The sequence below is a fragment of the Haliotis rubra genome, unplaced genomic scaffold (genome assembly GCF_003918875.1).
Source record: "Haliotis rubra isolate DU_JTF1 unplaced genomic scaffold, ASM391887v1 Scf1, whole genome shotgun sequence".
Lineage (NCBI taxonomy): Eukaryota > Metazoa > Mollusca > Gastropoda > Lepetellida > Haliotidae > Haliotis > Haliotis rubra.
In genome coordinates, this window is record NW_025764891.1 from 2218143 (window position 1) to 2290231 (window position 72089).

Below are 72089 nucleotides of genomic sequence, written 5' to 3' on the forward strand. Positions count from 1 at the left end.
GCTACCTACTTTTTGATCGCCCTGGTATGTTATACTGAGGACTTCACTTTGTAGTAAGGTACAAAATCACAGTGTACACGGGTCAGGACTACCACTTGCTGGAATTACCTATTCACTGAACCTCGGTGGCTGAGAGGGTTAGATCGCTGATGTGTGTTTGGGAAAAAGGGTCTCACCCAGAGTGTGTGGGGTCGAATCCGGCACGGAACTACACCATAAGAAGTACTCAAATTGTACTTATTTCAAAGTGATATAGCCCGTTTTTTATATTGTATTGTCTTTCATAGTTAAGATGTTTTCGATTTTCATACTAGTTTTACATTTATAACTGTGATATTCTAGTTATTTTACTGTCCTTTGCAGACAGGTAAGTATATCATCTGAATTTGTTTTTGTTCATTTATAAATTTACAACTTTCTTAGTCTCGTTATGGTTGAAATACTGTCGATGTGACTTTAAATTTTAACTCACTCACTCACCCACATGTTCCACTTCACCACTTCTAAAAGCATTATGTATTCGTGTCAGTGCATTGGAGTATATGTGTCAGTGATGGATTACGCCACTTTAGCAGTATTCCAGCAACCGCCTCGAGGCGGGGAGCTCCATTGTACTCATGAAGTGAATAAGGCATCCGACCTGACCACCTCTTAAAGGGCAGGATTGAACCGGAGAGAAGAGAAGGATTATATATAGTTGTTTTTGTATTGTATGATTCATGATTAAATACACACTCTGTTATTATTCTTTACGTATTTGTTGTTTTTTATTGTTAGCTTTTGTGGTACAATAACTATGCTATCAGATATATAGATTTAAAACTAATCTTAACGTTATATCACTATAGGGCCCGTAAGTAGCTCACGGCACTTCACGATACCTTAGTACTCGTACTTCCAGTGACAAACAACGTTTCATACCTTTTCGAATGGTCTCATTGTTGTCAGTTGACAGTAACGTACAGATAAGCCTTGCAGGAATAACAAATTGCAATCTAACCATAACCAAATTAGCCAACTATTACGACTGTCAACAGCTGTCACAACCAAACATGGTTATACAATTGGTCCGGTCTAGTAAAGTCATATTTGGCGGTCGCGCAATTTGGAACCAGAACTGGTTCTTGAATATACGTTTGTCACTGGAAATCTGGTACTGGAAGTAAGCTGGGCCCCGTAGCGGAAGTAGCGCCTTTCGAGACTTATAGGCCCTACACAAAACAATGGATGGATGTAGAAACGGGCAACTAAATTTAGAATACCATGCTAATGACCGTGATGATCCGTGATTTAGTATACAGTAAACCGAAAGAGGCGACCAACGGGATCGGGTAGTCAGGCCTCACTGATGTCGACGTATCTCAGTTGTGTAGATGGATGCTCATGATATCAATCACTCGGTCCAGACTCGCACAGATAGCTGGAACATTACTGAGTGCGGCGTTAAACAACACATAATCTAGGAATAATAACGTTGCAGAAATAAAACTACTTTCACCACCGAAAAGCGATCGATCAAATAAACCATTCAAGAAACCTATTAATAACAAACAATTAATTAAAGTATTTAGCTTGATAACGATGTAAGGATCTACATCTAAACGTCGCTCTATGCAATAAATAAGAAGTTGTCTTCCATAAAGTTGTATGTTTCATATTTGTGTGCTATCAGCTCCAGCTACTGAACCTAACCAGATGAGGCTTGTAAAACAGCCTCCTCCGCCATGTGGCCATGAGGACTGATGAAATGTCGCTGTGACCTTGACTTTTTGTCTGAAGAATAGTTGACGAGGAAGATCTTTTCAGCACATTGCAGCCCTGAAAGAACAAGTTACCCGGAGTGAAGTCAGCAGCATAGTTAAGAACCTCAAGAAGTCAAAGCTCCTGGAGATGACAATGTACAAAACGAACACATCATCTATGGTGGACAAACTTTAACAGCATATATAGTAAATCTGTTCAATGGAATGCTAAAGCTCGGTTTTATTCCAAATCGTTGTAAGTCAGGAATAATTATTCCTATCCACAAGGGGCAACAAACCAAAGAACGATCCCGAAATTATCGTCCAATAACCCTGCTCCCTGTCATTTATAAGCTCTTTGAGAAACTTTTGCACAACAGACTAACATCCTGGCTCACGCTAAACAACTTCACAATTCCAAATCAGCAACAACAGGGTTACCAAAGTGGAATCGGATGCATGACTGCAGAGTTCAACCTAACGGAATCAATATGTCATAATCTTGAATTAGGAAGCAAAGTTTATACAGCATTTTTAGACAATAAAAGAGCTTTTGATACAGTGTGGCACAACGGCCTGTTTCTGAAGCTGTATCAACTTGGCATTACAGGGCAATCCTGGAGAATCCTTATCAACGCATACACCAACCTCAAGAGTTCAGTCTTTGTAAATGGCATTCAGTCTAGACTCTTTCCCCGTACACCAAGGTGTAAGACAAGGCGGTGTGTTGTCCACTCTCTTATATCTCATTTTCATTGATGAACTTCTTGACGAACTTGAGGCATCAAGATGTGGTGTGAATGTTATTGATCTTAAACTTGGAAATCCAACTTTGGCTGATGACATCACCCTACTTGCAATCACACCAGAGACCCTGCAGACCCTCTTGGATATTGTGTCGAAGTATTCACAGAAGTGGAGGTATGAACTTAACCCCTCCAAATGCCACGTAATTGTGTTTGGGTCCAAAGCTGGTCACTCCTCAACCTTTAAGTGGCACCTAACAGGCGATATTGTCTCCACAACTGCCTCTACCAAACACTTGGGAGTACAATTAAACCAAAACCTTAAACATGAAGATGCTGTAAAGGAAGCTTGTAGAAAAGCCAAATCGTGTTTTCATGCTCTAATGGGGATTGGCTTAAAACCCAAAGGTGTTAATCCCCTCATATCCGCAGATACTGTCCGTAAAACAGTTCTACCTTGTATGCTGTATGGCTGCGAACTGTGGACACAGCTCTCTCAGCAGGATATACGGCAGCTCTCCACAACATGGCACTATATGTCAAAATCTCTACAAGGCTTCCAACTAAGGACAAGAACAGATATGTGTCTCAGTATGATCAACTGGATGCCTATTACAGAAGAGATCTCAAAGCGTCAACTTATGTTTTTTCATAGACTGTGTTCACTCTTACCTGACAACCTATCAAAGAGGCTCCTCCACAGAAGAATATACCAATATTTTCATAACCGCAACTATCAACAGACAGGCTTCATACCTCACATAATCAATGTCCTACAGAAGTACAACTTGCTGGACACTCTGAATCGGTACTTGACTAGCAACATTCTACCAAGCAAATACGAGTGGAAGAGACTAATCACCCACAGAATCGCTACCAAATACAGTGCTGAATGGACAGAACGCACAAGCAATCACCCAGACTTTGCACGATTCAGAATGCTACATGACGTTCCAGGACCAGCATCAGTTTGGATCCGAGCCAGAAACAGAGAGTACATCCGACAATATACTCACCTGGCTTCGGTGTGGGTAGCAGTTCCACAACAAACCCACACACGATGTGACCTGTGCAACACTGTGTACACTGACCTACTGAGACTCGTGATGTTATCATGTAACCATCTGAGGGACCATTATGACAACTTCTGGTCAGTCATCACAGACAGATTCCCACTTCAATTGACAGTGACTCTAAGTAGCACTGACGACGAGTCTCTCCTTCAGCACCTGATCGGACGACCCTGTGATGCAATATCTGACTCTGATTGCAGTGACCTATTCTATGACCTAAGTGCATCATTTGTAATGAAAATCATGGCCACCTACCAAAGAGAGCTTTCAATTCAAAATTATGAACAGTGAGAGGCATTATGCAGATGCCACAGACATATGAACGATACTTTATCCGTGATATTATACATGTTCCAATATGTTTGCAATACCTAATCAAACCAACTCCTTAATTACTAACATCTCTTTTTGAAAACATGTAAATGTCCATCTACTGTCCAAATTTGTAAATATCTTGACAATAATCTCCTAATGGAGGAAATAAAGAAAGATGATGAAACTAATCTTAACGGTATATCACTATAAGTAGCTCACGGCACTTCGCGAGACCTTAGTACTCGTACTTCCAGTGACAAACAACGTTTCATACCTTTTCCCAATGGTCTCATTGTTGTCAGTTGACAGTAACGTACCGATAATCCTTGCAGGAATAACAAATTGCAATCTAACCATACCCAAATTAGCCAACTATTACGACTGGCAACAGCTGTGACAACCAAACATGTATACAATTGGTCCGGTCTAGTAAAGTCATATTTGGCGGTCGCGCAATTTGGAACCAGAACTGGTTCTTGAATATACGTTTGTCACTGGAAATCTGGTACTGGAAGTAAGCTGGGCCCCGTCTCGCATATCGCATATCGAGGGCGCAAAAGGAGCCAGGAACCAGCTTAGTACCGGAAGTAGCGCATTCCGAGACTTACAGGCCCTACACAAAACAATGGATGTAGAAACCGGCAACTAAATTAAGAATACCATACTAATGATCGTGATGATCCTTGATTTAGTATTCAGTAAACCGAAAGAGGCGACCAACGGGATCGGGAAGTCAGGCCTCACTGATGTCAACGTATCTCAGTTGTGTAGATGGATGCTCATGATGTCAACCACTTGGTCCAGACTCGCACAGATAGCGATGTGCGGCGTTAAACAACACAGAATCTACCAATAATAACGTTGCAGAAATAAAACCACTTTCACCACCGAAAAGCGATCAATCAAATGAACCATTCAAGAAACCTATAATAAACAATTAATTAAAGTATTTAACATGATAACGATGTAAGGATCTACATCTAAATAAGAAGTTGTCTTCCATAAAGTTGTATGATTCATATTTGTGTGCTATCAGCTCGAGCTACTGAACCTAACAAGATGAGGCTTGTAAAACAGCCTCCTCCGCCATGTGGCCATGATGACTCATGAAATGTCGCTGTGACCTTGACTTTTTGTCTGAAGAATAGTTGACGAGGAAGTTACTCGAGATTTGTGGCAGAAATATGTCAACCATGTCAAGACAACAGAGGAACAATACTGACATAAATACGATTTCTAGGGAACAACGAACGGCCATCAACTGATTTCGATTCAAACACCAGATTACAACGTGGCAGAAATTCTCCATGTAGATAGATCTCTCCCCTTTCTTAATGGATATCAAACGGCTTTGATAAGCATCTGGATGCTGTCATTGATAAAATGATGTGTGATCTGTATTATCATACGTTTCGTCTCAATGGACAATTTCATACCCATGTCCCCTTTTTTCTTGTCCAGGTCTGAAATACCTGGCTCTAATTGAAATGATGTCTCTCCGGGGATCCGCTCACAAAGTGATAGCTTTTGGTAGCTCAGGTGTTTATATTTGCCTCATATTTGTCCTTTCAATAATAGTCTACAGATAGTGTACCTAGACATATCTATATCACGTTTATCTTTAACTATCTTTTTGTATGGAACAGAGTAAATTGATCTGTGCAATAAAATAACGTCTTTAAATACACGTTTGTCAAATACACCCAGTTTGCTCCTTTTGGAATGTGTTGATACGTCGACAATTCATCCTCGATTAGATTCTCGTTTGAGAAAAATGGCATACATTTCGGATGATGTCTCGTGAATCCTTTTACAACATAACTGAAAATAAACTCACACACTCTCACATGCACTGACACAGTTGAAAGGGGTTTGAATGTCTGGATGTTCTCCAGGGGGTTAACTCTGTTGTCCATGTGTAATTAAGAATTTGTAATGGAAGGATGTTCAAAGAATAGTATGATTTATAAAGCATGAGGTTAAGAGGACCTTTCAAGTTAGCTGGTCAAGGAAGTGCTGTCTTCAATGAGCATGCAAGCAGTTTGGCTATCAGCGACGGAAGGATATCGAAGAAATGATCTATGCTATACTCCATTTTATTCTATTAAAGTTTGTGTGCTCCTTAAAAGAGCAATTGACTCCCCCTGACATTACAGGAATTACACACACCTGTCCTAATCGTGCCTTTACGTCCAGCTTCGCCGGCACCTATGGTCAGTGTCTACAACACTGCTGGATGACCACGCGATGTTCTGCTTTTACATGGATTCCAAGATCCTCTGTCTGTCAACTTCATGAAGATGGATATTCCTTGCCGCCTCAGACTCCAAAGAATACCAGCTGTCTCTTCACAGAAGTATCATCGTCACACCTTGTGAGTAACAGTATCTATTTCATCATAAAAGGACAATCTTAACATCTGTAATATGGTCTGTTTTCTTCTAAATTTATTGGGTAAAATATATGGTGCTTCCCGGCGAGCCGTTACTTGTGTGCCTGACATGGAGCTACTGTGGGCTTGGGAATGTCTCCTTAATGGGTAGCCCTTCTAAGCCTCGTCGGATTTCTCCATGGGCTCCTTCATAGTCCCATGTGGCCATATATGTCATATGGGGCCCAGGTAGATTGTGTCTGTGTAGGTGTTTTGTGATTTTTCCTGCATACATATATGAATATAGCCCTTGAAAAGATTAATCGCCCGTATTTGTGTTGACCGCTGACAGAACTATGGTGATACGTATGATACTAATGTTTATTTACGAAAGCATTGCAAGTGTACTTGCTGGAAAGTGTCTCCCAAATACAACCAAGTGCAGTTTGTGCACGTGGCACATGTCAGTGTTTAATCTGCCTGGGTTACAATGTCCAATCATTCGTCTGTCACTATCGTACGAAGAGGATTATCAGATACCCAGAGATGTCCAGAGATTGGTATGCACAAGTCCGGCATGTCCTTTAAAGCAATTGGTCGGGAAATGAATATCCACTATCCAGTTGTAAGTCGTTTGGTCAGAAAAAAATAGGGAAACCCTTGGGGTAAAGTATCGCCCACGTTCTGGACGACCCAGAGTGACGTCAGACCGTGAAGACAGGGTACCACTGAGGCTCACTCAACCAACAACGACAACAAGCACTGATTTGATGCACCACCGGTTACCATTTCACCGGATATCAGCGAGAACATTCCAGATTCGCCTAAGAAGAGTCGGGTACAACTTCAGAAGGGTCGTCAAACGTCCTCAACTGAGCGATCATCACCAACAAGTAATTTCGGCTTGGTTTTTTTCACGTTAAAGCTGAAATCTGAGAACTTGGTTTGATGTGTGCTAATTCCTTTTACATCTAACTGATGGAAGCTTGAGAGTTGAAGATGCGAAGTACTGCATTTGCAGCAAAAGACATTTAACCAACTGTTGCCTTTGGTGGAGGTATGTGTCTCTCAAGGCTGTAAAATTGACTTGGTGACAATACGAGTGAACTGGACGGTTGATCAGTATATCCAGGAAATGCTGGATCCAGTGGATCCATCATTTTGATAATCAGCCTCTCGCTACAGGATTTGTATTTATGGATGACAACGCTTGGCCACACCGTTCTCGTGGCAGCTTTCATTCAGATTGACTCACCGTCTGTGGCCTGCCATGAGTCCAGGCCTAAACCCCGTCTGTGAAGTACAGAGTGGAGTTGTGCACGGTTTTTACAGACCGACATCATGTAGCTGGCATATTGCTGGGTGCGGCATAAAACAAACAAATAATAAACTAATTACGTTTGTACCTCATTGACTGGAACAGTTGAACAAATTTGGCTACTTCGATGCCTAATAGACTGGAGTGCATGAAAACCTGACAGACAACAGTACCTGTAACAGCTTAGTAACTGAGGAGACTCATAGGCTGGAGAAGGTGAAACAGCTTAGTAACTTAGATGCTATTAAAGGTCACATAAACCCTAGGGGTAAAATACATAAATCACTAACTGGCATCGTTATAAATGAAACCCCGTCATTAAAACTACTCATTTCGACCTTTAATTGACTTAAATCGACCTTTTTGACAACAGTGCACAATTCTCACCCGCGAACGAAATTTCAACCAATCAGAGCGGCGCGACTCTGTGACGTCATATGAGGAATAGCTTTGAGGGCCGATGCAGAATTCATCTACATTTAAGGGGTAAATTATCTTGTTTACAGGCTTGTATAAACCTGAAATCGTGACAATTGTTGTGGAAAATGAAAGCTATATGTTCTCACAATCTACTGGCATTTAATTTTGTCTCCTGCTTTGCCTAGTTTCCGAGTTACAACTTGTTTTCATAGACGCTTCTGTCACAATTGATTGGTGTCGTTAGGCCCTATTTGTATAATGACTGATCCAAATTGCTCCCATTTCTGTGTGTTTTTTTTACCTCGATATTTAATCATGTCATGTAAAAATCTGTTTGTATTCTCAAAACAGTGTCGGCCCATAAGTTTTCACATGCAATACAGCAATTAATACTCCCTTGTTGTAACCCGTGTTAGGTGGTATAAACCTACACATGTTATTTGTCATCATTCACTTGATGGTCAGTTCATGAATTTATAACAGGTATAATTAGTGGTAACACACTTAGATTACCCGACAAAGGTTCCCATTTGGCATTTCTTGTGTCTGGAGTAAATATTCAACATTATAAACATCGATCAAAGGATTAACCGATAACACGCTGATTGATTAATTACTTTTATCTTACACAGCGGAATTGTCAAAGGTAGTGTTTATGTATGTAGATTTACTAATCTATACTGAATACACTCTGCCGTGTCGGTGTCTGCGTAAAACAACGTCCTTCTTTCAAAGGATTAACCGGCAATACATTGATTGATTGCCCATTATTGGCTAACTAAATTACTGTTTTTAATGAAAGGCGGACATTATGCAATTAGTTGCCAGGTGTGCTATCTTGGGTGACCAATGAGACTATACACCAATACCTGAAAAGATTTATCACTTTTTCGTATATTAAACTGTTAAAAGACACATCATTTGGAACAGTTTTGTGGATATTGATGGATACATTCCTCAAACAAGGTAATGGCCTGATATTGTTCCTATAACTTTAATCTGTTTTAATTTTAATATTTGCATTTTGTTTTTATTCATTTGTCGTAGCATTCAACAGAATCATTGTTTTCGCCGTGAAGTGTAATGAGACAGACAACATACACTAGGGTGTGTGTGCGAATTATGATTCACATTGGCAAACTATAAAATGTCTAGATATTACAGTTCTGTTATAAATTCACTATAAGTATCAGCAGATCGTCAGCTTTTTATTTAGTTTCAAAATGCATAAAAGTATGATAATAAACTAATTAGGATTATAAGACCAAATATAAAGACGCACATTGACTTGTATCTACATACTGGTGAGTGGACATTAACCATGTGAATGTAGCAAGAAATTTATCGCGCAGTATTGCGACTTCGACCCCCACCTCGCTTCCGTGGAAGAAATCGTTATGTTATAAGTTGTGTCATGCAAAATCCTTTTGGTTATAATTCCAATACATATTTAACTACGAGTAGAAAGTTGTTTTGATTTTCTAACTTGATGAAAACAAACTATAATCTCATTAATTCTAACAGACTTTACGATTTTCAAAAATGGCGGCGCCCTGTCGGGAACATCCGCCAGTCTGTGGATAAATGCTACTTAGGTTTGTTTTCACCGAGTTACAAAATCAAAACTACTTTCTACTGGTAGTAAAATATGTATTTGATTGATGGCCAATAGGATTTTGCATGACATAGCATATAACATAACAATTTCTCTCCTGGCAGCGAGGTGGGTGTCAATATAATACTACTTACAATATTATTGTTACTTCGACCACAACCTCACTTCCGAGGAAGAAATCGTTATGTTACAAGTTGTGTTATGGAAAATCTTTATGGTCATCAATCATATACATATTTTACTATAACTAGTAAGTAGTTTTGAATCTGTAACTTCCGTGAAGCGATCTGAACACAAGTAAGATATCGTTTCAGGCTTCCACAACGCTCGCTTCGCACTCACAAACATAACCCATTTAGCACGAACTGCGGGGTCCTGTGGAAATCTGTGCATGGTGACACCATCACCCGACCCCTAGGAGCAATTGACGACAAAGCAACGATTCGGCATGTCGTCGTTGATGTCGAGAAATCATCAAAATGATGAGCGTGCTACACACTTTCTATACAACTAACTGAAAATCGTTCCTCATATGACGTCACTGCAGTGCTCTGGCGACAGAGTTACGTAACCTGTCTGTGGTTTCGTTGGCGGGCGAGAGGGAAGCAGGCGACTTTTTGGCCACTTTTAATCGCTCGGTATTAATTAACCACAAGTTTTTAAAGAATAAATTTGGTGTTCCGCATAAGACTAACCACAAATCTTTCATATGTAATGGTTAAAGAGTAACAAAAACAAAGTTTAGTGGTTCTTTAATGTATTAGTGCCAGGACGAGGAGATGAGGAGAGAAGGAGGGGAGGCTGTAGTTAGGGCAAGATCGGGACAGGAAGTGACGTAGAGGAGAGGAAATATGGAAGAGGGAAGTGAAAGCGGCAAAAGTCAGATACTGTAACTACACGTTTGAAAACAACTATTTAGAACTGATAAGTAAGTTATTGATTCAGCAAAGATGGTTCTCCAAATAGGCAGTCTTTCGTCAATATTGCAAGTTGAATCCGCTGTATTGACACACGTCATTAGGTGGTGAATAAAACATTTTATCTTACCTTCATGTAAAATACTTTAATTTCATTGGTCAATGAAGCTTTAACAATGACAATATTACCCGCTGCCACGGTAACCGCTAAACACTCTTCCGAGAAGCTGTATAGCTAACAATCGTATGAGGTCATAATATGACGCATGCAGTGCACAGAGTTCGAAAACCGTTCGATTAGCTGTTTTTGAGTTCACTATGTACACATTTATTTTACCGACTTTCACTGCTTTATCTGTTGTACATTGAATCGTTTGCACACTCAACTTAAACATAATTAACCATTTTTATAGCAGTTTTAAGCTTGTCAGGATATGTTTCGCTGACTTTAAAAATCCGGTCGAGAAACAGACGCCATTTTGTTTACATGTCAAATAATCGGTAGCGATATCCAAAATAAAATAAAATGATATTTTGTACATTTAACATGGCGGTAAGATAAATACGTTGTATGCTTCTCCCTCGGTAATACGGTCTGATGTAGCAGTGTCACCCGAACCGGTAGGCGAGGGATGACACTGCTACAAAAAGCGTACATCAGACCGTATTACCCGTGAGAGAAGCATACAACTTATAATATTTCCCATCAGTGAGAATCAGAATATGTATATAAAGAGAAGTAAACAATTTCTCTTATTGTAAAGTGACTAGTAAAGAACCCCTTTATTCTTTACACTCTGTACTTTTCCCAGGTGTTTTATGTGTTGGTACCGCCGAGGAGCCAGGCATGATTGATAGTATGGGTACAATACCTAAAGCCAATAACTGGTGTCTCCCGCTGTGACACAGCTGGACCTTAGCTCAAGATGGCCTACATCACAACTCACTCATGCACTCAATAAACAAATGCGCTGCTTAAAACATTTATGCAACTGACCTGTCCCTTTTACTAAAGTAAAGTGTCTGTCCGTTGTATTTACAAACTATTGTCCGCTACCTTTCATTGAACTGGAGCAGAGAATCAGATCAATTCCTTCAATCAGGCTGCCTCTAATGATGTGACAATAGCTGTAGACTATTAGCGATGACTTTTAGTTTTGTGTTTACTGACTACAAAGACTGTATCTACTACTGAATTCGATGATAAATGATGTATGTGTGAAAACCCCAGAGGGATTGAGGGAAGTATTGTCATTGTGCTCCACAGGAGGTTTGTTTCAGGCGAGAAGATCTCTGCTCGGCGGCAGAATCCACGTGTTTTCAACCACTGCTTTACCTTTTGCACATAGTTGAATCTCTATGGGGAATAATCGAGACTGGTTGTTCTCTAGCATTGATGTTGGACATTTAGGCTTCGGTGTATCTGACCAAAACTCGAATTTATACAAATGCTGCTTTGCCTGCAGTACTCATGAGGAGTAAAGACACATTCATTTATACAGTCAAATATACTCATGGAAACGAATAAGAGAACGCCACAAGTGTTCCTTTATTCTTTTCCAGGTTTCTTCACAAGGTATGTATTGCACTGTGGGTGAAGTTCTGGAAATAAGTATTGATGTTGTACATTTAGACATGGGTGTATCTGACCAAAACATATGTTGCTTTACCTGGATTAGTACTCATGAGGAGTAAAGACACATTCATTTATAAAGTCAAATATGTTAGTGTGGAGGTTAGGTGAGATACAGTTTGAATTTCGTTCAAGAATATGATGCCAGTGTGTGTGAGTGTGCTGTGTGTGAGAGAGTGCGTCTTTGCGTGTGTGCGTATGTGTGTGTGTGGTTAATAAGGGATATGTTGCATAACTGTGGAGAACAATGACATCTATATCTACTGTACAGTTATTTATGTGAGTGAGTGAGTGAGTTTAGTTTTACGCCGCACTCAGCAATATTTCAGCTATATGGCGGCGGCCTGTACATAATCGAGTCTGGACCAAGCAACCCAGTGAACAACTGCATGAGCATCGATCTGCGCAATTGGGAACCGGTGACATGTGTGAACCAAGCCAGCGAGCCTGACCACCCGATACCGTTAGTCGCCTCTTACGACAAGCATGGGTTACTGATGGCTCATTCTAACCCGGACCTTCACGGGTCCAGTTACTTATGTATTTTGTTCATGATCAAATACGCTGTCTGTGAAGTGCATATTGTTTACATATTTGTTTTAAAGAATAGATTGTTTGTGTTTGGGCTTATGTTGTAGCCCCATTAACGCAAACAGCCTATTCGTAAGAAACACTCATTGTTACAGAGGCTTTCTTGAGTGAGTGAGTGACTGAGCATTGCTTTACGCCGCTTTTAGCAATATTCCAGCAATATCACGGCTGGGTACACCTGAAATGGCTTTCACACATTGTGCCCATGTTCGGAGTCGAACCCGGATCTTCGGCGTGACGAGTGAACGCTTTAACCACAAGGCTACCCCACTGCCCCCTCATCTACTGAATCACTCGATGTATGTAACAGGGGGCAAAAATACCAAAGACCATTCTGTGTAATAGAGAGCATTCATTTCAAGCATCTCTGACTGTAGTGGTGTACACTCATAAAACGGATCACTCGATTTTCTGAGCGACAAGGAACCAAGGATCACTCACAGCAGTGTCACAGTGGAAACAAATCAATGATCACTCGATGTTACACTAAACATATCAAAGATCTCTTAGTGTAATAGAGAACATTGATTCCAAGGAACTAACAAAGTTCTTGGGCACACTCACATAACGGATCACTTGATTATATGAGAGACATTCATATCCAGGCCCATAGGATTATAAGAGACACAACTGAATATAACATGGTACATTCAAATGAAGGATCACTCAGTTTTACGCTGTCTATCGCCGGTGCATTTATATCACAAACATTTGTCAGGGCAGGCACCAAGGACCACTAATTGTCATGGGAGACACATAATGAAGATCGCTGATTGTTGTAGCGGCACCTGTGTCGGGGGCCATTCGATGTTGTGTTGATACTGGCCACATGAGCAATCGTACTCTTCATTCATAATCGTTTTATCGATATCCAGGTAAATAAAATTGTCACGCCATTTGTTGATAACGCGAGTAGCGCTGATATATAAGTGTGTTACGATAACAATCGGCCTGTCAAGTCACACAGTGTACTTTTAGCCTCCACATAGTCTGGTTAAGATGTTGGGGTCATCAGCGCCGCACATGTGTTTGTAGGGTTACACCAGGTGGTCACTGTCGGAATATTGTGATGGAACTGAACACTGTTACAGATGACGTAATTATACTCACACATTCTAGCCTTGTGGTTAAAGCGTTGGCTCGTCACGCCGAAGACCCGGGTTCGATTCCCCACATAGGTACAATGTGTGAAGCCCATTTCTTGTGTCCCCGCCGTGATATTGCTGGAATATTGCTAAAAGCGGCGTAAAACTTAATTCACTGATTCACTCACTGGCTCACTGACTCCCTCAACTTCCAGCATTATATAGGTCATGTGTTTACCTGACCACCCTGAATTTCGGACGAGAACATTATGACCAAAGACAATATTTTTAAAATGAACACTAACAATAATAATCATAGTATGAATTCAACTAAACTTACATCTATGGCCTATCATGCTATTCGCAATTCACAGAACCGACAGATGTCATATAATGAGTATCATTTAAAGTAAATTTCCTCACCATAACACGATATTTGAATAAAGACAATAGACATTATACATTCAGAAGAAAAGTAATGTTTAAGTCATTATTTTAAATGCCTAGACATATTAGAGAGTTAAATTTTCACAAAAGATAAAACTAAAAAACATGTTCGTAGTTACTTTGGGATATAAGTATTAGCTGTAATTATTTCAAAGCATGTTCCACACGGGCTGATGAATACTTAGAGCCTAGTCCACCATCACTCGTAGTACAAAGGTGCACGTGTACTCTCTCAGGTGAACATATAGTGACAGTGCGATATCATCCCTCAGTGACAACCAAGACTGCTCTTTTCACAATACGGGTAGATAAAGGTAGGTGGAGATGCAACGTATGTTTTATCATTGGGAATATTTGTGGAAGTACTAGATCGCTTAATTCTATTTTTATTGTCGGTATTTCGGAACAATATAGATGCTCGCCAAATCTCACAAGATGCGATTCTAATGAGGCCACAATGACGACTTCAGTGATTGAATTGAACGAACGGGGAAGAACAGTTATAAGTATTTATGGGTTTGGTACGTGATATATATAATTATATTTTATAAAGTTAGACAGAAAGCAGAAAGATTCCCCCATATGCGATGATGTTGATGGGTCAATCAATCAAGTGTATTTCGTAACAAGGCCTCAGGCCCACGTACAATACATGGGTTGTACATAGTGAAACATACATGATGATATCAGTGATACATTTATCTACCGTGGCCTCACTATCACCTTCGATCTTGAACTTTTTATTGTTGTTACGATGTGTATCCAGCTTCATACAGCTTGACTCCCCACATATAGGTCACCCTTAAAGTGTGACGCCGAGTGTACTTTCAAACTGTTAGGATTGTAATATACACCCTTCGGAGCAAAGCCAAAACATGCCACGCCAACCTCGTACATCGTACTGGTTAAGAATGCTGTCACAAAGCGGGGATCTCTGTTTGTTTGTTTGTTGTTTAACGCCGCACTCAGCAATATTCCAGCTGCCAGGCAGTGGTCTGTAAAGAATCTGGACCAGACAATCCAGTGATCACAGAATGAGTTTCGATCTACGCAATGAGGATACGATGACATGTGTCAACCGCGTCAGCAAGCCTGACCACCCGATCCTGTTAGTCGCATCTGAAGATAAGCATTGGTTACTGAAGATCAATTCTAACCTAGATCTTCACGGGTAGAGACAAGCATAGGTTGCTGAAGATCAATTCTAACCCGGATCTTCACAGGTCAGGTCTTATGTTGACTATCATGTCAAACATTCCTGTCTTCTCGACTGTGAATTTATACGTAAGTATTTTGCATCATGGATACGTAAATTTGCCCCCGTGCATATTGTTGACATTTGTCAACAAGGTGTTCAAATACACCCACAGAACCCACCAACAGTGTATTTTGGCATAGCCATGATACGGTTTTCTTCTATATAGTATAATTCTATATTTGACTGCAATACTAAACTGTCTCTTCTGCTTTCTTCAGATCAGAACATGAAGGCTGTGTTCGCTCTGTTACTCTTGACTATCCTCGTGGAGAGGACGACTTCCGGCAAATTACTGCTGATCATGCTGGACGGGTTCCGCTGGGACTACTTTGATCAGGGATTACAGCTTCCAGCTTTTGACAAGATATTTCATCGGGGTGTTAAAGCAAGGCGGCTGATACCGGCCTACCCCTCCGTGTCTTATCCCAATCACTACACGCTGTTAACAGGTGAGTATACACTTACCATTGCACATAGTTAACAGGTGAGTAGAAACTTACCATTATACGTAGTTAACAGGTGAGTAGACACTTACCATTGTACATAGTTAACAGGTGAGTAGACACTTACCATTATACGCAGTTAACAGGTGAGTAGACACTTACTATTATACGTAGGTGAGTAGACACTTACCATTATACGTAGTGAACAGGTGAGTAGACACTTACCATTATACGTAGTTAACAGGTGAGTAGACACTTACCATTATACGTAGTTAACAGGTGAGTAGACACTTACCATTATACGTAGTTAACAGGTGAGTAGACACTTACCATTATACATAGTTAACAGGTGAGTAGACACTTACCATTATACATAGTTAACAGGTGAGTAGACACTTACCATTATACGTAGTTAACAGGTGAGTAGACACTTACCCATAGTTAACAGGTGAGTAGACACTTACCATTATACATAGTTAAAGGTGAGTAGACACTTACATTGTGTATTATAGTTATTATACGTAGTTAACAGGTGAGTAGACACTTACCATTGTACATAGTTAACAGGTGAGTAGACACTTACCATTGTACATAGTTAACAGGTGAGTAGACACTTACTATTATACGTAGTTAACATGTGAGTAGAAACTTACCATTGTACATAGTTAACAGGTGAGTAGACACTTACCATTGTACGCAGTTAACAGGTGAGTAGACACTTACCATTATACGTAGTTAACAGGTGAGTAGAAACCACCCATTATACGATATTTACAGGTGAGCCGAAACAAACCGTTACATATTGTAACGGATAGGTCTTCTTTGGCCCACAAATTCATCTGACAAACAACTTTAGCTTAGATGAGACGCTAATCAGACAGGTAGTTTTAACCTCATCAAATGGCACCTATCACAGACGACTTTCAACTGATATGTGTTTTCACCTACAATTTCATTTCTCATATATTTAAAGAATGAATTGTGATGTTTTAAACATATATTTAAAGAATGAATTGTGATGTTTTAAACATATATTTTGCAAGTCCAGGAATGTATTTTTAAAAGTATCAATTTCCGAATTACATTCACAAGTATCGTATACGTATATCCCTATAGATATGCCTTAAACAAATCCCAATAGGTCCTTAATTAATTCGCATCATAGCAATCAATACATGATACCAAAGTAAGGCTTCCGGTTTTAATGTCATGTAATGGGAAACCTTTACAGGCCTGTACGTTGAGTCTCACGGTTTTGTTGGCAACGAATGGTATGACGTCACTGCGGAGAAATACTATTCCCCCTGGTACAAAGAGCTTACTCCCGAAGACAGATCCTTCTTGTACGCTGAATCAGAACCATTGTGGGTCAGCGCCGTCAGACAGGTCAGCACTCTCACCATCGGTTAACCAGGGTAGAATACCCACAAACTGGTGTGATAAAGACCCTGGGTCCGTCACAACTACGTTTTAAGAATGATTCGATTACCACGACGCGAAAAAAACATATACTAGTATATGAAATCTCTTCTGAAAAGTGAATCTGTACGCTGTCGAGTATAACATGAGCCTTTCTTAATTTCATGAGTAGAGATGGGGTAGCCTAGTGGTGAAAGCGGTAGCTCGTCATTCCGAAGACCCGGGTTTGAGTCCCCACATGGGAACAATGTGCGAAGCCCCTTTCTGGTATCCCCCGCCTTGATATTACTGGGATATTGCTACAAGCGGCGTAAAACCATACTCACTCACTCTTCAATTCATGAATCACTTACAAATACTGATGATTTTAAGAGTTTGCGATTGGATAACAGTTAAGGGTGAGTGAGTGAGTTTAGTTTTACGCCGCACTCAGCAATATTCCAGCTATATGGCGGCGGTCTGTAAATAAACGAGTCTGGATCAGAGAATCTAGTGATCAACAACATGAGCATCGATCTGCGGAATTGGGAACCGATAATAACAATGAAGATACAACTAGAATATGTATCAGGGTTGGGATATTGAGCAAGATACATAAACAATTAATGGGCATTGGCGATACCATGCAAAATGACAAAAAGAGTTGAAAAAGTCGGATAAGCTTTTGTGTGATGCATCAACACTCTAAATACTGAAAGGAAGGTTTCTTTATATTTTATTTAGAAGTGTGTGAAGAACCATTCATTTTGTTTTGTGATTTAACGCTGTATTCAGCAATATTCCAGTTAAATGGCGGCGGTCTGCAAATAATCAAATCTGGACCAGACAATCAAATGATCAATAACATGATAATCGATCAGGATATTTGACTTCCAATACAAGTCAGTGAGCCTGACCACCCGATCCTGCTAGTCGCCTCTTACGACAAGCAAGGGTTGCTGGAGACCAGTTCTAACCCGGTTCATCACGGGTTGAGATGAAGTATTGAGTTATATAAATAAGATACCGTATGGGCATTCACCAGCTGCTTTGCAATTGTACAAATTGTACAATTGATTGGATTTTGTTTTTACAAGAACAAGAGGGTGCACATGTTCCACTGGTTCGGATGTGAGGTGCAAATAAGAGGAATTAGACCTACGTTCTGCGCTAAGCATGACGGTCTCCCTTCCATCACTGACTTTCAGCACGACCTGGAGGAAAGCCTGCAGCTGTTTCTCAACGACAGTACAGATCTGGCAGGTAACCTCTAACCTAGTCTCCCCGTGAAGATCTGGGTTAGAATATTGATCTTCAGTAACCCATGCTTGTCGTAAGAGGCGACTAACGGGATCGGGTGGTCAGGCTCGCTGACTGGGTTGACACATGTCATCGTATCCCAATTGCGTATATCGATGCTCGTGCTGTTGATCACTGGATTGTCTGGTCCAGACTCGATTATTTACAGACCGCCGCCATATAGCTGGAATATTGCTGAGTGCGGCGTAAAACTAAACTCACTCACTCACTCACTCTAACCTAGTCTGTCTCATGGTCTCAGAACCGCACTATTTTGCCTTTCGCCCCGCCCAAACTGCAGTTCTAAAGCCTTAAATTTAGCAAGTCTAGATTTCCTCAGGTTCAGGGTCTGTTATCATCTGCAAGAAAACTAACTTCAGGAGTCGGGTTACAGAGTAAACATATCGCACTGTCATAGCTGGCTTGATCAGCATCTTGACCAGTGACCAGGGTTCTCTGCCTACATTTTTAATGTCAGCTCTTAATTAATAAGGTCAGCGTGAAGCAAAAAGCTAGTGAGGTTACGACCATTGTATAATTCTTGGTCTGATTGCATGGGATTCTAACTTATTCAATCGCTAATGGCACCAATATAAATCTCCATTTTGACCATGTCACTACTCCCATGAACATTTTCATCTTTAAGAGATGTAATGAGAGATCCATGCGAGAGTTGCCATGTGTTTCACTGTCAATGATACGCTGTCATCTGAAAAGAAGTATAACTATATCCTCTCCGTACAGAGTTAAAAGTGGACATCGATTGTTTACAGGGATTTTATAGAACGCAGCATTCCACCACTGTATATAATCGAGTCTGGACCAGACAATCCAGTGACTAACGTTATGAGCATCGACCTACACTGGGATTGCATTAACTAGCATTCAGCACTAACTCATTTCTACAACAAGGGCCGGTGGGGTAGCCTAGTGGTTAAAGCGTTGGCTCGTCACGCCGAAGACCCGGGTTCGATTCCCCACATGAGCACAATGTGTGAAGCCCATTTCTGGTGTCCCCCGCCGTGATATTGCTGGAATATTGTTAAAAGCGGCGTAAAACTAAACTCAGTCAGTCAGTCAGTCTATAACAAACTTCCCAACCGCCCCTCTCATGCAGTGTTTCTGCTGTTTAGTGGTCTACCACGAGAAGATAGACGACCATGCACACAGATATGGACTCAATTCAAGCAATTTGATTTCGGCAATTCTGGAAGTAGACGAAGAATTTTCCCGACTGCTTACAAAATTCGCCCAAACTGGATTGGAAGACCATGTTGATGTAATGGTATTCTCTGACCATGGAATGACCAGCATATCCCCGTCACATGTCGTCAACGTGAGTGACGTCATGCCGACGTCATGTGTCGACGCCATTGTCAATGGATATGGTTCTCATGTGTACATTTGGTCAGAAGTTGATTGTTTACAAAAGGTGAGTACGCCCAAGTAACAATCGATGTTGACTGGACTGGAACATTTTCTGGACACAAGCCTTAAAAACATTCAGAAAATCTCGTTAGGAGCCGCTATTTAAATTCGACAATCGGCTATTCCAATACATTAATTATTGTTTCCGTAAACCGTTTAATTTAAATGTGGTAATATATCTGTTGATCCATTCGTCACCACTCGCCTCTTTCCGTAACCTCCAATGCTTGTCCCGGAATAGCACGAGCTGGTCACGAATGGCTTGTCCCGGAATAGTACGAGTTGGTCACGAATGCTGTTGATCCTGTTTCCGAAAAGAATGACCCCGCAGTGATATTGCTGGAATATTGCTAAAAGCGGCGTAAAACTAAACTCACTCGCTCGAAAGGAATGTTGATCTTTATCATGATAAAAACACTAATACCCGTAGTTCCTATCGAGCTATGATATTGTTTTAAAGTAATCATGTTCTCTAGAACATGGTAAAAGATATATTCATAATGTTCTCTCGCTAGAGTGTAGCTATTCCTGCAAAAAATAGTTCTCACACTATAATATCGCGTTCAAAGACCGTCGCAATAATGGCAACCTGAAGCTTCTCCGTATTATATATTATTAGTGACAGTGGTTCTGAAAGTAGTACTAATGTTCATTTGAACAACACATATCTAATTATAATATACTAACCAAAAGAAGTAACAATAAAATTCAATCTTTCATAGCATGACCACAGTAAAAATATAAAATTTGGTATTTCTTTTGTTTTAGTAGTTTAGCTCTGTTCTCGTCTTGATTTGGTGTTCAGATGTGACGACAGGAATCCTACTATTTCTTTTTATCAAAATGTCTTAAGTTTTTAAACGAAGATATGACATGCTAATGGCCTCGACTTGGGGGAAGCTGTTTAATATCTACTGAACACTACGTAGGTATACGACGTCTTGAAAGACTACAGTCCTCACTTCAAAGCGTACCTGAAGGACGATATCCCCGACAGATGGCGCTTCAAACATCACAAACGTATCCCACCATTGATACTAGTTCCAGATATGGGATGGTACATTGACACGGTAAGTACTTCTGGCTTCTAAGAGTTAATTCAGATTTAATCAAATTAATTATCAAATGCAGCAATACTTAAGACACAAGATTGCGAATACGTTTTCTGCCCTTGACAGTTGATGCTTAACATGAATATATTATCAGACAATAAGACATATATTGTATGTACACCCTTAGAAATACTTCTCTTGAGTCAACCATTGCGTTTACGTCATAAACAATGGAGGACGTACGGTCGTATCATGTTCAACAATGAGGCAATTTATCGCCATTGCCTCCCTGACCAATCAACATTCAGAATGCCGAATGTACTTGTTTACACACCGGAAAGCTCGATCTTGCAAGGTTTATTCATTCTTGATATGAGTGGTATCTTCACAGCTTTTGGACCAAGTAAGTTTTGTTTCACATTTACTTGTTACATCGTTTTAACATATTTCAGTTGTCAAGTTAAAACGTAAGAATAAACCAAATCATGAATACGTTCAATATCTATACTCAGTTTTGAATGCTTGTAGGCTTTGTCCCTGGTGTTACTGCAGACAAGTTTCAGCCGAACTTTGGCTTCTTCAACTATGATACCGGTCCAATAAAGCAGAACTTCACAACGTAGACCTGTACCAGATCATGTGTCACATTCTGGATATTGAGCCTCGTTCTCACAACGGCACGTGGTCACGTGTTCGTCACATGATCAAGAACGTTTCCGGTTATCCACTGCTGTCTTCCGCTATACCTACGGCAGTTGCATGTATACTGGTAGCTCTGTGTTATTGTTGTATCGCCGGTAATCCACATTAACGACAACTTGCACTATCCACTGCTTGTGCTTGCTTTTGGGGAGCATTTCCAAACACTTACTTATCAAGAAAACAATAGCAATTTACTCTTTGCGTTGGTAACCTCAAGTTACATGTTGATAAGGCCTGCTTTCAATTAATAACGTTTCCTGAAAATCCATATTCTTGGTTTTACTAATGGTCTATTTTGTTGCGTTAATTGACCAATCAATGCTCGGTCATCTCTTACGTATCACGAGAACAATAGCAATTTACTCTTTGCGTTGGTAAACTCAAATTACATGTTGATAAGGCCTGCTTTCAATAAATAACGCTTCCTGAAAATCCATATTCTTGGTTTTACTAATGGTCTATTTTGTTGCGTTAATTGACCAATCAATGCTCGGTCATCTCTTACGTGTCAGGAAAACAATAGCAATTTACTCTTTGCGTTCGTAAACTTAACTTACATGTTGATTCGGCTTGCTTTCAATGAATAACGCTTCCTGGAAGTCAATATTCTTGGTTTTACGATGGTTTATTTTGTTGCGTTAATTGAACGATCAATGCTCGGTCATCCCTGGATTTTAATAAAACTATCAATGCTTCATAAATGTCCATGTCCCGATGACAATATTTCAATGACTTGTTTGTGTGTTTCTGGTTGTTACTCACAGCTTACAATTCAATATTCCAGCTGTGTGTATTCCAGACAATCCATTGATTGACATCATGAGCATCGATCTGCACAAACGAAATACGACATTGTTATGAGGATGTGTTTTTGTTGATTATAATGTCACATTAATTCACTTTTAGTTGTTATGGGTCACAAATGTTTAAAGCGCCGAGTGTGGATTTGAACTCACACCTTGAACTTGGGCTGTGTATTTTCACCTGTTAAAAGTGGGCTGGGAGTTACCTCCCCTTTATTTTGCTTCCGGTCGGATTGTGGAAGCTGTGAATAATTTCTAGATGGTTGTAGTCACTAGAATTCACTGTTACAATTCACTAGAACCGTATAATAGGGACATAAGGGATGATAGATGAGATGTAGAGGGGGACTACTTTGGATTTACGCTCATCTGTCTGCTAACATCGACGTTTCAAGACCTACCACTCTAAATAGGCCTCGTCTACATTGAACTTCATCAGTTGTCAACAATCTTCAATCAATACATCTGTTTTAAGGGGAATATCCAAACTTTGGTGAGTTAATATTTTAGATTTGTGACCCAATATTTTAGATGTGTGATCCAATAGTATTGTATTAGAAATCTGTACTGTCATTCATTGTAACCTTGATATATGTAATTGAATATTATAGACTCGTCTGTGTTTTATTTTGCTGGTTTAAAGGGGGACTCACAAGCATTTTATCTCAGTAATTTCTAAACCGTAACAACATGCATAAACTGACCACCCGAATGTGTTTGTAGCCAGTTAAAAGCTGCCTGGTTTGAGCTGCTGAAGACCAGTTCTTACCCACAAGGGAATTCACGGTTATGCCATGAAAATTTGAAAACAGTTAACAATCGTGCTACACAAGGTGTTCTGCGCAACTACTATATAGGTCAAAAGGCAATTGTCTACAAGCATATAATTTTGTTGAAAATGACAACAGTAAATTTTGTGGCTGAAACACATTTTTAGAAAGAATGGATTGAAATTAATTAATCAACTTTTTGTTATCGTGGGATTAGAGCGTTCGTTCCCGAGTCACAAACGGGACGGCTGTTATGCGTATCGGGGAACAAAGGGAAACTGCTCTAAACTTAAGACTTGATTTGGGGAACCTAAACCTGTAAGACTTTGATTTGGGGAATTACTCATGCATCTCACACCCTGTCAACAACTCAATAGGTCTGATTTCAGTGGCTTTTCTAGGGTTGGCTTGAAATTGGGACTCACGCTTTTATTACTCATGTGACGTGCACTGCTGCGGCTGCACACCAAACTGGTTTTATAGTGCTAGCTCATTTCGACCATTTAATTTAACACAATAGGTCTGATTACCCAGTGGCATTTCTGAGTAGGGAATATGTATTTATGCTTTGGTATGACGCGTTCGGGGACTTGGCCAAATCCTCCCGGCAGCCTTAGACAACGGTATCCCAAGATATGTATTTTGGACATGGCCAAATCTGCGGTCCTTGAGGTTGAAAGCACTGCCTCAGCGCTGAACAATGTTGAGAACTCTGTCAGATCGTCAATCGAGACGAAAACTACCTATAAGCCTGCTGGTAAAAACGTTACTGTTACTTCTCCATGTCTATGGTTAATAGGGACACAGTCTGGTGTCCTGTAACTGTATCCTCAACTTTCAACTGCACACTGGAAGAATTGCTATAGACTTGAACAAAGTACCGCCTCGTGGGTCTGGTTCGTAGAGCGTCTGTCGGGAGGGTGGGTGATCAGTAGTTCTCTAGTGCTCAATATCACGAATTTGTCAAAAACAATGATCCCTTGGACGACGGAAGCGCATGTAAAATATAACCATTCTGCTTATCTACAATGGTAGGTAGGAACGTTCCCTCCGAAAGGTGTCACCTTAGTGCGTTAACAATATACAATTATAGTGGCTTTTCTGACAACCCGATGGTTTTACGCCACTTTTAGCTATATCCCTGCAGTATCACGGCGGGGGAAACCAGAAATGGGCTTTACACATTGTATCCATGTGGGGAATCGAACCCGGGTCTTCAGCGTGACGAGCAATCGGTTTAACGACTAGGCTATCCTGAGCAACCGTTCGAACACAAAATGCATTGGAGAACCACTCTGATGAAGACCTCTCGATTAGCCTCTAGTCCAGACAGCAGTGTATACTCCTGAAAGACTCCTTGACACTCACCAAGTCTGAGCGCACTGAAAAAGCGCCAGTAGATAACGGCTTCCGACACTATTCAAACTCTGCAACAACGTTGTGCAGTTCAGTGCAGTCGGTGCGTTCAACCCACATTTTGGCAGCACTTCACTGAAGAGGCGGTGGGGTAGCCCAGTGGTTAAATCGTTCGCTCGCCATGATTCCCAACATGGGTACAATGTGTGAAGCTCATTTCATGTGTCTTCCGCTGCGAAATTGCTGGAATACTGCTAAAAGGTAAAACCATACCAACTAACTGCAAAAAAAAATACATATCCTAATATGATAAGTAAAATGTACAATAGACGCCATCTTCTCGATCTTAAATGTACAAGGGAATTACATATGAAATGGTTCCGGTGTTAAGAGGTGTATTTATTGTTATTATTTGCCCATTTTGGGCGTCTTTTAATGCACACAGTTAATGGCACACAGTTACAGACATTTATCTGTGAAACTGGCGCCCTTTTATAATCAGTAAAGCTTGACAAACCATGTGTTTAAATTTCACCAGGAAATGAAGCTAAAAAACAAAGTTTGCCTTTGAAAAAGATATACCGACGCGCTGCACTGTGTTGATTAAGGATGATTATCTTTAAACACAGCGATGTTTTGCTGATAACACGTTGGTTCTGTGGGGAGGCATTAACAGCACGAAAACCAAGTCAAATCGGAAATATACACATGGAAAAAAGTATCGCAACAACCCTTTTTTTCATACTATCAATAGCTTACCATTAGCCACAGCAAACGAACTTATCCAGACCTCAAGTTAGCTTACTTTGTGATAAACTGTCCGCCAAGGAATGCTTAAATGACGAAAAAGAACAAGTTTTGTCAGAGACGCATGCATGTCAAATTGGCTCATTTTATAGTAGTGATACCTATGGTCGTATGACGTTAACAAGTGCGACCATTTTCAAGATTCGGGCTTACAATCCTCAACAAAACCCAAAGTATTAATAACCAAGCACAATGCCAATATCTGGTGTAACATCCGCCAACTGCAATAACATACAGACACACATAATTATGATATGAATATACATGGCTATATGGGGGTTAAAAATCATAGTTTTTGCGATATGTTTTTCTATGCATATACATGTACATATGTTCCCAGTATAAACTGTTCCATAGCATTAATTCCCCTGAGAAAGACAATGCGAGGAATTTTAGGAACAGATACCCTTTTGACAGTAATCCCAAACACTGACTTAGATGGTCAAGAAGTGCACAAACGGATGTGAATGAGGATCATAAAGGCGAATAAGGATATGACACAGGTGAATAAGGAGATGACACAGTCGAATAAGGAGATGACACAGGCGAATAAGGAGATGACGAAGGTGAATGAGGAGATGGCAATGTTGACAAAAGAGAATGGGTAAAATGCCAATGTTGACAAAGGTGAATGGGGAAATGACAATGGTCACAAAGGTGAATGGTGAGTGAGTGAGTTAGTTTACGCCGCACGCCAGCACTCAGCAATATGGCAGCGGTCTGTAAATAATCGAGTCTGGACCAGACAATCCAGTGATCAACAACATGAGCATCGATCTACGCAATTGGGACCGATGACATGTGTCAACCAAGTTAGCGAGGCTGACCACCCGATCCCGTTAGTCGCCTCATACGACAAGTATGGTTTACTGAATATCAATATTCTAACCCGGACCTTCACGGGTCAAAGGTGAATGGGGAGATGACAAATGTGACAAAGGTGAATGGAGAAAGACAAAGGTGAATGGAGAAAGACAAAGGTGAATGAGGAGATGAAAAACCTGAATGAGATGAGAAAGGTGCAATGTGGATATGATAAAGGTGGACTGACTGAGTTTGGTTTCACGCCGCTTTTAGCAATATTCCAGCAACATCACGGCGGGGGACACCAGAAATGGGCTTCACACATTGTACCCATGTGGGTATTCGAACCCGGGTCTACGGCGTCACGAGCCAACGCTTTAACCATTAGGCTACCCCACCGCCCTGATCAAGGTGGAAGAGTAGATGAGAAAGGTGAATGGGGAAATGACAAAGGTGAATAGAGAAAGACAAAGGTGAATGGGGAAATGACAAAGGGGAAAAAGGGATGCCTCACAATATCAACATATAAATATTGCCGAACTACGTTTCTAACCATCACAGTCGTGTGTGTGAGCATGTGCGTGTGTGTGTGTGTGCGTGTGTGTGTGTGTGTAACAAATCCATAGACAGATGTCAAAAGAAGACAAATTCGTCTGTAGTTAGTGGATATCTTTCCATATGTACAACAGAACACTGCTGAACCTCACCGATGTGCGTCAGTCTTCATTCTACTGCCCCTGACGTATCCGAAATTATCGCGTTTCGCAACATTATGTCAACCATTCTGTAAATACTTAACTTGCTGTAATATCTAATGAATGTCAATCTGTCAGTTGAAACGTGTCACTCGGATGAGCACTTCATTATTCATGGCTTCGAGCGTGACAGTAATGGACAACTGAATTACCAACATGAATGTATCGCCACACATTCATGACACACGGAAGTGATATCACCAGACGAAATATTTCCCCTTTTCAACAAGCGGTAATTGGCAAACTTCGCTCAGTGATTACTCTCTGTCGTCCCGAGGTCATGTGTCATGGTGACTTGTCAAGAGAAATCGTGAAAAATTTGCCGAGCGATCCATTCGGACTTGGGCGAGTCGATTACAACTCTCAGGTAGTTTAGCTTAAGTGTTTCTTTGCATTCTTTCGCCCAGTGACACAAAACAGCCCGTGTTAGCTTAGTTCACTTTGACCCAAATAAAATACGGAAATTGAACACTCCGTATTGAATCACAATAGATCAAAACGAATTGAATGCACTGAATTGTGTACCGAATCCAACGGAAACGCCCCTATATGCACAGTCGTCCGGCACACGCCAGTGGTATATGGTACAGCATAGAGGCAGTATATTTACACAGTGGGAGTCACGGACTGTGTGATACGTATCAGAGCCCTCCATCAGCCATGAAACATCTTACTGCGAAAGAGAAGAAGGTGTACACGGATGTTTTTAATGATGTTGATGTTAACGGCGATGGGTGCATATGCAAATCGGAGATCGGGCAATTGTGTGTGAAGTTGGGGTTTGTTTTCGACGATTCACAAGTCGAGGTAAGACTTGTCTGTTTACCTTCATGACAACGATACTGCAGTAGAGCATGTCTAAGCATTTGCTGTTACTGTTTCAGTACAAGACCAAGAGGTAATTTCTAAACACAATTACGAGACCAGGGGTGTCTCAGATTTTGGGCGGTGGGGTAGCCTAGTGGTTAAAGCGTTGGCTCGTCACGCCGAAGACCCGGGTTCGATTCCCCACATGGGTACAATGTGTGAAGCCCATTTCTGGTGTCCCCCGCCGTGATATTGCTGGAATATTGCTAAACTTGGCGTAAAACCAAACTCACTCACTCACTCACTATTATACAATAGATTTTGTATTTTGGTGGTGCCAGAAAGCTTCGATGCTGGTTCGACCTGTTCGTCACGATTATTTTGCAAAGTTTGTCTGCACCATCCCCGAGTTCGTGGACTTAATGAGGCGGTGGGGTAGCCTAGTTGTTAAAATGTTTGCTCGTCACGCCGAATACCCGGGTTCTATTCCTCACATGGGAACAATGTGTGACGCCCATATCTGGTGTCCCCCGCCATGATATTGCTGGAATATGGTTAAAAGCGACGTAAAACCATACTCACTGACTCTAAGTTGGAGTTATAGGCGTGACATGGTATGATCACTGGCGGTTCAGAAGGGTCCTCGAACCCCACCCCACCCCCTTTGAAAATGAAATCCACACTGAAGATTTTTTTGCGTTGTCAGGGTTTCGAACCCTGAACAACCCCACCCACCCCTTTCAAAATTCCTGGATCCGCCCATGTATGATGGAGTCTACAAATGAGATGCCTGCATTGACTAATGATTTGATATATACCTATATTTCCAGCAACTATTTACTGAGCTTGACAAGGACAACAGTGGTACAGTGACATTAGACGAGTTCCTGTCTGTCATGCAGCCAATCAAGAAAGAGAAAAAAAGGTACGAAAATTTGCAATTTCACGTCCTATCATCCTCGTGGGGCGGTGGGGTAGCCTAATGGTCAAAGTGTTCGCTCGTCACGTCAAAGGCCCAGGTTCGATTCCCAACATGGGTACAATGCGTGAAGTCCATTTCTGGTGTTCCCCGCCGTGATATTGCTGGAATTTTGCTAAAAGCGGCGTAAACCCCAACTCACTCACTCACTGTCATCCTCGTTTATCGGGTATATTGTATTTTCAATATGTTATGATATATATAACCTCGACAAATTAGACATAATAGCTTCGTTCGGAGGACGGTTGGAATGACAATACGCCACGAATAGCCGTCCAAATGTGACCCCGTGTTGGTTGGTTCCTTCATTATTCAAATCTATTTGAGTGAGTGAGTTTAGTTTTACGCCGCACTCATTGATGACCGTGTCTGTGAGCAGTTCGGGAGAGCGGTGTGGTAACCTAGAACCGGATACGATTCCCCAGATTGGGAAATATTGCTAAAAGCGACGTAAAACTCACTCACACACTTGTAAACTCTTTACAGATGTGCTACAATCAGGCGAATGTTTAAAAAGGCAGACATCAACAAAGATGGCTTCCTTACTGCAGACGAACTCCAGGTTGCTTTGTCGTCCGCTGCGGATGAGGGTGTGGAGCCACTTCCCATGAGCGAAGTGCAACGTCTCATCAGCTCCATCGACACCAACGGCGACGGTAAACTCAACTATGAAGAGTTTCTGCTGCTACTCAAGCCTGTTGCAACATCGTCATGACACAGACGTCAGCTCGGTGTTAAATCGCTACCTGTATTTAATATATAAACTGCTTGTTTTTTGTAAACTTTGTCATGTTGTATATTAATACCGGCGGTGTGGCAGCCCAGTAGCTAACACGTGGTCGCTCGTCACGCCGAAAAATCAGGTTCCTTTCGCCTCATTAATATAACATGTGAAGTCCATTTCTGGTGTTCCCCGCCGTGTTATTGCTGTAATTTTGCTAAAATGCGGCGAAAAACCATAGCTACTCATTAGTGAGTGAGTGAGTTTAGTTTTACGCCGCACTCAGCAATATTCCAGCTATATGGCAGCGGTCTGTAAATAATCGAGTCTGGACCAGACAATCCAGTGATCAACAGCATGAGCATCGATCTGCGCAGTTGGGAACCGATGACACGTGTCAATCAAGTCAGCGAGCCTGACCACCCGATCCCGTTAGTCGCCTCTTACGACAAGCGTGGGTTACTGAAGATCAATATTCTAACCCGGACCTTCACGGGTAAGCTACTAATTAACGGATATGTACCCCAAGGGAGTAATGCATCATGATGATAATAATATTGTACGAAATTGAAGATCAGAAGCTAACAAATTACCTGACATGGTTTGTTAGCTCTCTTTTTTTTTAACGCCTCACTGGGCAGTGAACCCGTGGAGATCCGGGCTAGAATTGGTCATCAGTACCCCATGCTTGTCATAAGAGGCGACTAACGGGATCCGATGGTCATGCTCGCTGAACTGGTTGACACATGTCATCGGTTCCCCATTGCGTAGAACGATGTTCATGATGTTGATCACTGGGTTACCTTGTCGATTATTTACAGACCACCGCCATGTAGCTGGAATATTGTTGAGTGCGACGTTCAATAACAATCAGTTAATCAGTCGACAGTGTAAAGAGTTATGTCAGCGGCCTCTAAGTGATCGTGTCTCGAGTCAGTCAATCCGGTGATTGATACTGTGAGTAACATTTTTTTGTGTGTATCACAAACGCACGGATTATGGGTATTATTGTTTGCGGTATTTTACATGAGCAGGATTGATACTCTGTTATGGATAAGAGCATGTGTGTGCTGACAAGGACATGCAACTAGGGGTTTCTTGCAACATTTATTGAAAGAATTACAAAAACACAGAACACTAAACGAAAGTACATCAAGTGACAAGTTGATGCCGAGGTAAGATGCGCTTCAACCGACACTGAAGAGTTGTGTCCCTTAGCACGAGTTGTCTCCCCTTAATTTTGCAAAATATAACAGTTATCGCAGTTTTCTCACCAAAGTACATTGTTGGCGTGACATGCTGGCTGTGTTGTGTAGAAACCGGTAGCTTTGTTTATCTAAATGACCCAAGTGATACAACTGCAGCTTAATGCGCGGCCATACACAAACTTCTCCATTACATTCGTACACAAATCGAAACAAGAACAACATGAAAAGTCGAATCGCAAAACTGACACGACTGGAATAAATAGCTGGAAAAGGTAAAGTTCCGTCGCTACAGTGTAAATAAGCGGTTGGTATTTTCACAATTGCTTGTACACCATTAGTAGCTTCAGTTATACCAGCAATAGACTTGAACCGTGAGGTATATCCCAATACAACCAATGTCTAACTCCATACAGCATCAGCTGGACGCCCGGTACCTCCTGGTTTAAGTGCATGACGGATCCTGCTTCTGGGGGAGGTCTTCCATGGCTGTACCTGGCTTGCTGGGATCTGTTGACAAGAGTGTGAGTTTAGTTTTACGCTGCTTTTAGCAATATTTCAGCAATATTAAGGCGAGGGACACCAGAAATGGGCTTCGCACATTGTACCCATATGGGGAATCGAATCCGGGTCTTCGGCGTGACGAGCGAACGCTTTAACCACTAGGTTACCCCACCGCCCTGTTGACAACAGTGTTCGTATAGGACTTTTTTGTAGATGATAAATGGCGACTACCTGATATTTTTGTGGGGTTTTTTGTGTTTGTTTTAAATGTTGTACAAACACAGTATCTGAAAGTAGAAGTAGAACTCTAATGGGGAATAATTAGAAGTATTTACCCTGAAGTTATCAGGAATAATGGAGTCATTGGACATGTTTTGTTGGATATTTTGTGTTTTAATAATATTTGGAAAATGATTTGAAAGCATTAACATGTTCATGAGTAGAATGTGTCATCAGTTCCCAATTGCGCAGATCGATGCTCATGCTGTTGATCACTGGATTGTCTGGTCCAGACTCGATTATTTACAGACCGCCGCCATATAGCTGGAATATTGCTGAGTGCAGCGTAAAACTAAACTCATTCACTCACTCACTGTAAGGCATCACTTAACCATCTGGTTGATAATGTATACAGTTTTTAATGAAGCATAGTGAACGGATTTTGAGTCCAGTTCCGAAAACGAACCGAACATAAGGATTAGTGCTTACATAATACACCATGTATTTTGGCCCCGTGTTCATGTATCAAATGTTCTGGGGTATGGTCTTTTTTGTCTCATGATGACGGGCAGGTTAAGAGTATCCTCATAACATACTTTACAGAGAGACCAAAGTGAACCCCACTACATGCCTACTATAAAACTGACTGATGGATTTTTCTGATATCACGGGTTTTTTAATGTTTATAACTCCACGTCTCATATTATCATCACCAAAGTAGAAAGTCCCAGTTTGTTACTTGCATATGTTACCCGTGAAGATCCGGGTTAGAATATTGATCTTCAGTAACCCATGCTTGTCGTAAGAGGCGAATAACGGGATCCGGTGATCAGGCTCGCTGACTTGGTTGACACATGTCATCGGTTCGAATTCCCAATTGCGCAGATCGATGTTCATGCTGTTGATCACTGGATTGTCTGGTCCAGATTCGATTATTTACAGACCGCTGCCATATAGCTGGAATATTGCTGAGTGCGGCGTAAAATTAAACTCACTCACTCACTCACTTGTATATGTTCCTACAGATGCAAATTACATTATTTATTTGTTTGTTTGTTGCTTAGCGACGCACTCAATAATATTCCAGCTATATGGTGGCGACAATCCAGTGATCCACAGCATGAGCATCGATCTACGCAAGCATGGGTTACCACCATGAATTGAGCATGACTAAATTAATCATTCTCAACTGACCGTCAGGAATGGCCAAGGAACTCAGATTTTGATTATAAGGAAGGTTCGGCGATACCTGAGTCATCTTTCCTCCTCTTCCTTGAGAAGAGAATGAGGTCAGCAACCTCGATGAAGGTGAGGATACTTCCGCCCAGACACAACCCGATACTTCCGCCAATGTCACCTGGAATTACACAGAGCGTACCTCTTCACTACACAAGGTTTAGCATCGGATGACAGCTGGTAGGAAGATTGTTCATAATTAATTCATTCAGGACCGAATAACTCCAAACTATAAGTGCTGTCATTTGACTTAGTGAGAATGTGAGATACAAAGAGACAAAATCATTAATTTAAATGACTGTTACTCAAGTGTGGTGTCTTTTAGATCCACGATGGCACACTGGTGGCCAAGGTAAGCAAGCTGATAAAAGTGCAGCTCATTTGGGTTGATGGTGGCATATCGCTGGCGACAGTCTAGCACTGTTTAATCTGGTCGTAGGGTCAACTGGTTGTTTCCGCAATAAATCTGTGATATTTCGCTGAATGTATGGTCAGTCTTTTTTAATTGTTCTTCTCTCTCGCTGTTGAATGCTTTTAAATATTAGACATATTCAGACATATTCTAATTCAACTACGTGACAACTGCCTGTGAGTATTCGAGACTGAACCAGGCAAACCATGATCACTTTTATGAACACGCCATCGGGTATGATTACACACAATCAACTAACGGGTGTTGTCATATTATATTAATCTACTCGAACCCGGCATTCTCACAGGATCATGAATAAAACTGAATAACATGTCTTCACCTAAAGGACAATACTTACATACGAGTCCTTCCACAGAGTAGGCTTCGGACTTGACTCTTTCCTCAACGCTCAGGTCCTCGAAGTAGATATTCACGTTCAGCACGTTGTCCCTGAATAATAATTGAACGACACTTGTAATGATTCCAATGACCTTTGGAAGATTGTAGGATCATTAATTAGTTTTTGTTGTGTCTCGGAGCGAATCATAACGACTCGTGGACAAATGAGTATTGCTTTATTTCGGGTCTGTTTACTGCTTCCATTCATTTTCACATATAGAAGTCATATATTTTTGGACATCACTCCAAGAGCTGTAGGTGTCATTAACACAGGATCTCGTTCCATGAATTTAGCTAATTGGCTCGCAAACCAACGCAGCCTTTGTTTGTTTTGGGAAGTCAAAGTACGACTGGTAGGTTCGACTGACGCGACCTAGGGTGGTTTCAATGAAATCGATATTGGTTATCCTCTGGTTTTGACCATTATGTTTAAAAGCCATTGAATATGAAACCAAGAAATAAGAACGGAGCATAAACTCATTCAAAAACTCACTGATAAAAGGAAGGCTGAAGAAAAGTGTATAGCGGCTGTTTGAGCTTGATCAGGTGGGAGACCGACGGCATGTTCTGGAACTGCACCACGTACGTCAGCAACATCTGTATCAGGCGTTCAATCCTCCTGATGTCGTCTACAGCATTGTTGTAGTGCAGCTGGGACAGGCTCCCAGCCTTGAGATGATTGGTCGGTGAGCCGTCACGTGATCGCTTGTTGATAGTCTGGATCCAGAAGTATACCTTGTCAAGGTCCCTTCGGATGGTTTCAAAATGAATTTGAAGAGAGCCCTTCATTAATCTTATTCGGTAAAACTCATTTTTAGGTTGCACGGCATCATTCGCAAGCGTTGTTTCCAAACCCCACTTTAGTGAGTTTGTGGACCAGAACGTCGCGTTGTCGAATCTTTGACGTAGGGATCCGCTGACATCTTTCAGATAATTAACCAACAAATCTGCATACTCTGCTCGAGTACGGTTTCCTTCAGAGTCGTTTACAACTGCTTCTAAACTGACGTTATTGAACAATGTTGCAGCATCTTCTGAAAATGATACCAGTGAACGCTTCAGGTCTGCTAGACAGTGGAGCTGCTGACGTACATTATCAGCCATGATGGCCAGAAGATCAGTATAGGCAGGGTCAAGGTCGTTCAGCAAGCCCCAGAACTGGACTTTAAGAGCCTCATTAACATCTGTCAGAGATGGTCGGTCATGGGAGCTCTGTTTTGACGCTTGGGTTGATTTGTCTGCTAGAGATAGCCTGCTCGCATATTGGCGAGAAATAGCAGTTTGAGACAGAGTCTGGGAGAAGTGTTCTGAGCGGCAGAGGAAACGGACAGTCGCAGTGCTTGGTCATCCCGCTGCTGTAGAATAGCCCTGTCAAAGACACATGTTATCCTGTATTGTTTCTAGGCAACAGAGACTGTTGATTGCCAGTGATTAGGGACCAAACCTCAATATTAGGTTACTGTATAAAGTTAATCATTTTGGGGGTCTTTTGTTTGAAAGAAAGACACGAACAATCGCCACCCCATACATCTCCTCCGTGTCACTACCCTACACTTTGTCCACGTATCTGCCCCTTCAGACACACATATCCACCATGCATTGCCTTGCGCACCACCACCGCATCTCCATTTCTTCTTCCACATCAGTGCGGTGGGTAGCCTAGTGGTTGAAGTGTTCGTTCATCACGCCGAAGACCCGGGTTCGATTCCCTTCATGCGTACAATGTATGAAGCCCATTTCTGATATCCCCCGCCGTGATTTTGCTGGAATGTTGTTAAAACGGCGCAAAACTAAGCTCACTCACTCTTCCATATAACTACCCAACACTTCGTCGATGTTCGCTTCAACATGCCCACCAATCATCTCCTAGATGTTCTTTTCAACATCACTACCCAACATCTCCTAGATGTTCTTTTCAACATCACTACCCACCTTCTCCTAGATGTACTCTTCAACATCATTACCCATCTTCTCCTAGATGTCCTCTTCAACATCACTACCCAACATCTCCTAGATGTTCTCTTCAACATCACTACCCATCTTCTCCTAGATGTTCTTTTCAACATCAATACCCAACATCTCCTCAATGTTCTTTTCAACATCACTACCCAACATCTCCTCAATGTTCTCTTCAACATCACTACCCAAACATCTCCTCGATGTTTCTTCAATATCACTACCAAACATCTCCTCAATGTTCTCTTCAACATCAATACCCAACATCTCCTAGATGTTCTTTTCAACATCAATACCCAACATCTCCTCGATGTTCTCTTCAACATCAATACCCAACATCTCCTCAATGTTCTCTTCAACATCACTACCCAACATCTCCTCAATGTTCTTTTCAACATCACTACCAAACATCTCCTCGATGTTCTCTTCAACATCAGTACCCAACATCTTCTAGATGTTCTTTTCAACATCACAACCCATCTTCTACTAGATGTTCTCTTCAACATCACTACCCATCTTCTCCTAGATGTTCTCTTCAATATCACTACCCAACATCTCCTCAATGTTCTCTTCAACATCAATACCAAACATCTCCTAGATGTTCTCTTCAACATCACTACCCATCATCTCCTAGATGTTCTTTTCAACATCAATACCCAACATCTCCTCGATGTTTCTTCAATATCACTACCCAACATCTCCTCAATGTTCTCTTCAACATCAATACCCATCATCTCCTAGATGTACTCTTCAACATCACTACCCATCATCTCCTAGATGTTCTTTTCAACATCACTACCCATCTTCTCCTAGATGTTCTCTTTAACATCACTACCCATCTTCTCCTAGATGTTCTCTTCAACATCACTACCCATCATCTCCTAGATGTTCTCTTCAACATCACTACCCATCATCTCCTAGATGTTCTCTTCAACATCACTACCCATCATCTCCTAGATGTACTCTTCAACATCACTACCCAACATCTCCTAGATGTTTCTTCAATATCACTACACATCAACTCCTAGATGTTCTTTTCAAACTCACTAACCATCATCTCCTAGCTGTTCTTTTCAACATCAATACCCAACATCTCCTCAATGTTCTCTTCAACATCAATACCCAACATCTCCTCAATGTTCTCTTCAACATCACTACCCAAACATCTCCTCGATGTTTCTTCAATATCACTACCAAACATCTCCTCAATGTTTTCTTCAACATCAATACCCAACATCTCCTCAATGTTCTTTTCAACATCAATACCCAACATCTCCTCGGTGTTCTCTTCAACATCAATACCCAACATCTCCTCAATGTTCTTTTCAACATCACTACCAAACATCTCCTTGATGACCTCTTCAACATCACTACCCAACATTTCCTAGATGTTCTTTTCAACATCACTACCCAACATCTCCTCAATGTTTTCTTCAACATCAATACCCAACATCTCCTAGATGTTCTCTTCAACATCACTACCCATCATCTCCTAGATGTTCTCTTCAACATCACTACCCATCTTCTCCTAGATGTTCTTTTCAACATCAATACCCAACATCTCCTCAATGTTCTTTTCAACATCACTACCCAACATCTCCTCAATGTTCTCTTCAACATCACTACCCAAACATCTCCTCGATGTTTCTTCAATATCACTACCAAACATCTCCTCAATGTTCTCTTCAACATCAATACCCAACATCTCCTCAATGTTCTTTTCAACATCAATACCCATCATCTCCTCGATGTTCTCTTCAACATCAATACCCAACATCTCCTCAATGTTCTCTTCAACATCACTACCCAACATCTCCTCAATGTTCTTTTCAACATCACTACCAAACATCTCCTCGATGTTCTCTTCAACATCACTACCAAACATCTCCTCGATGTTCTCTTCAACATCAGTACCCAACATCTTCTAGATGTTCTTTTCAACATCACAACCCATCTTCTACTAGATGTTCTCTTCAACATCACTACCCATCTTCTCCTAGATGTTCTCTTCAATATCACTACCCAACATCTCCTCAATGTTCTCTTCAACATCAATACCAAACATCTCCTAGATGTTCTCTTCAACATCACTACCCATCATCTCCTAGATGTTCTTTTCAACATCACTACCCAACATCTCCTCGATGTTTCTTCAATATCACTACCCAACATCTCCTCAATGTTCTCTTCAACATCAATACCCAACATCTCCTAGATGTACTCTTCAACATCACTACCCATCATCTCCTAGATGTTCTTTTCAACATCACTTCCCATCTTCTCCTAGATGTTCTCTTTAACATCACTACCCATCTTCATCTACCCCTAGATGTTCTCTTCAACATCACTACCCATCATCTCCTAGATGTTCTCTTCAACATCACTACCCATCATCTCCTAGATGTTCTCTTCAACATCACTACCATCAAACATCTCCTCAATGCATCTCCTAGATGTTTCTTCAATATCACTACACATCAACCCTAGATGTTCTTTTCAAACTCACTAACCTCATCTCCTAGCTGTTCTTTTCAACATCATTACCCAACATCATCAATGTTCTCTTCAACATCACTACCCAACATCTCCTCAATGTTCTCTTCAACATCACTACACCCAAACATCTCCTCAATGTTTCTTCAATATCACTACCAAACATCTCCTCAATGTTCTCTTCAACATCAATACCCAACATCTCCTCAATGTTCTTTTCAACATCAATACCCAACATCTCCTCGATGTTCTCTTCAACATCAATACCCAACATCTCCTCAATGTTCTTTTCAACATCACTACCAAACATCTCCTTGATGACCTCTTCAACATCACTACCCAACATTTCCTAGATGTTCTTTTCAACATCACTACCCAACATCTCCTCAATGTTCTCTTCAACATCACTACCCAACATCTCCTCAATGTTCTTTTCAACATCACTACCCAACATCTCCTCGATGTTCTCTTCAACATCAGTACCCAACATCTCCTAGATGTTCTCTGCAACATCACTACCCATCTTCTCCTAGATGTTCTCTTCAACATCACTACCCAACATCTCCTCGATGACCACTTCAACATCAGTACCCAACATCTCCTCGATGTTTCTTCAACATCATTACCCAACGTCTCCTCGTTGTTTCTTCAACATCACTACCCAACATCTCCTCAATGTTTCTTCAACATCAATACCCAACATCTCCTCGATGTTTCTTCAACATCAATACCCAACATCTCCTCAATGTTCTCTTCAACATCACTACCAAACATCTCTTCGACGTTCTGTTAAACATCACTACCCAACATCTCCTCAATGTTCTTTTCAACATCACTACCCAACATCTCCTCGATGACCTCTTCAACATCACTACCCAACATCTCATCGATGTTTCTTCAACATCACTACCCAACATCTCCTCAATGTTCTCTTCAACATCAATACCCAACATCTCCTCAGTGTTCTTTTCAACATCACTACCCAACATCTCCTCGATGTTTCTTCAACATCAATACCCAACATCTCCTCGATGTTTCTTCAACATCAATACCCAACATCTCCTCGATGTTTCTTCAACATCACTACCCAACATCTCCTCGATGTTTCTTCAACATCACTACCCAACATCTCATCGATGTTTCTTCAACATCACTACCCAACATCTCATCGATGTTTCTTCAACATCACTTCCCAACAGCTCATCGATGTTTCTTCAACATCACTATCCATCATCTCCTCGATGTTTCTTCAACATCACTACCCACTTCCTTCATTGCATCTAAATCCCCATCTCTTGCCTCAACCCTTTACGCCATTCAGGCTGTAGTAAACCCTCCACTTACTCATGGTCCTGTCTACACACTGTAGCTGTTCCAGAAGACTGCAGTAGGGCCTGCCATGCCTGTCTGGAACACAATCAGTTCTGAATAATACCACGTGCAAACTCGACATTAGACAAATTACGCGCACTCATTGACTTTCATTTGACAATTTTTGTGAGGCAACGTTTTGCAGTGTTACAGCTTTTGCGACTTTAAATGTTTTATTTATTTCATTTACTGTATGTTTATGACAAAGAATGTCTCACTTGGCATGTACAGTTGCACACAACCACACTTTTTCCTGACGTGAGATGTCAGACAATTTAGCCGACATCTCAGGGGAGAGTACTCTGTGTCGTCAGGAAACTCATGCAGAGTTGTCTTCCCGCATGACCCATAAGGCGCCTGCTTGTCCAGCATCTGAAATCACAACCTCACTACCTGCATATCTTGGTGTCAGAAAACACATTGATTACTTGAATTCGTCTATAGTTTTATACACATGGATCAAAAGTACCGTCAACACCCCGTATTTTGCATGGTATCGATATGTTACCATTAATCTTTGGAACTTATCTAACCCTCAAGTTTACATAATGTCGTGTAACACTGAATCGCGAAAAGAACGAAAAAATGTATTTAGATAAACAAAAACATGTAAAGAGTTGACCCATTACGTAGTGGTGATAACTACGGTTGTATGGCGTTAACAAGTGCGTCATTTCTAAGATTCTTGCACAATCCTCAAGGAGTTACATAAGTATCAAACCCGTTAAGATCCGCATCAGAACTGGTCTTCTGTAGCCCATGCTTGTCGTCAGAGGTGACTAACAGCGATGTCCATCCGGACTGTCGAAAATTGTTTCGGGTATTACGTAAGAAGGTAGTTAGGCGTTAACACTATGGCGTTCGACGCTCCGGGCATTAAGGAAAACCAAATACGTTATACAGTACATTCTTTATTATGGCCACTTTGTTATACGCCGGTTTAATCAATTTGGGGTTTGTTAGAAAGCTTGGAATTGGTGTATGTGCCATATGTTGAAATATTTCGCAGCCATAGAGTAATTTAGATTTGATGAGTGATTTATATAGTAGTAGTAATGTTTGTTTGTGCTACCCCATTTACTATGTGATAGGTATTTAATAATGTTGAGATCTGACTTGCATTTGTCTTGTATGAATTGAGAGTGTTTGTTCCACGTTTTCATTAACCCATATTGCTCCATCAACGGCAAACTTGGATTTGTTTATGTTTTTACTGAGGTTGTTGAATATATCATCAGATTTGATGGACTATGGAGACCTTAAAGTCTCTGTCTGTTAGAAAGGCTGATGCAAAATTTAGAAGTGCCTCTTTTAAACTTTTTTTTTGCGAAAGCCTGATTGAGTTGTATTATATACATTTTGTGTTTAAAGATATTGTGTGAGGCGCTTGTTAACCATACCCTCCATGGTATTGCATATATTAGATGTTAGAGATATTGGCCGATATGATTCGGCTTTGTTTACGTCTTGGCCTTGCTTGTGTATGGGTATGATAAGGGAATGTTTCCAGGCTTTTTGGTATATGACCGTTTATCAAAGCTGTATTGTAAAGGTTTAGTAGTTGGTTTATTAATGGTTTGGGGCGTTTTTTAACATGATATAGCTGATATAGACATCGTTTATGTTACTTACCTATCTTATATAGTTACATATGTATCCGTGAGAAGAAATGTGACAAATCTGATTCAAATCTAGTTAGCTTTTCTCATTTCAACAACAACAAAATACAAATCTAGTTAACTTTTCTCATGTCAACAACAGTGGTGTACTTCCGCCTGTATCTGTATCATTGAGAAGGAAGTGTGACAAATCTAGTTAACCCAAACTCTTTCCTCATTTCAACAACAATAGTATTCATGTCTTCCCCCCTCGTTAATTAGAGTAGAGCGGATTAGCACAGTTTTTCTGCTATTCGCTGGTTCATGTTCTCCAATAGTCTCTCGTACAGACCCTGAAGCAAATATATCCAAGAAAGCCCACACAAGTCTAGAAAATGTGGCAAGTCTAGATTTCCTCAGCTTCAGGGCTCCTTTTCATTATATATATATATTTTTTTTACTATGATTTTTTTTCTGTAAAATATGTTCATTTCAGAGACTAGTTGTTAGTCTAGTTCTCCAAGGCAGTCCACACTCCGGCTGTTATTGGAGCAGTGTTGAGCATTGCCACACTCCACTGCTTTTCGACAGTCCGGGTGTGTATTCGATAAAACATTCGACAGTCCGGGTGTGAGTACACGTGATTGAAAGTACGATGACAATTGTTCTTATTGTATAGATACAGGGAAGAACCTACCCTGGTTTTCTTCAGGGCTATACCTGTACTGAACCCAACTGTCACACCCAAACCGGTCGAATCAGCAAAAGCCGCGGTATCGTTAGGAGCGGAAATGACGACAACGGCTCCCGCGGAGTCACGTGATCCACCCATGTAGTCGAACTGTTCAACCATAAGGGAGAGGCTAAGGCCGCTCTGGTGACCTGGAAAGATCGAACTTGAAACATCAGTAATGTGTGAAAGACTGAGTATGGTTTTACGCCGCTTTTAGCAATATCAGAAGTATCAAGGGATCACACCAGAAAAGCGGGAACTAAACAGAGCTATGTCAAACAACTGGATAAAAGAATGTATAGACGTGGAAATTTGATTTGTGGAAATTACAAACTCATATTGAACGTTACTCAAAACAGTCACCGACAAACTGTAAAGGTCTTAAACACATGTCTCGTTTGTTTCATCATGAAACATGGAAGTTTACTTTCCTGTGCCCCATCAGTTTACAGTGGTAACATAATAATGCGGACAATCCGGATTGTACCGATAGAATGTGTTTGTCTGTAAATAACAACCCAGAATCGTATATCTTAAATTTTCATGATAAATCTTTGATAAGAGCTTTATGTAAATTAAGAATTGGTTTTCATGATTTCTGTGTAAATAGGGCACGTAAACATGGTATTTCTTCAGAATGTAAAAATGATTTGATCTGTTCTAATTGTACTACAGGCTCTATAGAGGATGAGTTCCATGTCATGTTTGTATGCACCAAGTATCTAAGTTTGCGAAAAAAGTATATACCATTTCTTTCAAACGCTGTATTAGACAAACATTCACTGTCAAATTTGTTAAATTCTAAGAATATTATGATTGTTAAGTCTGTAGCAATATATCTCAAACATGTTTTCACTGTGCGTAGCCATAAATGTAACCATGAATGTAACCATAAGTTCACGTGACTTGTATAGCATTTTGTAACATCAACAATTGTAATGTAGGCCTTAAGGCCAGAATTACCGAATGAACTGAATCTGAATCTGAAACCCAGTGATAAACAGCATGAGCATCGATCTACAAAACTGGGATACGATGACAGGTATCAACCAAGTCGGCGAGCCTGACCACCCGATCCCGTTAGTCGCCTGTTACGACAGACACAGGTTGCTGAAGACCCGGATCTTCCCGGGTGTGTACCTATATTACCGTCACTTACCACTCGTGTCTACTGTTAGTGGCGTCTCCTTGTTATAGGCTTCAAACTGATAACATACACCAAGGTCAGTCATCACTGTGGAGAAGTTTGCTGGGCCACAAGGTAGGCCCTTCCATGTGCACCTGCAATATAAACATGTTCCCATTACAACAGTCAAGGCCTAACGGGTATTGATGGTCATATACCTGCCATATGTCATAATATATCACTGGATTGTCTGGTCCAGATTCGATAGTTTACAGACCGCCGCCATAGAGTTGAAATACTGCTGAGTGCGACGTTAAACAACAAACCAACCAATCAACTAAAAATGTATATGTGATAACACCCGATGGCAACGGATAATACAGCGTTAACTGCTCGTTGTTTAATGCCGCACTCAGAACTTAGCCACCAAAAGAACGGCGGTCTGTAAATAATTGAGTCTGATAATCCAGTGATTGACATCATAAGCATCGATCTACGCAATTGGGATACGATGACGTGCATCGACCGTCAGCGAGCCTGACCACCTGATCGTCTCTTACGAAGTAAGACCAGTTCTAACCCTTATCTTCGAATTCACGGATACTTAAGTACCTAGGCTGGGTCAACGCCAAATTAACTGGATTCGGGTTTCAAATTTATTTTCCACACACCATTATACCGGTCTACTAGCTATAGGTTTCAAACAGTCAATGACTGCTCCAATTTCATGATGATATGTTCTAAGCATAAAACGTCTAGACATTTACTGAAAATCGGGAACGAAAGGCAACCAAGTTTGCTATTAAGGAACGCTAAATGGTAATTTGGTCAATAGTTGCTCATGAACAAATTCCCATCAAGAGTGTCGGATGTAATTTTCATCGTGACGAGACGAGTGTAAGCTGGGCCCAGTCTCGCATATCACGCGCAAAGGGAGCCGGGAACCAGCTTAAGACGAGTGAGGACAGATCCAGTAAATGTAGCGCACACGCTTACCCTTTTAATAGTGCTTCCTTCCTGTGCGCCATTTTCTTGAAGAATTCCCAGCTTCCGGCGGAGGAAAGCAGGTCGGTGTACTTGTCCTCCAGTTGGTTCAGATGTCCTCGTCTCACTCGATGGTACTGATTTAGTGCTTCATATAGGGTCGGTGATGTCCTGGGCCCATCCGTCTCATTTAACACCTGGCTGGACCTATCAACATTACAAAGCCAGGGATAGAAATACTTTTTTTTCTAAGTGTGCCTTAGGGCACCAGACAAATATTTTAGGTGTGCCTTTCAGAAATCAAGTATGCCCACATGTTTTTAGAATAAATGACAATGATGATGATCATTTGAAATGTATTGTTAAATAAAGAAATGGGTTTATGAGCATTCAAATATGTATGGTATTATTCAATTTGGAAAAAAATAATTGTTTTGGGGATTAAATGACTAAATGTGAGTTATGTCTCAGGCGTGTCAAAAGGGCACCGAGAACATTTTTTAGCCGTGCCATGTCAATAATTACCGTGCCATGGCACTCTAATATATGGGGTATTGCGAACCCTGAAAGCGTAGGGTATATACACTGCTTGCGAAAACACATCCACAAAATGTAAATCCTAATGTATTTTGTGTTATATATCTTAATGTTTCAGAGGAATATCATATGTTTTGAAGAAGTAAGCGATACCCTGTCCATAATAATTCCCACCCCGCCCTCAACTGTAAATGTCCTTATGATAATGAGATCATAAATCTTTCATGTAGCTATATTAAGATGGACCTTCCACGCGTTGCACATGATTCATAGTTTAAAATCTCATATTGCTCATGAGGGTATAAGTATGGAGTTTATACCCTGGTATAAACACATTATTATTTATACCAGGGTATATTATGTTAACACATTATTACAAAACATTATCTTTGCCGCTGAGACACAATTTCCAGGTGAAATGATGGCGAGATAACAATGTTACCTTGCTGACAAACCATTGGTTTGGGTTTGGTTTGGTTGTTGTTTAACGCCGCACTCAACCATATTCCAGCTATATGGTGGCGGTCTGTAAATGACCGAGTCTGGACCAGACAAACCAGTGATCAACATCATGAACATCGATCTACGCAGTTCGGTTACAATAACATGTGTCATACAAGTCAGCGAGCCTGACCATTTGATCCCGTTAGTCGCCTCTTACGACAAGCAGTTGGCAGACCATGGTTGTGGCTACCGTTATGACAAGAGTGTCCAGTCTAAGTAAACTTAGGCTCAGTATTATTCGTTACACTGCTATACTGAGTCTAACAAAACCTAGTCGAAGGTCGCGTCAGCTAACCTTTGAGCGACCTATGACCGTCCAATCATACGCGAGACGGCCGAACTGATTTAACCAATCAGGCAACAGCTACTTGTTTGGGTTCGGCGGGACTTACAAAACGGTTTTTGAATTTTCTCTTCCCTGGTCGCTGACACTGATCTATCAACAAACGAAAATTCGCATAAAACACAGATATTTGACCTGCAGTATATACGCTTATGGGTCTCTAATGACATGGTTACTATTTGCTTATATTTTCACAAGATGTCATCCTTGAATACTGACAAAAACGCTATTTTCAGCGACTGTTTACCCATTGCGTGTATCACTCGGAAGCGATCGTGCGGAAAACAGCATTCGGAATCGTTCGATTTTTTTAGGTAAAGGTTCAAACGGTATGTGCGAATGTTAACTTTCGCCATTTGGTAAGCTGTGTTATGATTGGTCAGTCCAAAATGTTAGCTGACGCGACCTTCTACAAGGTTTTGTTAGACTCAGTTTAGCAGTGTAACGAATTATACTGAGCCTAAGTTTACTTAGACTGCAAGAGTGTCCAACCTGAAGGTGTTCTGGTTGCAGATTGTGATCTTGGGGAACTCCACCGCATCCTGGTAGTGGATCTGAGTGTCAAGAGAAGTGGGGTAGGCGAGGAAGTAGACGAGGCGGCCATGGATGTTCCACACCATCCAACACACGGCGGCAAGGATCACAAACAACCATGTAAATCTGCAAATCAACATCTGTAGACTTACGTTTCTCTAAGAAGCGGGGTTCGGGGCAAGGGGAAGAAATAGTATGTCCGGGTCGTTCAGATATCTATACTCGCTTCTCTAGTAATGCCCCTGAGAGGTGCGTAAGACCATGTCATTCAAAGAAATGTATTTTTAATCTTCCCGGGTCTTTTTATCGCAATATGTGTTGTTTTCATTCATGATAACCACATGGGTACAATGTGTGAAGCCCATTTCTGGTGTCCCCCATCGTGATTTTGCTGGAATATTGCTAAAAGTGGCGTAAATCCAACTCAATCACTCACTCATTCATGATAAATTTTCCAAAGGCATTCGTCTTATAGGAGGAACAGTGCAGCGTTATACAACAAGCAGTCAATGCTGCATGTTCCGTTGCCATCGAGTGTTATGACATATGGCAGAGATATGACCATCAATACCCTTTAGGCCTTGACGGCTGTAATGGGAACATGTTCATATTGCAGCAGGTGAAAAAGAAGGTGTAAATACAGCTACGGTTCATGCAGGTAGCAAAGGTATGGTACGTCCCTCTGTCACAAGTATGGCTTTTACAATGTTTCATGTTTCATTTACTGGTGATGCCTAGTCAAAACTATGATTTACCGTTTTATTTGTACTTTCTCTCTTTCTGTTCTGCTATGCATAATTTTATATGCAAATATAAGGATTACTCTGTGTGTGTTCACGTAAACTTGTAATCAGCATAAATCTACCTATGATTGAGTAAAACAAAAAAACTTTAAAGAATTTTGGTGCAGTGTTCGAATTAAAAAGGTTGTTTATCAGACATTATATATAACCAAAATCCAGTTACCATTTACGCCTCACAAGTTCCTGTTCGAGCAAATGAATGAAAACTAAAGGCAAATATCGTTATTACAACCCAAAACGTTGTAAGTATAATATCAGGCTTTTAATTTGTTTGAGGAATATCTCCATCAATATCCACACACAGGAACAATATCCCATACATCTATTGCAGTGAAAAGAGACTTATTCAATGTCACGTATCTTCGTAACAATAGGATTTTTTAAAATGATCTAATCGGGGGAAATTATTTCCCGTCACTCAACTGATCACGTGGGTTTGTTTCAGCTGTTTCACATCGGTTTTCACAACTCACAAGTATGGTGGCTGATTAGGGCCATCGCTTTCTCACCTTAAAATTCGGAGGTGAGAAAGCGAGAAAGCGATATCACGAGACGAGAAAGCGATATCACGAGACGAGAAAGCGATAACACGAGACGAGAAAGCGATAGCACGAGACGAGAAAGCGATAACGCGAGACGAGAAAGCGATAACGCCCTAATCAGCCACCAACCGCCCCTCATTTTACAACGGTGCGTGATGCCATTGTACGCTGTACACCATATCAAGAGCATGCGTTTGAATCCACATTAAAATGATGACACAAACACACGCAAACCGAGTCAATTATCCATCTGAAAAGGGCAACAAGGAAACATAGTTTATAATACGAGTCACAACAAAATTGCTCCGGACTGCATGATCCGCCACACGTCTTTGACATGATTCTCGTTGAGCGCAAAGGGCATGCCAATATCATTTACGTAAAGCAAGTACGAAAGCGAAATGCTACTTTTGAGAGCGTACATTATTTTTCACTTGAATATTTCATTTCTCGTAGCTTCGATTGATTGTCGTTATTTCAAACAAAATTAAAACACCATGACATTTCAAAACAGTTTTTCGTTGCTGCAATAATATTCTAGTGTGCTTTTACTTGTTTTGTCTTTTTCTCGTTTCGAGTATTTTAAGTAGCTTCGATTATTTTCTGGATGCTTTGACTATTCTGTCGTTATTTCAAATATCATTTCGACATTTTTTCGCAAATATATTATATATTTCTTGTCACTTCAAGTTTCTTTCAGACCCGTGAAGGTCCGGGTAAGAGTGTGCCTTCAGTAACCCATGCTTGTCGTAGGAGGCGACTAACGGGATCAGGTAGTCAGGCTCGCTTATTTATAGACCGCCGCCATATACCTGGAATATTGCTGAGTGCGTCGTAAAACTAAACTCACTCACTCAAGTTTCTTTCAAGAACCTACAGTTCTAAAGGCACCAACAGGGTATTCATCTGTGTTTTAAACGAACAGTTCGTCACAAGTAGGGTTTTATTTTCGCCCACAAATTGAGAATTGAAACAACTCAAAGTTTAGATAGTCAGCGCTTGATTTTCCAGCAATATCACGGCGGGGGACACCAGAAATTGGCTTCACACACTGTGCCTATGACGAGCGAACGCTTTAACCACTAGGCTACCTCACCTCCCCATAAAGCAAAGTGACATCAACTTAACCGATCAGGGCACTTATTCTCAAAACTTTCGAAGTCCTAAGAATTCTTAACTTGATCGTAGCCAGTGTGTTAAGAAGTTCGTAGGGCTTAAGAAGTTTCGAGCATAGCTAGCCAGGTTTGTACTGATGATCTTGGAAGATAAAACGATATGTACAATTTGAATTACGTCAGCTGTGTACAAGTGCAGAGATTCTGCTACTTCTAAGTAAAGAAAAACGTTAAGACATATAGTCCGGAGCAGTTTTTGTTGTGAGTGAGTGAGTTTAGTTTTACGCCGCACTCAGCAATATTCCAGTAACATGGCGGCGGTAGGTAAATAATCGAGTCTGGACCAGACAATCCAGTGATCAACAGCATGACCATCAATGTACGCAATTCGGATACAATGACATGTGTCAACCAAGTCAGTGAGTCTGACCACCCGATCCTGTTTGTCCTTACGACAAGCCGGGGTTAATACTGTGGTGCTACTTCTACGTTAAAAAAACGTTCTTATGCAGTTTTTATGTGTCGATCCAAACATTCCTTTGTTGTTAACTCATAATAATTAATAAATGCTTCTGTGCTTAATACTGCTTATTATGAAACTCGGAGACTTCAGATGCTATTGGTTCTTCGCCCAATACATATCACATTTTATCATCGCGTTGACGGTTCATATTCCTACTGTATCAACATATTTCAACTGGGTTCGTGTCAATAATAGAATGCTCACAAGTTTGAAAACCACACACGCCTGTGTATATGCAACGTTGCTTATCTCTTCAATCTAGACTCCTTCATCCTGAGGATTACAAATTTTAGAATACATCAGCTATCCTTCCATGTGATGCTACGCGTCGATGTGTTCAGTGTTTGTCCATATCTATGAATGACTAAAGTATTGCAATAACGTATTGTCACGGTATTGATTGCCGTTTATCACGTGTATGTTTTAAATCAAAGCACTGAATGTAAATGCAGTAGAACGGCTTTAGTTGGTATATACCAGTCACACATCTGAACGTATTATGCACAATCAGACTAATAGCACGTATCTCGCTTAACACCGGGGTGTTTGAACATAGTCGTGTGGGGTCAATGGGTATTTATCTCTGAGTCTACAGTTACATTATACTTGTGACGGAACGATGTACCAGTTGGCGGGATTAATGACCTGTTTAATGATTCTCGAATGTTATCGTTTGCGAGATAATTAAGCTAACGCTGTTTTTACACTGAACTGTAAAGTATCTTAAATAGGGTGAATATGGTCATTCCAAAACGAGTGAAATAGGAAAAGGTCCAGAAAACAAACGATAAAAAAGGTTATGTGCATTACGAAGGTCGTTAATTGTTCACACCACTGTCAAAGGCCTGTATAGGAGAGGGATTAAGTGGTTGAGCTCAGTGCTGTGGAATGTGTTTGAATAAAACACATTGGTTTTGCAACCCACACTGTTTTGTTCACATCGCATGCTGGATGTCTTGAAATAAACTGTCGGACAAAAGAAAGTTTTCACTTTTAAAGTAATTATATAAAATAACAAGAACGATGTTCAGGTTTGAACCCAAGCGGAATAAAATCACTAAAACGCAACAGGGCCCCGATAACGACGCAGCTGTCAGGAAAGTTCGTACGAAACGTGCATTTTCAAAACCTGTAAACGGGACATTGGTTCAAATGCACGTGCATGACTGTGACATCAATACCGATGTTGGGCAGAGCAAGCATGCAATAACCAAAAAGACCACCACGAATATACCAAGACTTACGAAGGCGCAACGAGACAGGGCAATCGGTATGGCCTCTATGGGGGCTTCACAACGTCAGCTGGCAAGAACCTTCAACTGCAGACAGACCACAATCAGCAAATCGATAAACCGCTACCAGAAAACAGGCCAGACCAAGATCACGACACCGGCCGAAGACCGCTACATCCTGCAGATGTATCACCAGAAACGATGGCTGAGTTCGAATTTTCCGACGAACTGTGGTTAAGAAGTTCATCCGTTCGATGGAGAAGGCGTCATGGTATGGGACGCCATTTGTAGCCAGAGAACAACAAGACTGGTTATCACCCGAGGAAATCTGAATGCCCGGCGATACGGGGATGAAGTGTTGAGATCTTTTGTGGTGCCCTTTATTCGACAACAGTCAAGAGGAATCATTTTGCAGCACGACAACCCAAGGCCTCACACCGCCAGAATTGTTCGAGAATACCTGCACAACGTTAACGTCAACGTATTGCCTTGGCCAGGGCGTTCTCCAGACATGAACCCCATGGAACATCTCTGGGATCATCTTGATCGTCAGCTGAGGCAACGTGTACCACGTGCACCTACAGCGAACCGACGGGAACTTGAACAAACTCTCTTGGACTTATGGAACAAGATTCCTGCTGACGTCATCCGCCGACTGAAGACGTCAATGGGGAGACGTTTCTTGGTCAGGGTGGTCACAGTCGCTATTGATAATGTGACTCCTGTGTCATAATGTGACTCTTTATGCACTTTTTGAATGAACTGTGTTTTGTGTAATTTTGATCCCTTGACTCTTTCTTAAGGAATTGCGGCAAATGCATAACCAGCATTCTGTGAAATTATTGGACAATGATTTCTGTTTGCAGAATAATTATAAGAAATTTCACATACGTCTTTGCTTCTATTTTGTGGTCAAGTGAAGTCGGTGATAACTTTCTTTTGCCCGGTGGTTTATGTTTGTTCCAGATCACTTTCAGGGCAAACATTTTTAAAAATCTGGAAATAGTGACCTAAAATATGTTCTGACACGCACGCACACACAAAAGAGCTACTGGCTACACGTGCACTTACCGCCTGGCTGTAGTGGCGTCAGGGCCAAGCAGGTACTTGAAGCCGGAAATACCGATGTTGTGAGCCAGGTACTGCAGTGACGGCTCTGTCACCTTCATCGTCGACGAAGTCTACGCGTCAAGTAAAAAAACCCATTCTAAGTTGATTATGTGCTATGTAAATGGACAATTCAATAAAATGCATTCACGCACAAAAATCCCAAGTTGTGCTTAAACGATCAAATTATATACTTTGCCCTCTGTAGAACAAATCTGATTTACAGCAAGGATGCAGCGTTGATGGATGAGGAGCAACACACGTTTATCACTGATATCTGAATTTCGGATTCTATGGTTCAAGGACTGTGAGCAACCTTTGATAATGGACAGTACATTATTTGTATGGCTTGTATCCAATGCATCAATCAAAGGACTTCATGTATCTCTGAGTTCGTGTTCAAGAACTGAACAGAGGGTTGTTATCCGTCTTTTTATATCCTTTGCTTGATGAATACGCCCTCCTGTATGCAGCCTGCATACAGAACACCCGCCGGTACGGATGACAGTCCGGTCCTCGACGCCACATCTTGCTGTGTTAAGCTTCCCTTTCCTTTGATGCCTGTCGTTATGGAAACGAGAAACGAGTCTAAGGCTCCCTAATTGCCAGGAACCTATGATCGTGGGTTCGAATCCAGAATTATGTTTTTAGGTTTGATAGCATCGGGACCGTGCTTACGGGTTTCACCAAAATGGTATATCACTTCAAGCCTTCCACTTGCATTTGAAGTGTACTCCAAAACGGTGTGTTGGTTGATGTTTCGTTTTATAATAAACTCACGGGCGAAAGAAACGTCACCAAAATTTTTAAAAAATATCTTTTATCGTACACTAAGTGATTATTCATATCTGTAGTTCACACTTTCATCATTCAGAATGTTGTAGATCATCCATTAATTTTCCAAATATGATTGTTAAATTTCCAAAATCTGAGTTTGTTGTTTTGTGACATGTTAAAAAGGTGGGGTGACGTTTCTTTCGCCCGTGAGTTTATATTATCAAATAATTATCTTAAATTTCTAAATTCACTGTTGAATCTTATTTCAGGTATACAAGTTTACAAACAATTGTATAGAAAGTGAGTGAGTGAGTTTAGTTTTACGCCGCTTTTAGCAAAATTCCAGCAATATCACGGCAGGGGACACAAGAAATGGGCTTCACATATTGTACCCATGTGGGGAATCGAACCCGGGTCTTCGGCGTGACGAGCGGACGCTTTAATCACTGGGCTACACCACCGCCCCATAGAAAGCTAAATAAGGGTTTACAAAGTAAAATTTGAGTTACGATTTTCGCGAACACTTGGTGTCGTCAATGTTTTCAGCTAACCATTCATACAATTGTCACAGCTATTGTTTCCATTACACCAATGTTTTCAGCTAACCATTCATACAATTGTCACAGCTATTGTTTCCATTCATACAATTGTCATAGCTATTGTTTCCATTACACCAATGTTTTCAGCTAACCATTCATACAATTGTCACAGCTATTGTTTCCATTCATACAATTGTCACAGCTATTGTTTCCATTCATACAATTGTCACAGCTATTGTTTCCATTCATACAATTGTCACAACTATTGTTTCCATTCATACAATTGTCACAGCTATTGTTTCCATTGTTTCCATTCATACAATTGTCACAGCTATTGTTTCCATTCATACAATTGTCACAACTATTGTTTCCATTGTTTCCATTCATACAATTGTCACAAGCTATTGTTTCCATTGTTTCCATTCATACAATTGTCACAACTATTGTTTCCATTGTTTCCATTCATACAATTGTCACAGCTATTGTTTCCATTGTTTCCATTCATACAATTGTCACAGTTATTGTTTCCATTCATACAATTGTCACAACTATTGTTTCCATTGTTTCCATTTATACAATTGTCACAACTATTGTTTCCATTGTTTCCATTCATACAATTGTCACAGCTATTGTTTCCATTCATACAATTGTCACAGCTATTGTTTCCATTCATACAATTGTCACAGCTATTGTTTTCATTACACCAAACGGATTTATTTCGGAGGGAAGTTAAGACTGGCATTCTTTTGCCCTGACGTTCTACATTTAATCAGTTTTAATGTACATTGGTAGAATTCTTACGATCACTAGGGGTATTACTGTACGAGGTTGAAACAATCTTATGTAACCTCGAAAGCCTCAATTCTAGCCATTTTTTTACATTGGACAATAACGTCTGCTGGTGATGGTTTCCACTCTCAGATTCATCCCGGTTATAATCTTTGGGGTGTCAGCACCATCGCCACGCCCGTTAAACGACGACGACGACAACCGGCGTCACCTCAGACGTTCCTCTCGCACAAATAAGTCATGTCGGAAATAGTTGAAATACCCTTCAAAGACATCAAAACAAACTTCCGCACTAACTTCCTACATAATAATAAGGACAGCAGTTATCATGATGTTTGAAAATGAATATAAGTAAAAAAAAACATATACTCACACGACAGAACGATAGACCGACTGCAGTTCTCTGCCGAAGCTACCAGAGCGGGAAGAGTCGGGTGTTTTATAGAGCGGTTTGCCATCGATCTATGGTAATGTTTACATGACTGGCTGTACAGGAGATACATAACAGAGTTGGTGTGATATAGAATTTTGTTAACGCGGGCATGAACAGAACTTCGGCTTTATGCAGAATGTTGGTGAAAGGTGCAAGATTAAATTCCTGAGTAGTAAGTGAGTGAGTTAACATTTAACGTCGCATGAAAAGAGCCAGCGTTCTGATGGGACATATTTCAGATTATAGCCAATCAGATCGCGGGGCAGGTCAAGGCCAAGGTCAAATAAGAACATCGGTAATGATAAAGTATGGTTACGAGAGGTCGTAACGTTACGAACGTTTGTGCATTGGGACCCAATAATTTTGGCTAGGAATCGAGAAATTGCGGTTTTCAGAGGTTCCGAAGACCCTAGCTCCCAAAGTAATTCTTGGATTTTTGTCCTTAATGTCTCATTTTGTGTGTAAATATTTTGACTTGGTATGCGTGCATAATTCTAATGGGGTATATACAGTGAGCATTGTTGAATTTGCCCTGAAGCGATCTCGTTACATCCCTTTCCGTTTTCCGTATATACCTTGATACCAGTATTTTGTTACAAGCCCCCGTGATGAAACCAATTTTTCACATATACACAAATCTAAAAATGGAAAATAAAAAATAAAGAAGAAAGTCTATTATAAATTCATAGTTATTTTTACAAGCAAAATATGCTTGACGGGGAATTTTCATCGCAAAGGATACACTTAATAGGGTCATCCTTGTGTGTTTTAAGCAGATATCCGTGGGTAAACCGACCATGGCAAATACGACATCATCGTAAAATGACTGATCATGACAACCCGTGTAGGCAAGGCCGAGTTTGGTGTAAATTCATGGAGTTGATGATTTCTACTTGGCTACCCTACTGCTTTAGCATAGTTTTAATCACTATACATACGATATAGGATGAGAAGGTAACGGTTTGTCTATGCTATACCAACAGTACTGTTTCCTGCCATTGCTGTGGCCTACACCGCCCCTGCTACTCTGGTCTCCTATTGCTGCGGCTAAGGTTACCCTAGTTTACTATTATACTAGCCTACTATTCGGGTCTAGTGTTGCTGTAACTGGAGCTGTATCCGCTATTGTTGCAGAAAATTCATTTAAAAATGAAGTATACTTTTCGACTTTTCAAGAAAAGAAACTGACTACCACAAAACCTAAGTTGTTACACAGTATATTTCTTTTAAAATATTTGGTCTCACATTTTTATTTAAACATATGAGTTGGGGTTGGTGTTATCTGAAATAATCTTTATTCAACCTACAAAATCCCTAGCCCCCAACTCACAGAATATCAAATACTTGGTCCGGAAACCGTCCACATTATAATGATCGACCCGAGGAGTAATCCAAGTAATTTATCATACCAAACTATTTGCATGTCGAGTTGTTATAAAACAAACGCTGACGGCAATTAGCAGTTCTCAAAGCTCGTAAGCGCATCAACAAACACATTAAATCTTTATCGTCAACTGATGGCGTTTTGGGCTACGAACACATTCGATATACCGGAGTCTTCTTTCTTTATGGTCACTTAGAAAGTATTGGATACACCATTACTGCAGTTGTTCCTAAGTACCCAATTATTTACATAACGGTCATACAATATCACACTGTTGTCATGCTAAATGATCAGCATCCGTTTGAATACTGAACATTTACCAAAAGGCAAATATGCAAGAAAACCCTATACGAGTTCACTATGTTAAAGTGTAAGAAGATATTTCTTGGGAAATTGCACGTTTTTATTATGGTCCTCAGTTATCATTTTGATGATTTCTTTATCTTTCCATCATGCAAAAAACGATTCTCATAATTGATGTGTCAAGTGTATATTGTAATAGGGTGGCATCTGATCATCCCTATCAACGGTCGAGTAGTATATTTCAGTGTGATGACGTTTACGTTGTCTTTTTATGTTTTGAACCACAAGTGTGTCTCTCTACATTGTCTTTCATTGTGGATCAGAGGTTGCTTTGAAGATGTAGTCTCCAGTCACATAAATACCCACACTCCGGCGCAGTGATGACAGCATAACATCACTCCCACAGGCTAATTTGCATATCACGTGACCGGACCTTTCTCTTGTTTGTAAACAAACGCGTATATTCATAATAAGAAGAGACTGGCCTTAGGCAAGCTTTTCGGCGCGCTCTTCACGATGTTTTACATTGTACATATATATTCTTCCACAAATACGACAGTAAGGTTTATGACAGTACATATTTAGATATCAATCTGGTTGCATCGTTTGCTCTCCATCAGCTTCGATGACAGCACGTGGCGCCGTACAACCTATGTAAACAAAGGATCACTACACAAATCGAAATAGTGTTACATGTGTTAAGATATTTTCTCAGTGAAACTCAACCATTCTATCAAAGATGTTTAATTGGATGTGTAGACTCGTCAAAAATAAAGGAGTTAAGAAATATGTAGATTATGTTGAATGGACGGTGCAAGATGTAACGAATCGTCACAGAGGTACCATGTGGCAGAGGTACGTACTATGCTGGCTTACCGCATGGAACTCTGGGTAGGAGAGTGAAAGATACCACAAGCCCAAATGTTTACAAATGTCTGCCTGTCAATAAACTGAGTGAGTGCGATTTGGCATGTGGTTTTAGGGACACATGAAATGGACTTCACACATTGTACCCATGTGGAGAATCGAACCAGGGTCGTCGTTGTGGCGAGTGAACGCTTTTACCACAAGGCTACCCTATCGACCGACCAGGAGAGAAGTGAGTGAGTGAGTATGATTTTACGCTGTTTTTATGAAATGGACTTCATACATTTTACCCATGAGGGTTATCGAACCCGCAGAGACGACGTGACGAATGAACGCTATAACCACTAGGCTACTCCACCGCCCGACCAGCAGAGAAGAAAACACAGTGACTATACATGTCACATGTTTTTTAAAGGGACCTTTCAGTGCATCTCGGAGGAATGACTGGTTACGTCCATCTTCAGCACCATCTTTCAGAGCGCTCATATGGTTCAGGCAGTAGAAAGAGCGAGTGAGTATTGTTTTTCGCCGCTTTAAGCAATATTCCAGCAATATCACGGCGGGGGAAACCAGAAAGGGGGTTCACACATTGTATCCATGTAAGGGATCGAGCCTGGGTCTTGGGCCTGGTGAACAAACGTTTAAACCACTAAGCTACCCCACCGCCACACAGAAAGAAACTACCACACAGGTGTTGAGAATGAGTTTTAATACTGTTTGAAAGATATGTGTACAAACAATATGCTGCTTTCAATTACAACATCAGCTGTACAGTAAATACAAAATACAAAATTTTGTAATTTGTATTACAAACGATTTGAACGCATTTTATCATATTTACAAGATGATTGATTGAACGTATTTACAATACAAGTGTATTCACAAACTTTTTAAAGAAAATAGGCTTTTTCTATTGAGTATCCATGACAACGCCATATCTACTCCAGCCAGTAGTAACAGTCACTCAGAAAGTTGGTCACATGAGACACAAGTCCTGGAATCTCCCTGACAAATGACCTATGACTTCTTGGTTTCTGTTCACGCTGTTTCTTTGGTTTCAAAGCAGCTATTTTCTCAGTTGCTGTAACTGAAAACATAAGAGATGAAATTTGTTAAACTGCAAGAATAATATACTTTCTAAACGGAAAAAATGGACAGAGAACAGTCCAGGCAGAACTGGTTCACCGCCAGGCACTCCTGCAAAGATTCGTAAACAATGCTCTGACTTTGTGTAAACATAAGAGATGAAGTCTGTGAAACACTGCAGTGAGTGAGTGAGTTTAGTTTTAAGCCTCAGTTTTAATACCCCAGCAACATCACGGCAGGGGACACTAGAGATGGGCTTCACACATTATACCCATGTGGGGAATCGAACCCGGGTCGAAAGCATTAACCACTAGGCTACCACACACGCCCCTGAAACACTAAAGGAACACTAATTTCTAAAGGGACAGAATGGAGAGACAATCCGTTAGTCGCCTGTTACAAGCATGGGTTGCTGAAGACCAATTTTAAACCGGATCTTTACGGGTATTAAAACAGTTTGACGAAAGCCAGTTGTAAGGGTAAGTGAGCGAGATAGGGTGGATGGGTGGGTTAGTGAGTGAGTCAGTGGCATCACAAGGAGCGTCACCCTTATGAAGAGAAAAATCCTGTTTTGACGCAGACCGCAGATCTCTATCAAGCTGGTCAAAACAAACCGCATGGGTTTGAAGCAGTTAAACTCAAGTGTCATAGTTACAGCTAAACCTGGATCTCGAACTCACTGTTAAGTGTACTGACGTCACTAAGGGATTAAAATCGGTTGCCTGCACAACAGGACCACACGTGTCCCTTTTCGAAAAGGCAGATAATTAAGAGAATATATATGTACGTACTGACAAATGGTTTCTTGTTCGTCTCCTGTCGTGACCGCAACCCAGATGTCACGTGACCCGAAGATCATTAGCATTTGAGCCCGCGATCAGCGGATCCTCACAAACCCAAGGGATGTAACTGTAAGTTACAGCAAATTGCAAACTGTTCTTTGCATGAACTTTCAGATAAAAAAGAAAAGAGTGTACTCACTGACAAATGGTTTCTTGTTTGTCTCCTGTCGTGACCGCCACCCAGATGTCACGTGACTCATCTCCGAGCTCACGAGCTCATCACAGTTCTCCACGGCATCATAGAACTTGGCCACCTTGGCTATGTCGATCGTCTGCTCCTGAATGATGGTGGAGTGGGACAAGGTGGACGATGGCATGTTCCAGGGTGCCCGGATGGAGAGCTGCTCGCAGTTGGTGGAGATAAATCTGTTGGCACACTCCTCCCATCTCTTCACCTTCCTCGTCTTCACATCGACGACAGCCCACTTCCACTGGTAGTCACGGTGGACGTCCAGTAGAGTATTTGCCTGAAATACAATATGTAACGAATTACGATAGTGACATCATTAATGGGCTCTAACTAAAATTGTGATGTATCTGATCTATGAAGACGATTTGTTGTTATTTATATCCAAGTGGTTTAGACTTTGAAATATATTTTAGCCACCATGAGCACCGTTATGTTGCGCTTGTGTACCTACCCGCCATTGGCCTGATTTCTCCGGGTACTCGTGAGCCATCAATGCTTTCCAAGACATAGCTCCGAGCCTACAACAGCGAGAGCTTCCCCCGCACCACAGTAGTAGTGGGTCTCCAGCCTCAGGGCGCAGGTCTGGGAGACAAAGTAGTTCGGGTCCCGTCCCCAGGATGCATACATCACCCCTCCGTGGTAGGACAGTCGCGTCCTGAAATAACAGATAGGTGCATTTCAGTACACGTAGGCCATTACTAACTGTTATCTGTTTGTCCCCTTCTTTTCTTAAATATACTTTTATGAAAGTGTAATTCCAGGAAAGGGATTTGCATCGTGTTATTTTCTTTAAAAACAGTGGTTTCTTAAATTTTGATAATGAAGCATACCATTAACGCATTTTAGAGAAATGGGGAAAAATTCCATTACCTTCTGTCCTGTGCGGGATCCCAGAAGAGGAGCTTCTTGTCATCAGCCACCAGCCACGACCACTCAAAGGACGATGACACAGGAAGTTCAGCACTGACCTCCCACACGCCACTTTCAAAAGAGGAAGCTTTCAATCAGCTGTTTCTCAAGTTTCCACCTGCCGAGCTCACGGATGGAACCGAGGAGGGCAACATTGACGGCATTTCTTCTGCCCCCTTCGTCTTTAAGACACTTTTCAACATAGTCTGGTAGATGGTACAGCTTGAAAACGATCTTCACCGAGTCCGGAGCCATATTTAACTCAGACATTCCCAAACTTCAAAGTTCAAAACGAGAGAGACGTATGTGTCTCCAGGAATGTGTCACCAAGGTATGACTGTGACGTCATAGACGGGGTCACGTGACGTTATTGGCAATGTTTGGCCGTCATGACGTCATATACAATAGGTTTCTTTGTACATCCACATTGTTACGTCTTTCAATACCAGGGGCCGGATTCACTAAACTTCTTAGAATATTCTTAACCCTTAAGAATTCTTAGTTCTACTAAGAATTCTTAGTTTCCATAGCAACTTATCTAAAACTAAGATTTTTGCTTAAGCAATATTCATCAAACCTCTTAGTGCTTAAGATTTTTTTCTTAACTTAAGAATCCTCCGTAGGTTACTTAAGCACTAAGAATTTTCTTAAAGTAAACAAAGATGGCCGCCAATGCATTCATCGATAGAACCAACATTTTAGAAAAATACACAGAAACAGAGTTGTCACGAACATTTAGATTATCAAAAAGATGGTATACAATTTGTAGTAAGTCTCATTTCCAATGAAATTTCACCTCTCACTCAAAGAAGTCATCCTTTATCAGCTATAATCCCATGCGTTTCTCACTAAGAAAATTCTAAGAATTTTAAAATATCTCAGCTATGATTTATGCTTAGTGGCTTGGTGGATTGCTACTTAAGAAAAATTCTCAGCTAAGAATTCTTAAGGAAACTTAAGCATAAAAACTAAGAAAATTCTAAGAAGTTTAGTGAATCCGGCCCCAGACTTCACTCTCCAACATAGTAACACTACCACAGGCCAGGGGAGTGAAGATTCGCCATATATGTTTCATCTATTTCAGTTCACACATGTCTGCACCTTTACATAAGCTCATGTCATGAAATGGATAATTTTCATTGAGAAAATATCCTAAAATGTGAAAAACTATTTCCAACTGCGTACTTTTCTTTTGTATACGTATCCACGTATAGGCATGGAAGCCTACGGGTAGCACAATATACGGTCATTTAATGTGTATAAATATATATAATTGATATACTCCTAACAGTCGATGCTGCAGTGGTAGTTATCTTTCTAATTATACAAAATAATATGAAAATCGGCCTGAAAGGTTTCTTTCAAGTCGGACTGAAATGATTTCGGAAAAAGAGGTGCAATGCTAAGTCATCAACTGAAATCCAGGCATACAGTCTGTCTGACTAGAAAGTGTCGCCCATGAATTTCTAAATATATCAGTTTAGAAAGGTAGTTGATAAATATTACGAGACAAGATGTTCGTGAATAACCTAACACCTTTTCATCTACTATAAAATTGGCATGCATCACTGAAAAGGTTGTTGCACAAACTATCATAATTATTAACATGATTGTTGACAGTTGGCGCAGAGAGGCGCACGGCCGCAACGGGAGTAGACAGGTGCATAATAACTACCTTTCTAAACTGACATATTTAGCAATTCATGGGGACACTTTCTAGTCAAACAGACTGTAGACGGTGTTGACTTTTTACTATTTAATCACTTCATAAGATATTACTAATCCATTTACGCTATATTAAAATGTAATATTAATGTAATAAAATATTTCTTGACATTGCTGTCCAAATTATTAGTTATCTGTCGATCGAAATCTTATAACAAAGAACTTGCAGCATTATGAAGACAACAACTTGTACTATTACGGTCCATTTAGGGATCAAGAAAAAGAATCTGGGATAAAAAAACTCTTTGATTGATGTGAAGAAAACAACTCAGTGTTATCCTCACTCAACTATGGCCGAAAAGAGAAAGATGTAATAGTTTAAAGGGTTTTTTGCAACATGAAAATAATTAACCCTTTGATAAAGTTTCTGTAATTCTGTATATACGACAGGTCAAACATGACTACACACCTGTTAGATTGTGGCTAAAAATGAAACCAACAAGATTTAGTTATTTGATGATGATGATGATGATGATGATCGTTTTGATGACATCTGTACAATTTTATTCAAAATAAATTTTGGAGTGTATACGTTTTTGCCCTTCAATTCATAACATTAAAAAATTCTGTCTTGGAGAACTTTTGCATCATATCAGCGGACTACATTGTTGATTTTTTTCCCCTTACACAACTAAACCTATGTTCCATTTTTTTTTACATTTTGGTTTTGTCGATAATTTAGTGTACAAGACAACGTTCTGTACATTAGTATACTCTCCCAAAAGTGAGTGAGTGAGTTTACTTTTACTTTTAGTAATATTCCAGAATCACACGGTGGGGAACACCAGAAATGGGCTTCACACATTGTACCCATGTAGGGAATCGAACCCGGGTCTTCGACGTGACGAGCGAACGCTTTAACCACTTGGCTACCTCACCGCCCAGAATACAGAAGCAGCTGATGTGAAAGTTAAATTGATCGGTTGTTCCCATCAGACGCTACAATCAGGATCCTAAAACTTAGATGCAGAAAATATTGATATTTTTGTGGCCAATATTTTGAGTAAGAGTGAAATGTGAAATATTGCTGAGAATGTACATTAAAAATATATAGTGCTTGGCTTCTCCCCTGAAACGAATAAAAATAATTAAATCAAATCGGCTAGTCTTCCTTCTCACTTTGGTGGCTGTGTTGTCCCAAAGTTTAACAGTGCTGCTTTTCCAATATTGATTGAATGTACAGCACATTCCCACTGATCCAATGTACCATAAAATCCCTTAAACTACGCCCCGGTGTGTCCCCTGGAAACATACACTGCTGGACAAAAGAAAGCATACACGTCAATTTCATTCAGTCATTACAAACAGTCACTTATAGGGTCAAAACACAGCTTTACCTTACCATACATCCCCTCGAATAACCATTTCTATTCTGTTTCATTTTGAATCACCGTCGAATTTCGTTAACCAGCAGATCATGTTGACGTGTCAACATAGACATTGTATATACTTCACGGGGATGTTAATCCTGTAAGTTTTGACTATGTGTGATATAGGGGTATGAGTGAGAATGGTTTTATCCGACCATAGCAATGTTCCAGCAATATCACGGCGGGGGGACACCAGCAATGTGATTCACACATTGTACCCATGTGGGGAATCGAACCCGGGCCTTCGGCATGATCACTAGGATATCTCGCCGCCCGAGATAGAAAGTAGTCTATCATACCACATTTGTTTTTATCGAGCAGAGGAGAGCATGTGTAAACGTTGCTCTGCGCCGAAGGTAACAATAGCATCCTTAAATCATAGCATTATGATTAAATATATAAATTAGATTAAGGTGTACGGACAAATGTTAATAACCTACTTTCTATTTTGAATTAACTACTAACTACTTATTCCTATGTTAACAAATTCACTCGGATCACGCACGAAAACACACTCGGTGAAACAATGTACAACATGAAAAGTTTGCAAGGGTTTATGAGTCCTTTCGAATTAATCCCCGCATATACAGGCACGGTACACAGTGCCTACACGCCAGTCACTGCTTAAAATAATCCACCGCATAATATGAAATTTCATTTCTTCGTAACATGCACGGTGTGATCAACTCACATTTCATCCTCGCAACACCAGTAACATTCCACTTGGAAGTTTGGGGCTCCTGCAACTCAAGAAGGCTAAGGTCGAGAAGAGTAGTCTCCCCTCGATAGTGCATGTAACCACGGCAATGTCACATTCAAGCACACGGGCTACACTTAATAACAGACACTCATTAGTGCTGACTCCGGTCTATGGGGGAACAAAATCGTCGTTTTAGACTGTTTAAGACATTTTCTTTGATCTAATCTAATTTGTACTGACATTATGGCCTTGATAATGTACATATGTGGCAGAAACGTTTTTGTGGAGGATCGTAATGATTAGGAAACCCAAGTGACGTCACTCATTCATAAACGTTGCGTTGTGTATTTTTGCGTCACTACGATATGAAAATATGAACTGAATCTTTCCGATCATAAAATGGTGCGATTTTATGGTGTATAAGAAGCAGATTACTGTATTCGTGTCTGTCATATACCATCATTTATCTTACAACTCGTGACCGGCTGTTTCCAAACGGATCTAACTCGCTTTAGCTCGTTACATATCTAACAGACAAGAGAAAGCAATGTCATAATAATAGCGTCATAATAATTAAGCCATGACCGAGACGTCACGTGATCCTATCTGTGACGTCATGAGGGCCAAAACAGTGTCAATAACGTCACGTGACCCTGCCTATGACGTCACAGTCATATCTTGGTGACACTCATTCCTGGAGACACAACGCTTGCGTCAAGTCACAAAAATACGTCTCTCTCGTTTTGAACTTTGAAGTTTGGAAACGTATGAATTAGATATGGCTCCGGTCTTGGTGAACGTCGTTTTCAAGCTGTACCATCTACCAGACTATGTTGAAAAGTGTCTTAAAGACGAAGGGGGCAGAAAAAATGCCGTCAATGTTGCCCTCCTCGGTTCCATCCGTGAGCTCGGCAGGTGGAAACTTGAGAAACAGCTGATTGCCAGAGCAATCTTCTGAAAGTGGCGTGTGGGAGGTCAGTGCTGAACTTCCGGTGTCATCGTCCTTTGAGTGGTCGTGGTTGGTAGCTGATGACAAGAAGGTCGTCTTCTGGGATCCCGCACAGGTCAGAAGGTAATGGAATTTTTCCCCATTTCTCTAAAATGCTTTAATGGTATGCTTCATTATCAAAATTTAAGAAACCACTGTTTTTAAAGAAAATAACACGATGCAAATCCCTTTCCTGGAATTACACTTTCATAAAAGTATATTTAATAGAAGAAGGGGACAAACAGATAACAGTTAGTAATGGCCTACGTGTATTGAAATGCACCTATCTGTTATTTCAGGACGCGACTGTCCTACCACGAAGGGGTGATGTATGCATCCTGGGGACGGGACCCGAACTACTTTGTCTCCCAGACCTGCGCCCTGAAGCTGGAGACCCACTACTACTGTGGGGCAGGGGAAGCTCTCGCTGTTGTAGGCTCGGAGCCATGTCTTGGATCCTGGAAGTCTAAGAAAGCATTGATGGATCAAGAGTACCCGGAGAAATCAGGCCAGTGGCGGGTAGGTACACAAGCGCAGCATAACGGTGCTCATGGTGGCTAAAATATATCAGCTCCTAATAGCTAGTTTAAAAATATATTCAAAAATCTAAACCACTTGGATATAAATAACCACAAATCGTATTCATAGATCAGATATATCACAGTTTTAGTTAGAGCCCATTAGTGATGTCACTACAGTACTTCGTTACATATTGTATTTCAGGCAAATACTCTACTGGACGTCCACCGTGACTACCAGTGGAAGTGGGCTGTCGTCGATGTGAAGACGAGAAAGGTGAAGAGATGGGAGGAGTGTGCCAATAGATTCATCTCACCAACTGCGAGCAGCTCTCCATCCGGGCACCCTGGAACATGCCATCGTCCACCTTGTCCCACTCCACCATCATTCAGGAGCAGACAATCGACATGGCCAAGGTGGCCAAGTTCTACGATGCCGTGGAGAACTGTGATGATCTCGTGAGCCCGGAGATGAGTCATGTGACATCTGGGTGGCGGTCACGACAGGAGACAAACCAGAAACCATTTGTCAGTGAGAACAGTCTTTTCATTTTTTTATCTGAAAGTTCATGCAAAGAACAGTTTGCAATTTGCTGTAATTTACCCTTGGGTTTGTGGGATCCGCTGATCGCGGGTTCAAATGCTAATGATCTTCAGCACCACATCTGTGCTGGATGGTTATTGGCGTCTCGTTTGGTTTTCAATCAGTAGTATGTGTCTTACAGTGTTGAATGAGTAATCAGGTTAGACTCCTGACCTCTGTGAAATGGCAGAACCAGAATAACATTATTCAAAAGTATGAAACTGGTAACTTCTTTGAGAGGCATTTAGCATTTGGGGCATTAAGGATGGATAACAATATATGGATGAACAACTTGCTTGATAACACCTGCACCGAAACGTCGCTGTTACTGTAATAATGAGGTTGTTAATCCATATATTGTTACTCATCGTTATGATACTGCTACACGTGTAAATTCTGCATCATGTTCCCTCCCATGTCGTTATAACATTTCGTAATATACATGTATATGAAATATGTTTCGATGTTTACCCAAACTCACTCACTCGCTCACTCAAAACGTGGGATACACAAAGTAAAAGCATTATTTACGAATCTTTGCAGGAGTGTCTGGCGGTCAACCAGTTCACCCTGGACTGTTCTCTGTCCATTTTGTCCGTTTAGAAAGTATATTGTTCCAGCAGCTTAACAGACTTCATCTCTTATGTTTTCAGTAACAGAAACTGAGAAAATGGCTGCTTTGAAACCAAAGATACAGCGAGAACAGAAACCAAGAAGTCATAGGTCATTTGTCAGGAAGATTCCAGGACTTGTGTCTCATGTGACCAACTTTCTGAGTGACTGTTACTACTGGCTGGAGTAAATTTGGCGTTGTCATGGATACTCAACTGTAGAAAAAGACTATATATTTTTTAAATTGTCAATACGCTTATATTTTAAATATTTTCAGAGCATCATCTTGTAAATATAAACAAGAATTGTTCAAATACATTGTTATTAATTGGAAAGCAAACTTACAAATTATGTTACGTCTATTTACTGTTCAGCTGGAGGTGTATATGAAAGTAATATTTTATTGCTACAATTATCAATTAAAAATTCATTCTCAATCAACACGAAATTCATTGTTGTGGTGATTCGCCCCGATGCCTGAACCATTTTGTTACTCATGGATTGTTCGAGATTGGACATATGACATGGGTCTTAATGTAAATAGAGTGAGTGAGTTACGTTTTACGCCGCACTCAGCAAAATTCATTCTAAATGGCGGCGGTCTGTAAATAATCGAGTCTGGACCAGACAATCCAGTGATCAACAAAATTAGCATCGATCTACGCAACTGGGAACCGATGACATGTGTCAACCAAGTCAGCGAGCCTGACCATCCGATCCCGTTAGTCGCCTGATGACATGTGTCAACCAGGTCAGCGAGCATGACCATCCGATCCCGTTAGTCGCCTCTTCTGACAAGCATAATGTGCTGAAGAACAATTCTAACCCGGATCTTCAAGGGTTGCAAGTAGAGCCATAAATTGCAGACAACGATAGACGTCGACGAACAGTGTGACCGGGACCGGGGACCAGAGAGTCAGGAGCACCGTGAGTCTTCACCTCTGTGTACACTGACTGACTGAGTTTGGGTTTACGCTGCTTTTACCAATATTCCAGCAACATCACGGCGGGGGGACACCAGAAATGGACTTCACACATTGTACCCATGTGGAAATTCGAACCCGGGTCTTCGGCGTGAAGAGCCAACGCTTTAACCACTAGGCTACCCCACTGCTCCCCTCTGTGTACAATTCAAGCATACAGTTCTATATATGGTGATGATAATTTACACTAATGTGAATGGGTTAGCATGGTTTTTCAGTCGCTTTTAGCAATATTCCAGCAATATCACGGCGGGGGGACACCAGAAATGTGTTTCACATATTGTACTCGTGTGGGGAATCGAACCCAGGTCTTTGGCGTGACGAGCCAACGCTTTAACCACTAGGCTACGTGCATGTCCACCATGAGCTTTGATGCATGTTTGACACCTGCGCCTTATAGAGCCAATCAAACATCGCAAGAAGTCTTCTGGAATGGCATTCCATATCTGTGGAAGCACCTGGCGGAGTTCCTGATGGGGGATTTGGCCAACGTCTCAATCTCCTCGCCATTTCGTCTCAGACTTGTTTGATAGGAAACACATCTGGGGATTTAGCGGGCCAGGGAAGGACGTTAACATTGTGTTGCGCCAAAAACTGCTGAACCACCCTGGCGACACGAGGTCCGGCGAGGTCCTGCTGGAAGATCATACCTTGACCATTCTGCAGGAGAAAAGGCATGAAAAACAGAGACCCATTAATTTCCATTGATGACAAGCAATGGTGAACGTCTAGCACTCATGATCCCACCCTAAACCATCACTCCAGCGCCACGGTCGGCCTCAAGGACACAGTTCTTACATAACGCTCACCACGTCGCCGGTAAACTCGGGTTCGGCCATCAGAGCAAGATGAACTGGACTCGTCAGCAGCGTGCGAAATAATTTCCAAATTCTGCTAGCCAGTCGGGGTAGCTATGCCTGAAAATTACCAGCCCACAAAATAATCCACAAGCCCCAAATTTGAATGTAGAATCTAACTAAGCAACTAAGCAAATTACAAAATAGATGAGAATAACATATTGTCGGCATGACACGGGTTTCATCATTAAGCTGCTAATATGATTAGCATTTTTTTATCAGGCCATTATCGTGCATGATTTAGATGTGTATTACAACTTAACAAGTCGGAGAGAGTGATAAAATGACCCAATGAAATTTTACTAGCTAGTCGGGCCAATGACTGGAGATTTACTAGCCACTGGCTAGCGGGCCTGCTGCTATTTCGCACACTGCTCGTCAGTAAAGTGAACACGTCTCCACTCACGTGCTCTCCGTCGCAGATGTTGTCTGCACTACTGCAGTCGTAAGTTGGTGACGTAATGTCTGGCAGAACGTCTAGGTGCAGTGTGCAGCCAGACGCCGGTATCCTTTGTGATATCCTGCTGGTACCAGGAACTGATTGTACTGTCAGTGTGGCTGGATGGAATCTTTGGCGCAGATGGGCGGTTCGAATCCAACGATCACTGCGTGGCGTGGCAGTTTGACCTCCAGCAACTTCGGCCGGATCATCCGCTACGTCACAACAAGGAAGGCGGATGCAGATGTCCTTGTCCGTGTTGTCATGGGCTACCGACTTGGTGCCAGCCCCATCAGCGGCCCATCTCAGCACCGAGCATGAAGTATGCACTGCGCTACGAGTCGGTGGCCCGAGAAGGCCTAGTCCAGTCCCCGGAGGTGAAGAAGACGGGACTTCGCGTACATCCTGACTACCCCTACCTCCGAGCCAGCCCTGATGGCATTGTATCCTACGGATGCCATCCAACAACCATCCTTGAGATCAAGTGTCCTTTTTCCTTTAAGAGACATCAGTGTCAGGGAAGCAGTACGGACCAGCAAGCTGACCTACCTGAAGCTGGTTCCCGACTTTTCTCTGAAGTTGAAGCAGGAGACTGACCACTATTATCAGATGTAGGGTGCCATGACTGTGGAGGGAGTCAACAAGTGTGACTTCGTCGTGTACACGAACAAATCCCTGGAGATTCTTTGCATTTCGATCCAATACTTTGGGAGAGAAGTCTTAAGAACCTAAAAGTATTCTTTGAAGCGTATGTTGTTCCTAAATTATTGACTGGCCGAATTGAGAAACTGTAACCCGCCCAAGACCACCTGTGCCATCTGCCAGAAAGTGCTGCATGAGGCAGATGATATCGCTGTGGACAACAGCAATGCTGCTTCCGGTGACCCGTAAACGTTGTCTCAGTCGACCAACAGTGGAAGGATGCACATTAAATGCCTGGCAATCATCACATCTGAAGCACCTTGGCTGACCATGCAATGGCCTGATTCCTTTCGTACAATTCCTTGTACTTTTAAAGGACCTGGGTGCAGGTAATGCACGTGCACAATGTGTTTCATGAATGTGGTTGTGTTTACGAGAAATGTCAATAACAATTGCGTTTTTAATGGCTTTCAGTATATTTATGTGTAACATAATGTGTCCTTTATATGTACCACTCACAATTCGCTCAGGAGCAAATCACTGATCTAACACAAAACTATGCCATGAAGTCACATTTGATTTAACTCTCTGAGCTTATTGCATCTTGTTGAACCCATACCTGCTACTGACAGGTTTCGTGTAATGGCCAAGGACTCCTCCATGATTTACAAAATGGTTGATTGGAGCCATGAAAACCATTTTCATGGTTTTATGGTTAGATTGTAGTGGCTGTTTGCCTTAAGAAGTGTTACCATATCATTATTTATCGAGTTTTTAATGGATACAACTTTATATTAGAATTCTATGATAAATTTTAGTTGTGAATTTCAGTGATCCTTAGCAAAGTGTGAGTAGTATACATCCCTCTGATGAGTGGTAACTGATAGTAATAATCTTCATTGTTTACCATGCTTTTGTATTATATCAAGTGTGACTTGTCACGTGTTATGTGTTGTATTCATATGTAACATGTATTATTAAATAATGTGTAATTTTTACATGTATATCCTTAATATGTTTTGAATGTACATTTACATATAGTGACATACAACCCTATTTGACAATAAAAGAGGAACAAGAAAAGTTGCATATAAATCAGATTTATTACTCACTTAATTGGATACACTCATGGTTCCACACGAAACTGTCATGGTATATGCTAGCATTCCCGACAGTACTTCAGTATTATTTACATATGAAGTGGGAAAAGAAAGATCACAATCAGGATTGCTTCTAACATTGTATAACTTAAATAAATAAGACCATACTGATTCATGTACCATTTATGCTCAATGACATTTGTACAGATAGTTTGATATTGTTCAGTTTGTAAATAAATAAGTGAACATTTCATTTACATGAAACCATTTACCATGACAAAATATAGGTTCAATGAAATATTACAGTGAGATTAATGTTGTTCCATCTGTAAATAAATAAGTGAACATTTCATTTAAATGAAATCATTTACCATGACAAAATAAAGGTTCAATGAAATATGTACAAGTATTGAGATAGTCAGGTTACCTTTTTATCAGGACATTTACTTATAGTAGACTAAAAAATATCATAATGCTTGACAATCAGTGTATGCATATTTTTCAATATGCTTGTATTTTTCCATGATTAATATGAATCAGTATGAGCATATATATTTTAAAATGAAACATCATAATGCTTGTACATTTCTCAATATATATGTACCATTGTCATGGTAAATGAACTGTAACATTAACATTAATGCAGGGATGGAAATAACCCATTGCCCGACGCCCCAGTCCAGTGGTTTTTTCTGTTGGGCAAGGAAATTTGTATATCACACTGTCCGGTGTCCTGTTGACTTTCCAATGTTAATTATGTTGTTTATTTAAAAAATCAACAAGAAAATCGGCCGGTATAGTGGAAAAATTATCAGGGCAAGTGATTTTACATGTGCCACTGTACCGGAGTACACTAGCAATTTTAAAGTTATTTCCACCCCTGATGTGCGGTGTTCACAAAAAAGATCACATTGGTTGTAAATGTATCAAACAACCTGTACTCCTTCTTTGTCATTACATTGACAAAACACAAGCATAAAATGTCAGAATACATTCTTAACGGTTTGCAATAGGTCTTTGCGGATTAGCAAGGTATGAGCAAACTCTAAATGTTTGTTCAATCATGAGGTGAGGTGAGGTGAGGTGAAATTGGGTTTAACGTTGTGCTTGAGAATATTTCGCTCACAAGAAAGCCGCTCATATGACAACGTGCATGCGTGTGTATGTGTATGTGCGGCTGCTTGTACTAGCCCAGACTGAAGCTGGTTTTATAGTGCTAGCCCACTGAGATACCATGCCGCAGTGAAGCATGAACACCCCACTCAGACACATTATACTGACTCCGAGCCGACCAGTCCTTGTTGTACCCATTAATGTCGAGCGCCAGGCAGGGACCAACAAGTACCATATTTTAACGTCTTTTCGTATGACATGGTCGGGGATCGAACCCGCGACCTTCCGCTCTCCGGGCGGACGCTCTAACCACTACACCACGGAGGCGGTCTTTGTTCAATCATGTCCTCTTGTTCCATTCGGATAGATTTCTCAAGAATGTGGACAGTCTTCATGCACTGGATGATACGTTCGATGTGTATACGTGCACTGCTGATTTGTGCTGAGCGCCGAGCTTCAGTAGCAAAGAACTGAGGTCTGTCTCGGCCCTTCCAATGTGGCATAATCATCTTAACACCAAGTCAGCGGAATTCTTCAGTCACGAAGAAACTGCGGTCGGCCATGACACTGGAACCAGGAGCTGGGTTGGACATGAGCTTCTCACTGCTGACTGTTATGTGCTTGTATGTAGCTCTTCCTTGTGCTGACACAAAATTCATAGCTTCATGTGGGCCTATTCCAACTAGAAATTTTACTGTGTCATAGTGTTTGCAGTTGGAAAATGGTTCTTTCCAAGCCCGAAGGTCCATAGAGCACTGTGAGAAGAGTTCTGTGCAGTCGAGCATTATCCTTACTTCTGGAAATGGGTCCATACATGGCATTGTCTGCACATGACTGAGATCAACTGCGACCATTTCAAAACAGTCAGTCAACTCCTTGTTCATGAAGTTGATCAAACTTGTGAAGATTCTTAACAAAGTAGGTACACTTACTCCAGTTGCATGTCTCTAAAATCCATACCACGCTCAAGTCGCACGAGGAATAGTTCCAAGGAACAGTTCCTCTTGGAAGTTTAGTGTGCGTTCCATTCCAGGCTTCTTATTGGAAAGATGTGTGTTGTTAGATGACTGCTGATGTTTCCAGTAGTTACTTCCCGTCACATCTTCTGTGCAGAACCAGTCAGTACTTCAAAAGTATCGTTGTTTGGTAGATAAGACATGTAATGGAAATTGGCATCATTGCCCTTATAGCTGGATAGACATAGGGCCT

General features: G+C 41.0%; 6 protein-coding genes across 6 annotated transcripts; 3 read left to right on the forward strand and 3 right to left on the reverse strand.

Moving 5' to 3' along the window:
* The first annotated feature begins 14514 nt into the window (after positions 1-14514).
* LOC124266783 (glycerophosphocholine cholinephosphodiesterase ENPP6-like) lies at positions 14515-22578 on the forward strand. Its single transcript, XM_046701618.1, has 7 exons — positions 14515-14587; positions 15750-15980; positions 17206-17360; positions 18470-18635; positions 19805-20103; positions 21029-21169; positions 21715-22578. Exons 2-7 carry the CDS (start codon positions 15758-15760, stop codon positions 21772-21774), a joined length of 1044 nt encoding a protein of 347 aa, XP_046557574.1. The 5' UTR covers positions 14515-14587; positions 15750-15757; the 3' UTR covers positions 21775-22578.
* A 4968-nt stretch (positions 22579-27546) lies between these two features.
* LOC124266948 (calmodulin-like protein 3) lies at positions 27547-29716 on the forward strand. The gene is made up of 3 exons (XM_046701830.1): positions 27547-27955; positions 28786-28880; positions 29421-29716. The coding sequence occupies exons 1-3, from the start codon at positions 27698-27700 to the stop codon at positions 29647-29649; spliced, it is 582 nt and encodes a 193-aa protein (XP_046557786.1). The 5' UTR covers positions 27547-27697; the 3' UTR covers positions 29650-29716.
* Positions 29717-30746: 1030 nt separating this feature from the next.
* LOC124266878 lies at positions 30747-35035 on the reverse strand. Its single transcript, XM_046701730.1, has 4 exons — positions 34124-35035; positions 33590-33681; positions 32833-32940; positions 30747-31370 (listed from the first exon to the last, which is right to left on the reverse strand). Exons 1-4 carry the CDS (start codon positions 34732-34734, stop codon positions 31306-31308), a joined length of 876 nt encoding a protein of 291 aa, XP_046557686.1. The 5' UTR covers positions 34735-35035; the 3' UTR covers positions 30747-31305.
* Positions 35036-36467: 1432 nt separating this feature from the next.
* On the reverse strand, positions 36468-37507 carry LOC124287104 (ring-infected erythrocyte surface antigen-like). Its single transcript, XM_046723619.1, is given in 3 exon segments — positions 36468-36539; positions 36665-36945; positions 37141-37507. Coding segments are annotated over 3 exon segments (720 nt in total).
* Positions 37508-41341: 3834 nt separating this feature from the next.
* LOC124287197 (acid-sensing ion channel 1A-like) lies at positions 41342-51193 on the reverse strand. The gene is made up of 6 exons (XM_046723723.1): positions 51096-51193; positions 45768-45935; positions 43904-44098; positions 42941-43062; positions 41746-41930; positions 41342-41401 (listed from the first exon to the last, which is right to left on the reverse strand). Exons 1-6 carry the CDS (start codon positions 51191-51193, stop codon positions 41342-41344), a joined length of 828 nt encoding a protein of 275 aa, XP_046579679.1.
* A 13699-nt stretch (positions 51194-64892) lies between these two features.
* LOC124267173 lies at positions 64893-66010 on the forward strand. Its single transcript, XM_046702116.1, has 2 exons — positions 64893-65083; positions 65788-66010. Exons 1-2 carry the CDS (start codon positions 64906-64908, stop codon positions 65934-65936), a joined length of 327 nt encoding a protein of 108 aa, XP_046558072.1. The 5' UTR covers positions 64893-64905; the 3' UTR covers positions 65937-66010.
* The last annotated feature ends 6079 nt before the right edge of the window (positions 66011-72089 follow it).

Bases quoted from the DNA above. Each gene is read 5' to 3' on its own strand.
- LOC124266948 (XM_046701830.1), top strand. From the start codon at position 27,698: ATGCACAGTCGTCCGGCACACGCCAGTGGTATATGGTACAGCATAGAG. The intron at 27,956-28,785 runs GTAAGACTTGTC...CTATATTTCCAG, and splicing joins TCGACGATTCACAAGTCGAG to CAACTATTTACTGAGCTTGA. The intron at 28,881-29,420 runs GTACGAAAATTT...AACTCTTTACAG, and splicing joins ATCAAGAAAGAGAAAAAAAG to ATGTGCTACAATCAGGCGAA.
- LOC124287197 (XM_046723723.1), bottom strand. From the start codon at position 51,193: ATGAAGGTGACAGAGCCGTCACTGCAGTACCTGGCTCACAACATCGGT. The intron at 45,936-51,095 runs GTAAGTGCACGT...GTTGATTTGCAG, and splicing joins GACGCCACTACAGCCAGGCG to ATTTACATGGTTGTTTGTGA. The intron at 41,931-42,940 runs GTAAGTGACGGT...CGATCTTTCCAG, and splicing joins ACTAACAGTAGACACGAGTG to GTCACCAGAGCGGCCTTAGC.
- LOC124266878 (XM_046701730.1), bottom strand. From the start codon at position 34,734: ATGGCTGATAATGTACGTCAGCAGCTCCACTGTCTAGCAGACCTGAAG. The intron at 33,682-34,123 runs GTGAGTTTTTGA...ATTATTATTCAG, and splicing joins CTTCAGCCTTCCTTTTATCA to GGACAACGTGCTGAACGTGA. The intron at 32,941-33,589 runs GTAAGTATTGTC...GTGTAATTCCAG, and splicing joins CTCTGTGGAAGGACTCGTAT to GTGACATTGGCGGAAGTATC.
- LOC124267173 (XM_046702116.1), top strand. From the start codon at position 64,906: ATGCCATCGTCCACCTTGTCCCACTCCACCATCATTCAGGAGCAGACA. The intron at 65,084-65,787 runs GTGAGAACAGTC...TTATGTTTTCAG, and splicing joins AAACCAGAAACCATTTGTCA to TAACAGAAACTGAGAAAATG.
- LOC124266783 (XM_046701618.1), top strand. From the start codon at position 15,758: ATGAAGGCTGTGTTCGCTCTGTTACTCTTGACTATCCTCGTGGAGAGG. The intron at 15,981-17,205 runs GTGAGTATACAC...AAACCTTTACAG, and splicing joins TCACTACACGCTGTTAACAG to GCCTGTACGTTGAGTCTCAC. The intron at 18,636-19,804 runs GTAACCTCTAAC...TCTGCTGTTTAG, and splicing joins CGACAGTACAGATCTGGCAG to TGGTCTACCACGAGAAGATA.